General features: G+C 41.4%; 2 protein-coding genes across 3 annotated transcripts in view; one reads left to right on the top strand and one right to left on the bottom strand.

The window, feature by feature from the left end:
• CALB1 (calbindin 1) overlaps nt 1-3,994 on the top strand; it is a 19,988-nt gene extending 15,994 nt beyond the window's left edge. The window contains exons 6-11 of the mRNA XM_055432729.1: nt 1,477-1,554; nt 2,235-2,290; nt 2,380-2,419; nt 2,547-2,600; nt 3,466-3,537; nt 3,881-3,994. Of these exons, the coding sequence (XP_055288704.1) occupies nt 1,477-1,554; nt 2,235-2,290; nt 2,380-2,419; nt 2,547-2,600; nt 3,466-3,537; nt 3,881-3,994 (414 nt within the window). The remainder of the gene's footprint in view (nt 1-1,476; nt 1,555-2,234; nt 2,291-2,379; nt 2,420-2,546; nt 2,601-3,465; nt 3,538-3,880) is intronic.
• Nucleotides 3,995-16,600: 12,606 nt separating this feature from the next.
• Nucleotides 16,601-63,907, bottom strand: DECR1 (2,4-dienoyl-CoA reductase 1). 2 transcript variants are annotated; one of them, XM_055432593.2, is made up of 10 exons: nt 63,796-63,907; nt 39,935-40,134; nt 38,394-38,451; nt 38,181-38,267; nt 37,083-37,230; nt 25,997-26,096; nt 20,525-20,597; nt 17,694-17,840; nt 17,158-17,220; nt 16,601-17,058 (listed from the first exon to the last, which is right to left on the bottom strand). In XM_055432593.2, the coding sequence occupies exons 1-10, from the start codon at nt 63,844-63,846 to the stop codon at nt 16,999-17,001; spliced, it is 987 nt and encodes a 328-aa protein (XP_055288568.1). In that variant the 5' UTR covers nt 63,847-63,907; the 3' UTR covers nt 16,601-16,998. The 2 variants fall into 2 exon arrangements, with proteins under 2 accessions (XP_055288568.1, XP_055288569.1); XM_055432594.2 differs by lacking the exon at nt 63,796-63,907 and adding an exon at nt 60,966-61,075.
• Between the last annotated feature and the right edge of the window lie 8,182 nt (nt 63,908-72,089).

Here is a 72,089-nt window from a genome sequence, read left to right as displayed (position 1 = left end):
AGCACTAGACAAAGTGAAAAACTATTATATTCTTAAGTACTTACATTGTCATTTATATGGCAAGCTTTTGACAGCTTTTATTTGATTTATTCCTCTGGTAAAAAAAAATTAAAATCACTCCTAAACTTCAACTGTCAAATTAATAATCATCCTTTTTTTCATCCTTCCCATATTAATTTCTACTTTGATGTGATTCATGTCCTTCAAGAATTAGGTAATGCCTGAAGCCAACAATTTTTGTTTGAACAGTCAGGTGAAACATTCTAACCAAGGTGCTTTGGACTGCATCAAACCTAAAAGCTAATCCAGCCTCTAGTGAAATGTACTTCATACTGCTGCTGCTAAGTCACTTCAGTCATGTCCAACTCTGTGTGACCCCATAGATGGCCTCCCACCAGGCTCCCCCGTCCCTGGGATTCTCCAGGCAAGAACACTGGAGTGGGTTGCCATTCCCTTCTCCACTTCATACTGGCTATACACTGATATGGAAATACAGATTGTAAGGGCAGAAAATGCACCTGAAATTAAGGGTAGATCTCCACCTTGTATGCTAATAATCATTCAGTTCAGTTCAGTTCAGTTCAGTCGCTCAGTCGTGTCCGACTCTCCGCGACCCCATGAATCACAGCACGCCAGGCCTCCCTATCCATCACCAACTCCCGGAGTTCACTCAAACTCATGTCCACAGAGTCGGTGATGCCATCCAGCCATCTCATTCTCCGTCGTCCCCTTCTCCTCCCGCCCCAACCTTTCCCAGCATCAGAGTCTTTTCCAGTGAGTCAACTCGTCGCATGAGGTGGCCAGAGTATTGCAGTTTCAGCTTTCACATACCTCAAAAAAGGTATAAGGGGGTCCATTCTGTTTCTTGGGTTTCCCAAGTGGCTCATAAGCAAAGAACCTGCCTGCCAATGCAGGAGACATAAGAGACGCAGGGTCGATCTCTGGAGGAGGGCATGGCAACCCACTCTAGTATTCTTGCCTGGAGAATCAATCCCATGGACAGAGGAGCCTGGCAGGCTACAGTCCACAGGGTCGCAAAAAGTCAGACACGACTGAAATGACTTAGCATGCACACATGCACAGTGTTTCTTGTTTCTTGGAGAAGAATTGCATGAGTATCTGTGAAGATACCATTAGGAAGAAATGCATCCACTGGGCTGGCTGGCTTTATAAGTTTTTACTCTGATTCCTACATGATGCGCACCCTAACTTCTCTTTTAACTGAAATCATAAAAGCATAGCATACCATAGCATGGTCTGACAGATCAGTTCTCAGTCAAAGGCAGATATCACACCTGCCAGAGGCAGCATCACTGCTGGAACGCCAAGGGGACCTCTCTTCTAATGTCCCCCTTTTATGCAGTCCTAGTCTCAAAGAGACACTTTCTTTGTACTCCTGGGGTGTTCCATCTCAAGGCAGGCTGTAAAGAAAGCAGATTGTTATTGATGAAATTTATCTGTTTTTTGTCGTAACAGAACTTTCTAAAGGACTTGCTGGAAAAAGCAAACAAGACTGTTGATGATACAAAACTAGCTGAGTATACAGACCTAATGGTAAGACTGATCTTGAAAAGATTATAGCCAACAGCCTATGAAATATTACTGTGTTCTGGCTTATTCCCAAGACTACACAGGATGAAATGAATAAACCATGGTGTGGGCATCATATGCATGTATCATTTCACTTGAAAAGTGAAATACCTACGAAGCTTCTCCCGTGTAAGGCTAGCTTCAAGGTTCTGTGTATGAGCGTTTCCTTTCTTGTGGAGTTAGGTAATTTTCATCTATCAAAAGATCACTTACTCAAACATTTATTCTGTAAGGATTTGTTCATATTATCTGCTTATACTCTTTGATGCTCTAAAAGAGGAAAACAAATTAAATGTTTATTTTCCTACTATTATTTGGAAAGTTTCAGGATGTGCTATGTACTGCCAGACACCATATCTCCCACATCTTGATACATATAAACACGTTTGCAAGAAAAATAAACAACGATGTTCCAGAAGTCTAGCGTAAGATCACTCTTACTCTATTTTATATTGTTGTGATAAACTTTGGTAATTGACAAGTCATAGAATTGAAATTTTTCACTGAAAGTTTAATAAATGCTAGTTTCTAGAATTTTGCCATCTATATAGGTAATTGACTACTCAAATTTCTTTAGTTTGAATTTCCTTCTCTATGCAACAAGTATTTTTTTTCAATGCAAAATAATGCCTTCTGTCTTTCAGCTGAAATTGTTCGATTCAAATAATGATGGGAAGCTGGAATTAACTGAGATGGCCAGGTGAGTTTAGGAGCTGTACAAATATGACCATTATAAGCTGAACTTTGTCCAAAATCTAATGCAGTTATATAATGTTTTTCTCTCAAAAGATTACTACCCGTGCAGGAGAATTTTCTTCTTAAATTTCAGGTATTTCTCTTTTTCTCTACCATACATAATATTTCTCAAAAGGTTAAAATGTGGGCTATCTGCCAAGGGAAGCACAATGAAATGTAATTGTAGCATTTTAATCTTTGCCCTCTTCTCTATCATCTAGGGAGTCAAAATGTGTGGGAAAGAGTTCAATAAAGCTTTTGAGTTATACGATCAGGTAAAAAAAAAAGTGTTTCTCATCTGTAATTTGATTTTTTAGAAAAATTTGGAAAATGCTCAGAAAGGGAAAAAAAGCCTCAAACTCAAGGTTATATTTAAAGAAACATGAGCTATTAAAATTACTCAGCCAATTTATTCTTGTCATAGGAAATGAATTACGTTATATCCCAAATTAGACGAATTTGATTCAAATCCCATGCTATAATTTATCTCCTGTGAACTGTGAATAAGATACCAAACTCCTCTGACCCTTAATTTCCTCATTTGTAACCAAGAGATAATCATACTCACTCTGCAGGGTAGAATGAGGATTGAGCTAGATGAAAATATCCAGCAGGGATTCTCCCACGTAGGGTATAGTGAGATCACGTGTGTGGGGAAAGGTTGTGTATGACGTCAGTAGTCAACATGCTCTGTTTGACTCCTCCTGGACCAAGCCGGTCCTCTGGAGGCCCTGGTACAGCTGTCCCACTGCATGATGTGATAATGGCCCGGCTCTATTACAGGTCAGGAATGCACTTTCCCCATGCCTATGTCCTCCCTCCAGCAAAACATCTGTGATTAATTTCTTACTTCAAGGAGAGGTAGTGATATCGTTAACACACAGGGAAATAGTAAATGTAAAATCGCTTTGAAAATTTCGAAGGATTTTACAAATGCAAGGTGCTGAAAGAGAGGAACTTCGTATCTATTTTGGAACTTGGGAGCAGTTCGAAATTTGAGGGCCTGACCTATGAGGTTAGTATATCTGCCAAATTTGCAGTAGGCAGATTTTCTGAGGATTTCAATTATTTTCATTTTACTACCTTTGCCTTTTTTATGGATGAGGTTGCTTATATATTGTTTTATTACCCCTCCCGTAGGATGGCAATGGATACATAGATGAAAATGAACTGGATGCTTTACTGAAGGATCTGTGTGAGAAAAATAAACAGGTAATCTAGTTACCTTGCCATTTCCTTCTTAAACAGACTTGATGGATCCATTCAGATGCAACCACACATCTACTTTGGAGACTCTACTTTAAAACTTTAGAGAGGAGAAGAAGTAGATTTCAGTCCTTAACTTGATTTCATACTGGTCTGAATCAGTGTTTAACTGTGATAAATAGATTTTAAAAACAACCTTGTGATTTATTGACATTTGTATAAGAATTTAATCCAACTCTTCTTAATGGATTGGTGTAACAAGCAGTTTTGTCTCATATTTTATTACTTGACAGTGGTTAACTCACTTCCATGTTTAACTGGATTATAATACCATCTATGTCCTATTTAGGATCTGGATATTAATAATATTCCAACATACAAGAAAAGTATAATGGCTTTATCGGATGGAGGGAAGCTATACCGAACGGATCTTGCCCTCATTCTCTCTGCTGGTGACAACTAGGGTTGGTGACCATGACCATTCATTATCTAAAAATAATTGTGCACCATAAGGATGTAGGCTGTGTTTTCTTTTCTATCTGTAAATTTAACTGCACATGGATAATTATCCAAGATCTGTGGCACACTCTTTTCAGTTTGTTTCTAAACTCTTTGTAATGTACAGTTTTTGTAATCATCTGACTGAAAAGGAGGATGTCTATGCTTAGGCCAGTCAATACACCCAATTAAAAAAAAAATAACCTAACATAATCTTCCTTCCATACATGTCATTGGACAAGATTTCCCTCAAAAATCCACCAGGATTAGTCTCTAAAATCCTAGTCTCTGATGTTTGTCACTATTGAATAGAACGATTATACATAACAAGCTAAGCATTCTTATTTCAGACAATCTGAAGTCTGCCCAACAAAACAGTTCTAAGCTGTATTTCCAATTAGAAGAAATGTGCTTTTGCATCTAAAATACCAAACTATCAATCCATAGTTAATCACGGCTCTATGAGGTTAATAGTCTCACTTCACTGGGCAAGATATAGTGAATCAACAATACATCTACTGCTTGAATTCTTATCAATCTACTGGTTCAAGTTATTTGATGACAAGGAAAGGCAGACAATGCATAGATCTACCTAATTCTACATTTGTATTTATAAGTCTACTGTCAAGAGTATGACCTCAACCCATTTTCTAACTGGTTTCATGTCTTGCAGCCTATAATTATTCTAGGAAACTGCTGTTTTATGTCATAGTCTATGTACTATCTGATTAAATTATATATATCAAGTATCCTGGTGTCTACTTTGCATACTTCTTGGATTTCCTTTCTATGTTGAACTGTTCTTTTCCACCAAGGGTAACCACGGCCTTTGAAAATAATTTTTTTCTAGCTACAACAGCCCTATTTTTACTACATAAGTGAATTTTAATGTAAAATTCATAGCACCCTGATTATTGAATGTTACATCAACAATTTTGTCTATTCTGTAAATTCTATATTTCATATTGAGATCAGCATTCAAACTAGTTCTATTTCTATCTGCAGGTAGTTTCAAATGAGTTACAAAGAACATCTGAAAAGAAATGCTAATGCAATCATTTATCTTATTTAGCAAGGGTAATTCTAAAACATTCTCTTGACACACATTCAAGCCACAGTTTCATATATTTATAGCTAGAATATACTATACTGGTTATAGTTGACATGTAATGCTTGGTGATTTCTCATTTTTTGATTGTGAAGCAGGAAACTATGAAAGATGTGTCTCTGAAATTTATAGTTAACTACCAAAGAGTTAATGGTTCTGAGTCACTTTGAATGTTGCCATTCTATAAATTCAGCACTGATTTCCTCAATTCATATAAATAAAAAAAGTGAGCTATTTCTTTCCCCCAAGAATGAACAGAAAAGAGATTGCCAAAAAATAAAATTTATCATATGATTTCAGTGGTAGACTGGCTTTGCTTTTAGTGTGTAAATGGAAGCACTGGCCTTAGATGAATTTAACTACTAAGAATAAATAAAAACACAAATAACTTTAATAATTTCTTGTATTTTTGTTTTCTTCCTCAAAAAAGTCAGTGAACATGTAACCCATGATCAATCCATGGGAAATGTAGGTTTCCAAAATTATTACACCCTAAGACATCTAATGGGCTTACCTGGTGGCTCAGATGATAAAAAATCTGCCTGCAATGCGGGAGACCTGGGGTCAATCCCTGGGTTGGGAAGATCCCCTGGAGAAGAATGGCAACCCATTCCAGTATTCTTGCCTGGAGAATCCCCATGGACAGAAGAGCCTGGTGGGATACAGTCCATGGAGGTGCAAAGAGTTGGACACGACTGAACAGTTAAGCGCAGCACAAGACATTTAAATAAATGTAAGCCTGCTTGACTCATTATTATCGAATTATGGGATGCCTCGTTGAATTAATAGGTGTCTCTGACATTAATATTTACAAAGAAATCTCAACAAACATAATCAAATATTTCTTTATGAAAGATGTTCTCCAGAGGCGTAGGAAGAATATACAGAATTTCCCTACATTTCATCTGTGGGTGAACAGCTGTTCATTACAAAGTATACACCATGACTAGACCAGGTTTTGTACTCTTACAATAATAGCAAGGAAAAAGAAAAGCAACAGCAAAAATTGTGATAGGAGGATGTCTGCGGGAACTTCCTAGAGGGCTGACAGTAATAAGGGTCACAAATTGAGCACCTGGCCAATCGGGGTGGACTTTAACTCCTAAGCACTCCCAGGAAAAAGTCTTGCTGCTGCTGCCAAGTCACTTCAGTCGTGTCCGACTCTGTGTGACCCCATAGACGGAAGCCCACCAGGCTCCCCCGTCCCTGGGATTCTCCAGGCAAGAACACTGGAGTGGGTTGCCATTTCCTTCTCCAATGTGTGAAAGTGAAAAGTGAAAGTGAAGTCGCTCAGTCGTGTCCGACCCTTAGCGACCCCACGGACTGCAGCCTACAAGGCTCCTCTATCCATGGGATTTTCTAGGCAAGAGTACTGGAGTGGCTTGCCATTGCCTTCTCCGAGGGAAAAGTCTTACAACTCAGCTAAATTAGTCACAACTACATACAGGTGACAGGCCAGCCTCCTGGAGCAGAGAACAGAACAAAGAATGGAAAATGAATCTGAAAGAACAAATGTAAGAGAGCTCATATAACACCTTCCTCATATCACAAAACCCATTCCAGGTATGTTACCAGTCTAAATGGGAAGCATACGCAGACAGCAAGAGGATATCGCTAATACTTCAAGCATGGAAAAATCCCTTAACCAATTATGAAAAAGCAGGCTGAAAAATTGAACTCCATTAAAATTAGGAACTCTGTTCCCAAAAATATACTATTAAGAGAACAAAGTTGTTTGTAGCTTGAAAACCAAACACCAGCATGTGAAGAGGTATTCGTGTTGGCTCACAGTCTTGAGAGTTTCCTAGGTGAACCCCGAAACTGGCCCCAGTGCACAGAGGGCATGGAGAGACCCGAGAAAGAGGCAGACCACTCCAGACTGGTAGGTGGCAGTTTTAGTAAGGAAATTGGCATACAAGGTTTGGCTTGGGTGTTAAGTGAGTAGACCTCCACACTCATCCACCCGAATCTGAGAGTTTCTATAGAGCCTTGACCCTGGGTTCAGTCATGCATTCAATCCAGGTGGTCTCACAGTACCTTACCTACTCGTGGCTGAAATATCTCTGGTGGTAGGAAGGTTAGGTCAAATGGACATTCCCGGAAGGAGGGAGTGAGGAGCCTGGACTCAGTTTTTGGGTCAACCTGCACTCAAGTCCACTTGGAGACCTCCTTCAAAGATTTGTAACACTGACAAAGGTACAAATATATAAACATTGTTTCTGAAAACAATGTTTATATTTCACACGACATAAAAAATGTGTAAGAAGGCTGAATAGGCATTTCACAAATAAAAGGATATGTAACTTTTGAACTATGGTGCTGGAGAAGACTCTTGAGAGTCCCTTGGACTTCAAGGAGATCCAACCAGTCCATTCTAGAGGAGATCAATCCTGGGTGTTCATTGGAGGGACTGATGCTAAAGCTGAAACTGCAATACTTTGGCCACCTCATGCGACGGGTTGACTCACTGGAAAAGACTCTGATGCTAGGAAAGGTTGGGGGCGGGAGGAGAAGGGGACGACAGAGAATGAGATGGCTGGATGGCATCACCGACTCTGTGGACATGAGTTTGAGTGAACTCCGGGAGTTGGTGATGGACAGGGAGGCCTGGCGTGCTGTGATTCATGGGGTCGCGAGTCGGACATGACTGAGCGACTGAACTGAACTGAACTATCCAAAATAAAAATAAAATTATCAGCTTTATTAGTAATCAGGAGAAATCAAATTAAAGTAAGTGGGATACTACCGTGCACTCACCAGAGAGGCTAAAGTTAGAGATTTTTGAATGCTAAGTATTGGTGAGCTTGTGGCACAGTGAACATGTTTACACACAACTTGGAAGGAAGTTAAATCGTGAAGACCTTGAAAAGTCTTTTGATAGTATCAGCTAAATCTGAACACATGTACACTTCCTGGGCTTCTCAGGTGGCTCAGTGGTAAAGAATCCGCCTGATGATGCAAGAGATTCAGGTTCGATCCCTGGGTCAGGAAGATCCCCTGGAGTAGGAAATGGCAACCTGCTCCAGCTCCAGTATTCTTGCCTGGAAAATTCCATGAACAGAGCCTGACGGGTTTCAGTTTATTGGGTTGCAAAGAGAAATGACTGAGTGACAAAGCACACACATACACTTCACAATCCAGAAAATTCATTTTTAGGCTTAGCAACCTAACCGAGAAAGGTGTATGTATCTTCCAAAAAGAAAAAAAAAAAAATCTTAAAGCAAGCAGCATTGTATTTGACATAACCCAAACTAGAAATAATCCAATGTCTACCAACAGCAGAGCAAATAAACTTGTATATTCATACAGTGAAATGTTATATAACAATGAGAATGAACACAGGAGACAAGCCTACACATGGAGATCACCAGATGGTCAATACAGAAATCAAACTGATTATATTCTTTGCAGCCAAAGATGGAGAAGCTCTATAGTCAGCAAAAACAAGACCGAGAACTGACTGTGGCTCCCACCGTCAGCTCATTATTGCAAAATTCAGGCTCAAATTGAAGAAAGTAGGGAAAAACACTAGGCCATTCAGGTATGACCTAAATAAAATCCCTCATGACTATACAGTGGAAGTGAAAAATAGATTCAAGGGATTAGATCTGACAGACAGAGTGCCTGAAGAACTATGGACAGAGGTTTGCAACATTATACAGGAGGTGGTGTCCAAAACCATTCTCAAGAAAAAGAAATACAAGAAGCCAAAGTGGTTGTCTGAGGAGGCCTTACAAATAGCTGAGAAAAGACAAGAAATGAAAGGCAAAGAAGAAAAGGAAAGATACACCCATATAAATGCAGAGTTCCAGAGAACAGCAAGAAGAGATAAGAAAGCCTTCTTAAGTGAACAGTGCAAAGAAACAGAGGAAAACAATAGAATGGGAAAGACTAGCGATCTCTTCAAGAAAATTAGAGATACCAAGGGAACATTTCATGCAAAGATGGACTCAATAAAGGACAGAAATGGAATAGACTTAACAGAAGCAAAAGATATTAAGAAAAGGTGACAAGAATACACAGAAGAACTATACAAAAAAGATCTTCATGACCCAGATAACCATGATGATTCAATCACTCACCTAGAGTTAGACATCCTGGGGTGCAAAGTCAAGTGGGCCTTAGGAAGCATCACTACGAACAAAGCTAGTAGAGGTGATGGAATTCCAGCTGAGCTATTTCAAATGCTAAAAGATGATCCTGTTGAAGTGCTGCACTCAATATGTCAGCAAATTTGGAAAACTCAGCAGTGGCCACAGGACTGGAAAAGTCAGTTTCCTTCCCAAAGAAAGGCAATGCCAAAGAATGTTCAAACTACTGCACAATTGCACTCATCTCGTACGCTAGTAAAGTAATGCTTAAAATTCTCCAAGTGAGACTTCAACAGTACCTGAACTGAGAACCTCCAGATGTTCAAGCTGAATTTAGAAAAGGCAGAGGAACCAGAAATCAAACAGTCAACATCCACTGGATTATAGAAAAAGCAAGAGAATTCCAGAAAAACATCTACTTCTGCTTCATGGGCTATGCCAAAGCTTTTGACTGTGTGGATCACAACAAACTTTAGAAAATACTTAAAAGAGACAGGAATATCAGGCCACCTTACCTGCCTTCTGAGAAATCTGTATGCAGGTCAGGAAGCAACAGTTAGAACTGGACATGAAACAACAGACTGGTTTCAAATTGGGAAAGGAACATCAAGGCTGTATATTGTTGCCCTGGTTATTTAACTTATATGCAGAGTACATCATGTGAAATACTGGGCTGGATGAAGCACAAGCTGGAATCAAGATTGCTGGGAGAAAAATCAATAACCTCAGATATGCAGATGACACCACCCTTATGGCAGAAAGTGAAGAAGAACTGAAGAGCCTCTTGATGAAAGTGAAAGAGGAGAGCGAAAAGGTTGGCTTAAAGCTCAACATTCAGAAAACAAAGATCATGGCATCTGGTCCCATCACTTCATGGCAAAGAGATGGGGAAACAGTGGAAACAGTGACGGACTTTATTATTTCGGGCTCCAAAGTCACTTAAGATGGTGACTGCAGCCAGGAAATTAAAAGACACTTGCTCCTTGGAAGAAAAGTTATGACAAACCTAGAGAGCATATTAAAAACCAGAGACATTACTTTACCAACAAAATCCATCTAGTCAAAGCTATGGTTTTTCCAGTAGTCATGTATGGATGTGGGAGTAGAACCATAAAGAAAGCTGAGCACTGAAGAATTGATGCTTTTGAACTGTGGTGTAGGAGAAGACTCTTGAGAGTCCCTTGGACTGCAAAGAGATCCAACCAGTCCACCCTAAAGGGAATCAGTGCTGAATGTTCATTGGAAGGATTAATGCTGAAGCTGAAGCTCCAATACTTTGGCCAACTGATGGGAAGAGTTGACTCACTGGAAAAGACCCTGATGCTGGGAAAGATTGAAGGAAGAGGAGAAAAGGGTGACAGAGGATGGATGAGATGGTTGGATGGCATCACTGACTCAACGGACATGAGTTTGAGCAAACTCAGGGAGATGGTGAAGGTAGGGGAGCCTGGCGTGCTGTAGTTGATGGGGTTGCAGAGAATTGGGCACAATTTGGCAACTGAACAATGACAAAGCAATTGCTATGTTGATAAAATCCAAAAATATAAGAATACATATTTTATAATTCTAAATAGAAACTTCAAAAGCAGCTTAACTTAGATGTTAGAAGTAAAAATACCGGTTAGTTTTACGGAGAAAAATGGAGTCACAGCGGGGAACATAAGCAAGGCTTCTGAACTCCTGGTGATATTTTGTTTCTTAGCTGCTTAGTGGTTATACAAGCAAATTCTCTTTGTAAAAAATTCATGGTTTGAGTGTTTTTAGCAATCATAGGTCACTTAAAATTATTTTTGAAAAATTAATGGTGTCCAAAGCATCCCTGAAAAAGCCAGCTATATAAAGATAAGGAAAAGCACATTCACAGGATGAATACACTGCTAGTGCAAAGGCCCCTGGCCGAATAATTCTAGGGAATAGAAAGAAAGCTGCTGACAGAGCCTGGGTGAGGGGAGAGGGTGTTTAACATCGAGCAGGCAAGCTCACCTCTACCAGCTTAAGGAGTTGAGATTTTGTATTAAGCACCATGTTTTCTGTTCCAGACCCAAGGATTCTTTTAGTGTACACTTTAGAACTGCAAGACCTTGGAAGGAAATTGAAGTTAAAGGGATTGAGGCTGTGAATGAATTTATGAAATACAACAAATATTTTTGTGTTCAGTTCCAACAAAATAAAATTGGTCAAGAACCAATCTGCCCACACCGAAAAATTAATGAGCCTTTTTCTTTTCAAGGCTTTTGTAATAGGACTGTATCTCATAAAGACCTTATTGTTGTCTCTTGGTTTAAATGATGATCCCAAGAAACTGGTCCAACTGAGCAGGAAACATAAGCTTTACTTAATCATACGACCTTGGCTGAGTCCTAACTTCCTTGAGCCTCAGTTCTCTTTATAAAATGAAGGGGTGGAAGGGGCAGAGTCCACGTGGAGGAGAGGGAGCACATGGAGTCCACATCTCTGCATAGCCAAGACACTGCCAGATGCTTGTGGGGACCTCAACACCCAGGCGGATGGGATGGACCCCTGGGCAACAGGGCAGGACTTTGTGGGGAGGGAGGGGGAAGAAGGGGAGGCTGAACGTGGTCAGCGCCCGGGGCCAGAGGGGCCAGGAAGGAACCTGGGGATTGGAGGATCGGGGGGAACATGGCTCACATCCCCCCACTGACTCAGCCTGGGGGGCCTGCTGAGGCCCTTCACCTGGTCCTCCACCTCCCAAGGCTCCCTCTGCTGACAGAGGAGGAAGAGACAAGCTGGATGGGGAGGGACCCTCAGGGAACAGATATCAGAAGTCACTGGCCGTCCCCCAAGCATTCGGCCCAGGGCAGCCTGCGGAGGCCCCAAGCCTGATGCTCCAAGGACAGAGGCACTTTTGTGTTTTTGTTATTGGGGTTCTGTTTTACCTTCCAGTTGTTTCATATATATATTCTCTAATACATGTTAATCTCAATTTATTTGGTATTCCTTGCTACTGTTATTATTTTTTTCTTTTTGCCACACTGCATAGCCTGCAGGATCTTGGTTCATGGGCCAGAAGTCAGGCCTAAGTTTCTGTACTGGGAGTGCCAAGTCCAAACTACTGGACTAAGAGAGAACATCAGAACCCAAGGGATGTTAATCAAAGCAACATCTCCTGGAGGGCCACGTCTCAACACTAAGACCCAGCTCTACCCAACTGCCTGCCATTTCCAGTGCTAGAAACTTCAGAGCAAGCAGCCAGAAGATAGGAACCTATCAAAAAAAAAAAAATGACATGACAAAAAAATATGTTACAGACGAAAGACCAAGGTAAAAATCTATAAGACTAAATACTTGAAGAGGAAATAGGCAACCTGCCTGAAAAAGAATTTAGACTAACAATAGTAATGATTGAAAATCTTAGAAATAGAATGGAGGCACAGATTGAGAAAATACAAGAAATGTTTAACAAAGACCTAGAAGAACTAAAGAACAAAGAGAGATGAACCGCAGATGAAATGAAAAATACAGTAGAAGGAATTAATAGCAGAATAGATGAGACAGAGGAACAGATAAATGAGCTGGAAAACAGAATGATGGAAATAACTGCCAAAGTGGAATAAAGAAAAAGAAGGGAAAAAATTGAAGACTGTCTGAGAGAACTCTGGGACAACACTAAATGCACTAACATTCGAGTTAGAGGAATCCCAGAAGAAGAGAAAAGGGAAGGATGTGAGAAACTATTTGAAGATATTATAGAAAAAAATTCCCTAGCATGGGAAAGAAAATAGCCACCCAAGTCCAGGAAGACCAATGAGTCCCATAAAGGGTAAACCCTAGGAGAATCACATCAAGACACATATTAATCAAACTAACAAAAATTAATTCAAAATTAAATTCAAAGAAAAAATGCAGCAAGGGAAAAGCAAAAATAACATGCAAGGAAATTCTCATAAGATTCTTCAGAAGCTCTGCCGGCGAGAAGAGGGTAGCAGGATATATTTAAAGTGATGAAAAGGAGAAACATACAACCAAGATTACTCTACCCAGCAAGGATCTCATTCCAATTTGATAGGGAAATTGGAAGCTTTACAGATAAGCAAAACCTAAGAGAATTCAACCCAACCAAAGCAGCCTGAAAAACAATGCTAAAGGAACTTCTCTAGGTAGGAAACATAAAAAGAATCACAGAAACAGAACAATTAACAAAACAGCAGTAAGTACATATTAATAATTACCTTATATGTAAACAGATTAAACGCTCCAACCAAAAGATACACACTGGCTGAATGGATTAAAAAACAAAATCTGTGTATATGCTGCCTACAAGAGACCCACTTCAGACCTAGGGACACATACAGACTGAAAGTGTAGCAATGGAAAATGATATTTCATGCAACTGGAAATCAAAAGAAAGCTGGAGTTGTTGTTCAGTTGTTAAGTCGGGTCCAAGTCCTTGTGACCCCATGGACTGCAGGACACGAGGCTTCTCTGTCTTCTACTGTCTCCCATAGTTTGTTCAGATTCACGTCCATCGAGTTGGTGATTCTATCTCATCCTCTGCTCCCGCTTCTCCTTTTGCCTTCTACCTTTCCCAGCATTGGGGTCTTTTCCAATGAGTCAGCTCTTTGCATCAGGTGGCCAAAGTATTGGAGCTTCAGCTTCAGTATCAGTCCTTCCAATGAAAACTCAGGATTGATTTCCTTTAGGATTGATTTACTGGTTTTATCTCCTTGCTGTCCAAGGGACTGCAATCCAAGAAGACTCTCCAGCACCATAATTTGAAAGTATCAATTCATCTGCACTCAGCCTTCTTCATGGTCCAACTCTCACATCCATACATGACTACTGGGAAAACCATAGCTTTGACTATACAGACTTTTGTTGGCAAATTGGTGTGCCTACCTTTTAATACACAGTCTGGGTTTGTCATAGCCTTCCGTCCAAGGAGCAAGTATCTTTCAGTTTCATGGCTCCAGTCACTGTCCACAGTGATTTTGGAGTCCAAGAAAATAAAATCTGCCACTGCTCCCACTTTTTTCCCTTCTATTTTCCATGGTTGTTTTTTTTTTAATTAGTTTCAAGCCAGCTTTTTTACTCTCCTCTTTTACCTTCATCAAGAGGTGATGTTCCTCCCTTTCTGCCATTAAAGTGGTATCATCTGCATATCTGAGGTTGTTAATATTTCTCCTGAGAATCGTGATTCCAGCTTGTGATTCATCTAGTCTAGAATTTCACATGATGTACTCTGCATATAAGATAAAAAGACTGACAATATACAGCCTTGACATACTCCTTTCCCAATTTAGAACCAGTCCGTTGTTCTGTGGCCAGTTCTAACTGTTGCTTCTTGATCTGCTCACAGGTTTCTCAGCAGGCATGTAAGGTGGTCTGGGATTCCCCTCTTGAAGAATTTTCCACAGTTTGTTGTGATCCCCACATTCGAAGGCTTTAGCATACTCAATGAAGCAGAAGTGAAAGTTGCTCAGTCATGTCCAACTCTTTGTGATCCCATGGACTATACAATCCATGGAATTCTCCAGGCCAGAATATTGGAGTGGGTAGCCTTTCCCTTCTTCAGGGGATCTTCCCAAACCAGGAATCAAACTGGGGTCTCCTGCATTGCAGGTGGGTTCTTTACCAGCTGGGCCACAAGGGAAGCCCAAAATATGTTAGTCATTCAGTCATGTCCGACTCTTTGCAATCCCATGTATATTCCAGAAAAAAAAATTAAAAGAACTGAAGATAGTTACATGGGAAGACAGCTTTGGAGCAGGGATTTCAGTGTACTCCTTCCTATATAAATTATATAAACAAATTACTTTCATAAAAAATAAAGATTAAATGAAAAAAGGCAAAAAGTTGAAAATAAATATACCAACATGTTAACAGAAGTTTTCTTTAGGAAGTTAGCTTTCAAATTTGTTATTCTTTTCTCACATTTTCTATGACAATAATTTCTTAAAAATCAAAGAGCAGAAAAACAGAAGGGCCTTGTCTTTCATTTGTGTGCTTGATGCTTAACATGGTGTTTTTGGTTATCTCACTTAATCCTCATAACAACCCTGTGAAGCAGATATTGCAATTTTGAATTTTATCATGAAGAAACTCAGAGATGAAACTTACAAAAGGTCATTTATGTAACTACTGTCACTTTTTTCCTACACCATAATTATTGATAATTTAAAAATAAAGAAGAAAGATGTGGATAGAAGAGAGGAAATGGTTATTTTTAAAGGTAAATGGAGATAGGTATGGGACCCCAGTGAAAGGCAAAATTATCATACATGTAAAGGATACTCATTCTAAACCATTTATGCACACAATTTAATGTAATTAATGCATATAATTAACTGTCAATGTAATAAGGATTTGTATATCAGGCTTATAGTGTATAAGTTCAAACAGGAAAACTAGATTCATTTGCAGGAGGTAAGATGGAAGCTCCTGGTGCCCTCTCTTAGTAACTTAGGCAATGGGAAAGTCAGTCTAGTGAGCATATAATCAATGATTCCTAAATGGCAACCCACTCCAGGATTCTTGCCTGGGGGATCTCGTGGATGGGGAGTTTGGAGGGCTACTCAGTCTATGGAGTCACAAAAGAGTCGGTCATGACTTAATGACTAAACAACAATAATGAAAGCACTTTTTTAAAATATAAACTCAAAATTATATCTATATAGACTTGAAACTGTGGATTTTTTGTTATTTGATTCCCAGGATGACAAATTAGTCAAATTAAATATGGAATAATGAAATTATACATGAAAAGTTTTTATAACTTTGTTCATCTTTTCTACACAGAGAATACACACTTTATTTGTTTTTAGCATTTCCTATTCTACTGATTTTATTTTTTTCAAAACAAGCATTTTATTAAAAAATTTTTTTTTCTATTCTTTTCCAAATTCTTTTCTCATTTAGGTTATTACAGAATATTGAGCAGAGTTCCCTGTGCTATCCATCCTAAATATTGCAGTGTATACATGTCAATCCCAAACTCCCAGTCTATTCCTCCCCACCCCATCCTTCCCTTCTGGTAATCGTAAGTCACAGAGAATATATACTTTAAATGCTGAGATGAAATGCTATCTACTAGGTGTCAATTTCTCTAAACTCTAGAAACAGAATGAATTACTGCCCCCTCCATAACACTGCTGGAATATTTATCACAATGAATCATAAATAATTATTTATAAGTTTATCTATCCTGTTAGATAATGAGTTTTAAGAGTGCAAATGCTGTAGATTATTCATGTTTTATTCTTACTGCCAAATAAAACTTCTGGTTATAAAATAGGTCCTGGCAAAAACTTGTTTGAATTAATACTAAGTTAACTGAGTTAATACTGAGTTAAAACTGAATTAATACTGAGTTAAAGAAGACAATTCATAAGTACAATAAAATGAAAAGACAGAGTCCATTATTAGATTTATTGTAAATCCTCTGTTTTCTTTTAGACACTGTCACCAAAGACATAGTTTTAACATGTAACTCAAATGCTACTTCCACCATTAAGTTTCTCCTGATTTTCTCCACTTACAAATATCTGTCCCTTTCTCTGCACTTCTAAGCACTTTTCAGTTCTATTAATAGCCTTTCACTTTCCTGTTTTTATTTTTTTAAAATTATTTGAAGAGACAATATCCCATCTTATTCATCTTTTAAAGTACAAGATCTACCTACCATTGGCCTAGCATATAATATGCATTCCAGTAATGCATGCTAAATAACAATTGATTACACCTGACAATATTCAAATCATTATAGATGGTCTGCATAATTCCCATTATAACCAGGATGAGGCCAGAGTAGTCTCAGGAGCCTTTGGTCTTCCTGATGAGACCTTCTATAATGTCCCACTGATCCTTGGTGACCTACGCAAAAAGAAAGTCAGTTTAATGTGGTTCCTGTGTGTTTTTAAAGCTTAGGATCCTCACTGTTAATATTGTATTATATTCACAAAATGGCATTACCTTCCTCAGACTGTTGAATTCCCCTGAAATAAGTACTTCCTCTCCACCATCAAATCTAATTACCTAAAAAATCATAATAAAAGCTGTTAAATTAACTTCTTTTAAAAAGTTTTCTGAACCATTAGCCACTTCTCCCGCCTAACTGGTTGGAATATCTCTTTGACACTTTCAATCCAAGCACAAGTTTTAAAGACAAAACTGACGATTAAACCTAAATTGATTTACTCTCTTAAAAACCCTCTCTCCATCATTTCTATGATTTCAAATTCTACCCAATCTTAAAGATCAGCTTAAAGGCATGTCTATCAGAGTTATTTGCATTTAATAAAATTAATTTATTAATGAATCAACTCCATAAGCTTAAACTATATTAGTATTTCTATATTATAAATAACATACTAAATATAGCTAATTAAATAATTTAAATCATAATTTAAATCATATTTACATTCAACATCGTCAGGATTGGTTCTACAATCCACCTCCCCACCCCAAATCCACCTCCCAGAAGTGTTGAGAGAGAAAACCATGCTTACAGCTCCATTAATCCAAGAAGCATAATCACTACAAAGAAAAGCAGCAAGATTTGCAAGTTCTTCCACGGTTCCCAGCCGACCACAGGGAATTCTGTCAATCATTTCTTTTTCAAATGCTCCGGTTGGGTCAAGACGGCTAAATGCACCCTTAGAAGTTAAGAAAATAGTTAGGTTTCTTTTTAAAAATAAACAAAACACAAAAAAAATCCTATTTAAGAAATAAATTTGCAATAAATGGACTGTTACTAAGGCAGCCTGTTCATATATTACTCTTCTATAAGCAAAAAGTTTTGCCAAATTCTTCCATATTCATTTTGCCTAATATTGACCCTTAAAAACCCACTAGAACATATAACCTTTCTATATTAGTTTCTTCATAAGTAAAATGAGGATGTCTGACTGAGCTATCTCACAAAATTGTTGCCTGAGAAATGAGAAAATGTATACAAAAATACTCTGAAATATGTACAAGTTTAGTGTAACAGAAGTAAGGGGGCTACTGTCATTTGATTTAACACAGAAAAATGACCCAAGTAGAAAATATTTAAGAGTAAATTCCCTTTCCTTCTTTTTTCCCTCAAAATCATAGGAAAGGAAGAAAACAAGTATGTAGTAATATCAATTCAAGTAGGTCCCAGAGAGAGAAAAAACATAACAAAATCTGCCAAATAATTTCTGCCTTCTGTTAATGATGAAAAGGAGCAGACCAAGATAAAGTGTGCACGTGTGTGCTCTTGAGTGTGTGACAGTTTGCTCAGTCGTGTCTGACTCTCTGTGACCCCATGGACTGTAGCCTGCCTGGCTCCTCTGTCCATGGGGATTCTCCAGGCAAGAATATTGGAGTGGGATGCCATGCCCTCCTCCAGGGGATCTTCTCAACCTAGGGATCGAACCCACATCTCTTATGTCTCCTGCATTGGCAGGTGGGTTTTTTACCAGTGGCGCCAGCTGGGAGGCCCAAAGTATACATGCACATTGATTAATAAAAATCATTGACTTTTCCTCTACTAGTGCCTGGAAGTCTAGGTGACAATTCTTTTCAGTAACACAGACGTGAGACAGAGCAAGCACACACAGGCTCTTTGTGAGCCCTTCAGCTTTCCCTCAGTTCAGTTCAGTTCAGTCGCTCAGTCGTGACTGACTCTCTGTGACCCCATGAATCACAGCATGCCAGGCCTCCCTGTCCATCACCAACTCCCAGAGTTCACTCAAACTCATGTCCATTGAGTCGGTGATGCCATCCAGCCATCTCATTCTCTGTCGTCCCCTTCTCCTCCCACCCCCAATCCTTCTCAGCATCAGAGTCTTTTCCAGTGAGTCAACTCGTCGCATGAGGTGGCCAAAATATTGGAGTTTCAGCTTTAGCATCACAGGTATAAAGAAAATCATAGACAAAGGTCTCAAACCTGGTTCTATCAGTGCTAGCTACAGAGTTTCCATACTTCACTTTTCTTTTAATTCCTTTAAAATTATATGCTTGTCATTTGCATAAAACTCATACCTAGACTGCTAGACTAAAGCTCCTTGATGGCAAGCATTTTGTCACAACTGTTTTTGTATCTTTCTTGGCACCTTTGTACACAGAAGGCACTCAGTAAATATATGTTAAATAAATAATAAAATGCAGATGACCTTTCCTAGATATTCATCCTAGGATGAAGTTTTGATGACTGTTTAGTCCTTTTCAGACAGTGCTTAACGCAGTGATACTCTGAATCAAGTATTTTAATATGTGCATTTGAATTATTTTTCCATTAATTTTATCATTTTTTATAATTTAAGTGCCAAACAAATAAGATATTCAGTCAAGTTTTCACCTAGGCAGTTTTTCTATTTTCCACCCCTCAAACCACTTAATTAAGACAACCATCTTCATGTTAATACTTAACAAACCAGAACCACCTATAAGGCAAATGTTCCTTAGCATTATTTTCCCTGTATATAACAATAATGGAGTGGGTAGCCATTCCCTTCTCCAGAGGATCTTCCTGATCCAGGGATCAAGCCCAGGTCTCCTGCATTGCAGGCGGATTCTTTACCATTTGAGGCACCAAGGAAACCCCCTCAGTTTATTAAATAGTTAAAGTTAGCAAATTCCACCTGGGCCTTCAAAGCAACATTCCAGATGGGATTAAAAATTCCTGCTTTACATGAAAAGAAAAAGATATGAGAATGAAGTTATTTGGGATAATGTGAGAGAACAGAGAATCTGTGAACTTTTTGAGCAATGTCTGTAACAGTATAAGCGATAATTATGAATTGCAATGAATATCTGATTACAGGTAAAATGCATGCCATCAGAATTTTTAATCCCAGAGACATGGGAATTAGATGACATACATAACTGAGTGTTTAAAGTGAAAAGGCACAGATAGGACTCGAAGAAAATGCTACCTATTTTCTACATATAAAACCAAGCTTATATGATAAATTTAGAAAGTATCTCTTAAATTTAAAATACAGTTACACTTCCATGATTTTAAAAAAAAAGACATCAAAGTAAGAACCTGTTCAGTTCAGTTCAGTTCAGTCGCTCAGTCGTGTCCGACTCTCTGCAACCCCATGAATCACAGCACGCCAGGCCTCCCTGTCCATCACCAACTCCTGGAGTTCACTCAAACTCATGTCCATCGAGTCGGTGATGCCATCCAGCCATCTCATTCTCTGTCGTCCCCGTCTCCTCCTACCCCCATAATAGCAAAACCCTCTTCCCTTCTACCAGGGCTCCAAACTCCGGTATCCTTGGAAAATGCTGCATATTTCAGAATGTATCTATTAATCGTCCACTCCTTAATCACTCAAAATGTGATCATAAGCAACCCAAAACTTACTTTGGTTTTTATAGGCCCCGGTTGAATCACATTGAATCTCATTCCATATTTACCCCATTCAGCTGCAAGAGACCTAAAAATTCAAACAAACAGTACCAATTTCAAAAATATACTATTGATTACAAATGCTATTAACCAAGACTTACTACGTGCTTACTACATGCCGGAGACTACAGCTGCAGTAGGTAAGTACTACTATTATTCCCTACGTTACAGACAAGGAAACTGAGGCACAGCGAAAATAAATCATTTGCTCTGGGTCATATGGCTAGTTAGTCTTCAACTTCTAGCAGTCTAGCGCAAGAGCTTGTGCCCTTAATCACACTCCTCTGTATTATATAACATTCATATTTCAGTGTCCTAAGCACTAAGCTAGACTACCTACCATTCGCATTTTAGTATGAAGACCAATATCAGTATACATATTTAAAGAGGGTATCATTATTTAGCATAAAGAACTGAGAGAATCAAGTCTCTTCCTCACATTTTCTGGAGTTCAGTCCTGCACTTATAAAGGTCAATGCAACTTTACTTATAGTACATTAGATCACAGCGTCTGCAACATTACAAGTGCCTTCATCGAGTAAAAGATGGAAACTGTGCAATACGTGCCAGTATTACTCAGAGGGAGAAGTACCCATCTCCACCAGGAGTAAGAGGGAAGGCTTCCTTCAGGAGGCGATAGTTGAGCTGACACTTGAAGAAGGATTAGGAGGCTTTTGTGGGAGTAGAGGGGAAAGAGAAGAGGAAGGAAGATACTGGAAGGGAGGCTGGAGAAAAGAAGACTGTCGAGGTTCGTGGGCCAGCGGGAGTAAAGGACGAAGGCATAACGACACGCAGTCTCCAGGATCTAAAAGACCTCATCTGGTATGACCGTGGGCTGCAAGGAACGGAAGCGGGCTGATGAGAACTCACGCTGGGGAAGGACATGCACATTTACTGAGCATCTGCTATGTGCGACTCACTGCGTAGTAATATAATATCAAAAAGCAGCACAGGATCATGGCCCTTAAAGAACACGAAATTGAAATATCTAATAAGATCTCGATGAAACAAATACAGATATTGTACAAATGGTGTCAAAATAGTCAAGTTCTAAGCTCTTATTTCCAGTATCATTTGACCTTAAAAACGGTAATTATCTCTATTCAGACTAAGTTTAAACTGCTGAGTAAAGTACAATTTTGTCTCCCAAACAAATGTGTATTATTAGTTTACATGTTAAAAAGTACCTCAGTGAAGTGAAGTCGCTCAGTCTTGTCTGATTCTTTGCGACCCCGTGGACTGTAGCCTACCAGTCTTCTCTGTCCATGGGATTTTCCAGGCAAGAGTACTGGAGCGGGCTGCCATTTCCTTCTCCAAAAAGTACCTTCAGTTCAGTTCAGTTCAGTCGCTCAGTCGTGTCTGACTCTTTGCGACCCCATGAATCACAGCACGCCAGGCCTCCCTGTCCATCACCAACTCCCGGAGTTCACTCAAACTCATGTCCATCGAGTCGGTGATGCCATCCAGCCATCTCATTCTCTGTCGTCCCCGTCTCCTCCCGCCCCCAATCCTTCCCAGCATCAGAGTCTTTTCCAGTGAGTCAACTCGTCGCATGAGGTGGCCAAAGTATTGGAGTTTCAGCTTCAGCATCAGTCCCTCCAGTGAACACCCAGGACTGATCTCCTTTAGAATGGACTAGTTAAAACTACTCAAAAAAGAGAATTATGTAGTTCAGCAGGAACTGAGCATTGGTTATGTACCAGATCTCGCTGAACAATGAGCAAGATGAATAAGATCTGTTTTCTTCTCTCACAGTACACAGATCCTATTGGGGAAGTTATATAACTTTAATAATATATTAAAAATGGTCTACAATGCCCTTCTCTGTGCACCTTCATTTTAGAATCTACAACACAAGATAGCATTTTTTAATGTGTTACTCTTCTCATTAGATTAGAATAAAATTTTAAAGGTGCAAAGGGTTATTGTTGTTCAGTTGCTAAGTCCTGTCTGACTCTTTGAAACTCTTTGAAACGCCAGACTTCCCTGCCCTTTACTATCTCTTGGAGTTTGCTCAAATTTATGTCCATTGAGTCGGTGATGCCATCCAACCATCTCATCCTCTGCCACCCTCTTCTCCTTTTGCTGTCAATCTTCCCCAGCATCAGTATCTTCCAATGAGTCAGCTCTTCCCATCAGGTGACCAAAGTATTGGAGTTTCAGCTTCAAAATCAGTCCTTCCAATGAATGGGTTGATTATCTTTAGGAATGACTGGTTCGATCTGCACACAGTACAAGAGACTCTCATGAGTCTTCTCCAGCACCACAGTTTGAAAGCATCAATTCTTTAGTGCTCAGCCTTCTTTATGGTCCAACTCTCACATCTGTACATGACTACTGGAAAAACCATAGTTTTTCTATATGGACCTAAGTGATGTCTTTGCTTTTTAATACATTGTCTAAATCTGACATAGCTTTCCTTCCAAGGAGCAAGCGTCTTTTAATTTTGTGCCTGCAGTCACCATCTGCAATGATTTTGGAACCCAAGAAAATAAAATCTGTCACAGCTTCCAATTTTCCCTATTTGTCATGAAGTGATGGGACCGGATGCCATGATCTTTGTTTATTGAACGTTGAATTTCAAGACAGCTTTTTCATTCTCCTCTTTCACCCTCATCAAGAGGCTCTTTAGTTCGTTTTCACTTTCTACCATTAGAGTGGTATCATCTGCATATCTGAGACTGTTGTTATTTCTTTCAGCAATCTTGATTCCAGCTTCTGATTCATCCTGTCTGGGCATTTTGCATGAGTACTCTGCATTGAAGTTAAATAAACAGGATGACAATATACAGCCTTGTCGTGCTCCTTTTCCAATTGTAAACCAGGTACTTGTTCCATGTCCGGTTCTAACTGTTGGTTCTTGACCCTCATACAGGTTTCTCAGGAGACAAGTAAGGTGGTCTGGTATCCCCATCTCTTTAAGAATTTTCCACAGTTTGTTGTGATCCACACAGTCAAACGCTTTAGCACAGACAATACAGCAGACATTTTCCTGGAACTCCCTTGCTTTCTCTATGATCCATCGAATGCTGTCAGTTTGATCTCTGGTTGCTCTGCCTTTTCTAAACCCAGCTTGTACATCTGGAAATTCTCAGTTCATGTACTGCTGAAGCCTGGCTTGAAGGATTTTGAGCATCACTTACTACCATGTGAAATGAGTGCAATTGTGCGGTAATTTGAGCATTCTTTGGCATCACCCTTCTTTGGGTTTGGAATGAAAACTGACCTTTTCCAGTTCTGTGGCCACTGCTAAGTTTTCCATATTTGTTGATATATTGAGCGTGGTGCTTTAACAACTTCAACTTTAAAGATTTGAAATAGTTCAGCTGGAATCCCATTGCTTCCACCAGCTTTGTTCATGGGAATACTTCCTAAGGCCCATTTGACTTCACACTCCAGGATATGTGGCTCTACGTGAGTGACACCATCGTGGTTATCGCAGCCATCAAGACCCTTTTTGTACGGTTCTCCTGTGTGTTCCCTCTCCCTCTTCTTAGTCTCTCCTGCTGCTCCTAGGTCCTCACTGTTTCCATTATTTGTCGTGCCCAACCTAACATGAAATGTTCCCTTGATACCTCCAATTTTCTGGAGGAGATCTCTAGTCACTTCCATTCTATTGCTTTCCTCATCTACTTCTTTGCATTGTTCATTTAAGAAGACCACCTTATCTTTCCGTGCTCTTCTCTAGAACTCTGCATTCCGTTGGGTGTATCCTTCCCCTTCTGCCTTGCTTTTTGCTTCTCTTCTTTCTTCAGCTATTTATAAGCCCTCCTCAGACAACCATTTTGCCTTCTTGCATTTCTTTTCTTGGGGGATGGTTTTGGTCACTTCATCATGTACAATGTTATGAACCTCTGTCCACAGTTCTTCAGACACTCTATCAGATCTAGTCCCTTAAATCTATTCGTCACCTCCACTGTATAATCATAAGGGATTTGATTTAGGTCATACCTGAATGGCGTAGTGGTTTTCCCTACTTTCTTCAATTTAAGTTTGAATTTTGCAATAAGGAGCTGATGATCTGAGCCACAGTCAGCTCCAGGTCTTTTTTTTTGCTAACAGAATAGAGCTTCTCCATCTTTGGCTGCAAAGAATATAATCAATCTGATATCGGTGTTGACCATCTGGTGATGTCCATGTGTATAGTCTTCTCTTGTGTTGTTGGAAGAGGGTGTTTGCTATGACCAGTGCGTTCTCTTGACAAAACTCTTTTAGCCTTTGCCCTGCTTCATTCCGTGCTCCAAGGCCAAGCTTGCCTGTTACTCCAAGAAATGAGAAAAAAATATCCCAGAAGAGGTGATATGAGAGCCCTGAAGGGAGGTGAAATCTATTATAACAAATTCTAACAACAGCACAATCTAGGCAAAGATATATGAAAGTGCGTGATGTGTTTAAGTATAGAGCACAGAAATAACAGTGATTAAAGCAGAGGAAAAATGGTAAAAGAATACAGGCTCAGGTGAGAATGAGGATTGTTCTATTTCCATTACTACCATATCCCTCTACCTAGTAGAAGTGCCATGTACACAAAAGGTACACAATAAATATTGCTCTAACAAGCCAATGAATAAAGAAAGGCCAGAGGCAAGTCTGTTTAGAATATCATACTGAGTTTTGGTTTTTATTCCAAAGATGGATAGAAAAATGATATAAGGTTTTTAGCTAGGGGATTATAACAAGCAGACATACATTGTTAAAAAGATGAGTCTGGTGGGAACGTGAATAAAAAATAAACTGGCAGCAGAGAAACATATTATGGGGCTATTACAATAAGAAAGAAAAGCAATGATAAGAGCTTACATTAAAACAAAGACATTGGGGGAAGTCCAATGGGGAACAAATTCAAAAAGCAATCATATACCGCTGAGAAAAAGCCGAAAGACCTGACAAGTGGGCACTGTCTATGCTAGTTCCATTAATCCTGTACAATAGTACAGCAATTACAAAAAAGGGTGAGAGCATATTTAAGGGAGGTCAGAGGGGGCACAAGTAGAGATACATGGACACTGCAGTCTAAGTTCCTGTCAGTCCTTTTCTCAAACTTTATAATACAGTCATACTGGATAAGTGATTAAAACTCAGTAGGAATTAGTTTCCCAGTCACAGTAACCACAGCAAGGGTTCAATGGCTGCTTGTAGCTACTGGATAGTACAGGTCTACAGAATAGTTCAATCACTACAGAGAATGCTAGTGGACAGTGCAGCTATAGAAAAATAAGACCTATTCAGGAGATTCGATGTCTCCTGGCATCAGGAGACTAAATCCAAATTAGTCATTGTTTAGTTTTCTCTGGAAAGAAACAAGAAAGCAGGAATTTAGTTACATAGGCTTTCAAAGCACATCATCTTCAGGGACAAGATTAACCTGATAGTACTTATTAGATTACTATATACACAGTAATATAAGATTAACAAGATAGTACTCACTTGTTCAAGGCCTCCACTCCTGCCTTGGCGGAAGCACTTGGTACTACAAAACCTGATCCAGTCTCAGCATAGATGGTTGTAATAGCAAGAAATGATGCTCCTAATATTTTTAAATTATACAGTAATTAACAATACAGCTAAACCAATTCACATCAGGAAAACATTATTTAAAATAACGGGATCTGATTCAAGAGGGTATAACAAAAACTAAAGAATTTTTTAAAACTTTACTAAGGCTAAATTAATGAAACGGTAATCTAATAAAATTGTCTCATCTTTCTTTGCTAGTAATCTTGCTGTTATTCAGGATGGCCCAATCTTAATCAAAATTCTATACCAGCCGAGTCAATACCTAGGCTCAATCTCAGAGGCCCTGTGTAATCGGTTGGATAGGATTTCCATTAGCTATCTACCCATTTAAACAAGAATATATCAGAACTAAAACTAAATTAGCAGGGACTTCTGCCTTCAGCACCATGGACTTGTCTTCCTCCTGTAAACATAAAGAAACTGTAGCAAATATACGATACAACTGTTTTCAGATACTGTTTAGCAGGCAGGGAAGACAGCAATTCCTGAGAGAAGAAAAACAAATGAAATGAGCCCTAAGATCACATTTTACATAAAGGTACTAAACATATACTACAGTATGTACTCCATATATATATACATATTATAGTGTATATTACAGTCTATATAGTATATATCCTATATACATATGTCATATAGACGGTGGCATGCTGCTGCTGCTAAGTCGCTTCAGTCGTGTCTGACTCTGTGCGACCCCATGGACAGCAACCCACCAGGCTCCCCCGTCCCTGGGATTCTCCAGGCAAGAACACTGGAGTGGGTTGCCATTTCCTTCTCCAATGCATGAAAGTGAGAAGTGAAAGTGAAGTCGCTCAGTTGTGTCTGACTCTTCCCGACCCCATGTACTGCAGCCCACCAGGCTCCTCCGTCCATGGGATTTTCCAGGCAAGAGTACTGGAGTGGGTTGCCATTGCCTTCTCCAGACTGTGGCATAAGGAGTGGGAAAACAGTAAAATATAGCATTATCACTGTGTTTAGGAGACAGACTGGAGTTTGGGGAGAATGAGGAAGTTTGAATTTGTGAGGAGATTTACCCCAAAGAGAAAAGTATGTAAAGATAGAGCCTCATAAATCTGCAGAGTCTATCCTTGACTCTGGTCAGACACCAAAATGTACTTGTTAGGATAAGAGTCCATAAGGCCAGGCAAAGAGTAGCTACCTGGCAGTCATAAGCTGAACAATTCCCACAGTACACATAGGGCTGGGAGATAAGTGAGTCCAAGTAGCCTTGATGAATATCAGGGCTTCCAGTGGAAAGTTCAGAAGGGCTGTGCATCAGTAGGAGGGTGTTTGTTTTTCAGCTGCTAAGTTGTGTCCGACTCTTTGCAACCTCATGGACTGCAGCACCCCAGGCTTCCCTGTCCTTTACCAACTGCTAGAGTCTGCTCAAATTCATGTCCATTGAGTCAGTGACACCATCCAACCATCTCATTCTCTGTTGCCCTCTTCTCCTCCTGCCTGCAATCCTTCCCACCATCAGGGTCTTATCCAATGAGTTGCCTCTTCATATTGGGTGGCCAAAGTAGGAGGATTTAATTAGCCCAAAGTAATATCCACTCTAGACTCACCCAAATAAAGCTTAAAAGTGAACACTGAACTAATCGACCTGATCCACAAGCTTTTAATTCAAAAGGAAATGAAAATGCATACACGTATGTGGACACACCACATACATACACACATTTGCACACACCTCAATGACATAAAATTTATAGCATGCAACCAAAAATTACTGCACATGAAAAGACGCAGAAACAATCAGGAAAAAAAGTTAGATAATGGAAAGTCTCCCAGAAATGACACAAAAGATAGAATCAGCAGATGAAGACCTTTCAGATGATATTGTACACTGAAAAGCTACGTGTAAAAAAAAAAGATTAGAACATATCCTCATATTGTATACAAAAATAAACCAAAAATGAATTAAAGGCCTAAATATAAGACTTAAAACTATAATAGTCCAAGAAGAGAATAAGGCAGAACACTCTCTGACATAAATCATAGCAATTTTTTTTTAGATCTGTTTCCTTAGACAAAAGAATAAAGGCAAAAATTAACAAATGGGACATAATTAAACTTAAAAGCTTTTGTACAACAAAGAAAACCATGAACAAAATGAAAAAAAACCTACTAAATGGGAAAAAATACTGACAAATAAGATAATCAATAAGGGGCTAATAACCAAAATATGTAAATAACATATACAACTCAATATTAAATAAACCAAACAGCTCAATTAAAGAACAGGCAAAAGACCTGAATAATCTATTTCCAAAGAAGATATACCAATGTCCAGCAGGCATAAGAAAAATGCTCAACATTACTAATCATCAGAGAAATACAAATCAAAACCACAATGAGATATCACCTCACACCTGTCAGAATGACTATCACAAAAGCCTACAAATAACAAATGTTGGCGAGGATGTAGAGAAAAGGGAATCCCAATATGTTGTTGATGGGACTGTAAATTGGGGCAGCCATTAGTGAAAACAGAATGGAGTCCTCAAAAAATCAAAAGTAAAATTACCACATGATCCAGTAATTCCATTGCTGGAAAGAAATGAATGAAGAAAAGGAATATACTAATCAGAAAAGATACCTGCACCCCAATGTTCCCAGTGGCATTATTTACAGTTGCCAAGATATGGAAGCAATCTTCAGCGTCCATCAACAGATGAATGGATAAAGAAAATGTGATGTATATATACACAATGGAATATCACTCAGCTGCAAAAAAGAATGAAATTGCAACATCTGCAACAAAATGAATGGTCCGAAAGAGTATCACGCTTAAGGAAATAAGTCAGAGAAAGACAAACGCTGTATGTTATCGCATGTATTTGGAACCTAAACTCTAAAATGTACCATACTGTGCAGTCGGTCATGTCTGACTCTCTGCGACCCCACGGACTGATGCCCACCAGGCTCCCTTGTCCATGGAATTTTCCAGGCAAGAATCCTGGAGTGGGTTGCCATTTCCTTCTCCAAAATCTAAAATAAGTGAATATATATAACAAAACAGAAGCAGGCCCATGGATATAGAGACCAAACTAGTGGTCACCAGTGAGGTGAAAACAGAAGGGAGTGGTGAGATAGGAATACAGGATTGAGACACAAACCACTGTGTATAATATAAGCAACAAGGACACACAGCACAGAAAAACACAGCCGTTATTTTGTAGTAACTTTAAATGGAGGATAATCCATAAAAATATTGAATCACTGTGTTATACACCTGAAACTAACATAACATTTTAAATCAACTATACTTCACAATTTTTTTAAAAAGAGTAAAAAAGACTTCCGTTCAAGACGTCAGAATAGAAGTGTGTACACTCGTCTCCTCCTGCGAGACCACCATAATCCCAACTAGCTGTTGCATAAGCATCAATAGGAGGACACTGGAACCCACCAAAAAAAGATACTCCAAAGTATCTTCTTTGTCCACAGACAAAGAAGACGCTGCAGGGAGATGGTAGGAGGGGCACAATCATGATAAAATAAAATCCCAACCCCACTGGATGGGCAACCCAGAAACTGGAGAAAAATAATACCAAAGAAGTTCTCCCACTGCAGGGATGGGTCCAAATCCCACGTCAGGCTTCCCACCTGGGGATCCAACAAAGGGACTGGGAATCCCCAGGGAATCTGACCTTGAAGGCCAGTGGGATCTGATTATAAGACTTCCACAGGACTGGGGGAAATGGAGACTCCAGTCTTGAAGGTCACAAACAAAATCTTGTGTGAACCAAGACTCAGAGAAAAGCAGCAGTAACCATCCCCACAGGAGACCAAGGCAAAACTACCTGCTTGTGTTGGAGGGTCTCCTGTGCGGGTGTGGGTCAGCAGAAACTCACTACAGGAGGTGGCAAAGAGGCAGCGGCAGTCTCCGAAGGTCCCCCTTGATGTGAACCCTCCTGAAGGTCACCAGTAACCAGACCAAGAGCCCATAGACCCAAGGGCTAGGTTGGTTCAGGCCAAAACAATACCAAGGAGGGGACACAACCCACCCATCAGCAGATAATTGAATTAAAGGTGTTCTGAGCAAGGCTCTGCCCACTAGAGCAAGATCAGTTTTTCCCACCACCAGTCCCTCCCATCAGGAAGCTTACACAAGACTCTTAGCCTCCTCCATCAGTGGGAAGACAGAGGAAGCAAGAAGAACCACAGTCCCACAGTGGCTAAAACAAAGCCACATTACAGAAAGTTAACCAGCATGAAAAAGCAGGAAGTTGTGTCCCAGATGAAGGGACAACATCAGACCCCAGAAAAACAACTAAATGAAGTGGAGGTAGGTAACCTCTCAGAAAAAGAATTCGGAATGATAGTGAATATGATTCAGAATCTCGGAAAAAGAATGGAAGACCTACAAGAACTAAAAAACAAACAGAGATGAATAATACACTAGAAGGAGTCCACAGCAGACTAACCGAGGCTGAAGAACAGATAAGTGACCTGGAGGACAGAATGGTGGAAATCACTGCCACAGAACAGAATATAGAAAATAGAACGAAAAGAAATGAAGACTGCCTAAGAGACCTCTAGGACAACATTAAACACACCAACACTCGCATTACAGGGGTCAGTGTTCTCGCCTGGAGAATCCCAGGGGCGGGGGAGCCTGGTGGGCTTCCGTCTATGGGGTCACACAGAGTCGGACACAATTGAAGTGACTTAGCAGCAGCAGCAGCAGCAGAAGAAGAAGAAGAAGAGAGAGAGAAAGGATCTAAGAAAATATCTGAAGAGCTAATAGTTGAAAACTTCTCTAACATGGGAAAGGAAATAGTCAACCAAGTCCAGGAAGCACAGAAAGTCCCAGGCAGGATAAAACCCAGGAGGAACACACCAAGACACATAGTAATCAAACTGACAAAAATCAAAGACAGAGATAAAATGTTAAAAGCAACAAGGGGGAAATGACAAATAACCTACAAGGGAACTCCCATTAGGCTATCAGCTGATTTCTTAACTCAACTTGTAGACCAGAAGAGAGTGGCATGATATATTTAAAGTGATGAAAGGGAAGCAGCTACAATCAAGAATACTCTACCAAGCAAAACTCTCCTTCGGGTTTGATGGAGAAATCAGAAGCTTTCCAGACAAGCAAAAGTTAAGAGAACTCAGCACCACCAAATCAACTTGACAACAAATGCTACAGGAACTTGTCTAGGCAGAAAACAAGAGAAGGAAAAGATCTACCTACAGAAAATAAACCCAAAACAAGAAAACAGTAATAGGGTCATATATATTGATAATTAACTTAAATGTAAATGGATTAAATGTTCCAACCAAAAGACACAGACTAGCTGAGCAGATGAAAATATGTGCACATGGGCACTTCCACTTAACACACCACTCTGCTTGATCCCCAAACTGTATGTAATTATTTTATACTGTTAGGTTAACCATGTTGCCATTATGGCTTGCAACAGTAATTATCTTTCATTTTTTGTCTGGCTATTGATTGTGAAAACTGATCAGTAACTTCTACTGTTGTGATTATGTAACCACTACTCACTTAGTACCATTGCATCACGACCGGTCAACAGAAAATAGAAATCTGTATCACCAAAAGTAGCATTTAATAGAAAAACCTGTAATCATTTTTAAAAATCCAGATGCATATCAGTATTAACTTGGAATTCTTTGAAAAATACAAATGTCCAGGTGTTACTTTTTTTTTGCCAGAGTTTCAGACATGTTTCTAATGAGCAGCCATGTTTAAAAACAACTGGACCCTATGAGGATCTTTCACTTTTATCTAGTTTGTTTCACATTTTCTATTTTACATTCAGTGCTCCCATTTCATTTAGTTTATGTTTTCCAATTTCTCTACCTCCTCTTTTTTTTCTGTTCTTTCTCAAGCCTTTAACAAGCATAGTAGAAAATCTTTTGTATACACACACACACACACACACACACACACACACACATATATATAATATAGGGCTTCCCTGATAGCTCAGTTGGTGAAGAATCCACCTGCAATGCAGGAGACCCTGGTTCAATTCCTGGGTCAGGAAGATCCCTTGGAGAAGGGAAAGGCTACCTACTCCAGTATTCTGGCCTGGAGAATCCCATGGATTATATAGTCCATGGGGTCACAAAGAGCCGAACACAACTGAGTGACTTTCACTTCACATATAATATGTATAATATATATATTTTTGAAGATTTATGAATTTTTGCCTAACTAAAAAATTTATGATTGACTTAGTATGAATAGAATGCTAGATTTCTAATTTTAAAAACAGATGTGCAACAAGCAACAAAGGTTTACTATATAGCACAGGGAACAAAGTCAATATCTTATTATAACTTATAATGGAAAATAGTTTCCAAAATAATATATGTGTATATGTATAAAGAAGAATTCTCTATACAAGAAAAGAATTCTACTTCTTTAAATTTAGTAATGTTTACCTTTTTGTCAGTTTTTCTAAATGTCCTATGGAAACCAAATAACAAATGAGATACAAAATTTTAAATATAGTTGTGTAGGATATGAGATTAATATAAATATAAAACTATTATATTTTAATTATTAATGACATCATTCAAGACACATCTATTCTTATTTTTTCTGCAATTGATAAAATATTCTCAGAGATATATTAATATGTCTCACTATGATTATATATTTTTCCCTTTTCCCTTACATTTCTTCTCATCTTTGCTTTATGTATCTTTCATTCTCTGTTATTCGATGTGTAATGGTTTATGATGTCTATCTCCTTTGTGTACCTTTTATCATTACAAATATCATCTTTGTTTAAAAAAACAAAAGATGGAAGAAAAAAAGATATTGTAAGTATTCTAAAATATTTCAAGGAAAACATGAGTATAATTAGAAATACAAGAGTAGAACCAAACAGAACTACTAATGAAAAATGAAAAATGGAATGAAAAATCAAATAAATGGTCTTAGTTGCAGAAGAAAAGATCCATGCTCTTGAAGACACCACAAATATCAAGCATGCAAAATAAAGAACAAAGAAGGTATAAAAATTGAGGGAAAAAAAGGCAGAACGTCAATAAGCTGTGGAAGTATCTAGCATGTTAACAATATATAATTGAAGTCCCAGAATAAAGGAACAGAAAAATCATTTGGAGAAATAAAGATTGCAAATGTACTATATTTGGTAAAAACTACAACCTCTAGAGACCAGATAACCTACTCCTTTATCATTACTTCTGTTATTACCTAGAAAAGGTCTATGATCCTTTGAATCATAGAAAAAGCCAGAAAATTCCAAAAATCATCTACTTTTGCTTCACTGAATATGCTAACACCTTTGTGTGGATCACGACAAACTGGAAAATTCTGAAATTCTGAAAGAGATAGAAATAGGTTTCTCAGACTCCTGAGAAACCTGTCTCCTGAGAAACCTGTATGCAGAGCCAGAAGCAGCAGTTAGAACAGGACATGGAACAATGGACTGGCTTGAAATTGGGAAAGGAGTACATCAAGACTGTATATTGTCACCCTACTTATTTAACCTATATGCTGGGTTCATCATGCAAAATGCTGGGCTGTATACTCACAAGCTGGAATCAAGATTGCTGGGACAAATATCAACAACCTCAGATATGCAGATGATACCACTTTAAAGGTAGAAAGTGAAGAGGAACTAAAGAGTTTCTTCACGAAGGTAAAACAGGAGAGTGAAAAAGCTGGCTTAAAAACTCAACTTTCAAAAAATGAAGACCATGGCATCTGGTCCCATCACATCATGGCAAATAGATGGGGAAAAATTGGAAACAGTGAAAGATTTTATTTTCTTGAGCTTCAAAATCACTGTGGACAGTGACTGCAGTCACAAAATTAAAAGATACTTGCTGCTTGGAATAAAAGCTATGAAAAAACCTAGACAGCATATTAAAAAGCAGAGACACTACTTTGCCAACAAAGGTCCCTATTGTCAAAGCTATGGTTTTTCCAGTAGTCATGTAAAAATGTAAGAGTTGGACCATAAAGAAGGCTGAGAGCCACAGAACTGATGTTTTTGAACTGTGGTGTTGGAGAAGACTCTTGAGAGTCCCTTGAACTGCAGGGGATCAAACCAATCAATCCTAAAGGATATCAACCCTGAATATTCATTGGAAGGACTGATGATGAAGCTGAAGCGACAGTACTTTGGTCACCTAATGTGAAGAGCTGACTCATTGGAAAAGACCCTGATGCAAAGACTGAGGGCAAAAGGAGAAGGGGGTGACAGAGGATGAGACAGTTGGATGGTATCACTGACTCAATGGACATGACTTTGAGCAAACTCCAGGAGATAGTGAGGGTCAGGGAAGCCTGGCATTCTGCAGTTCAAGGGGTCACAAAGTGTCAGACACAATTTAGTGACGGAACAACAGCAGACTAGGAGGAGATATTCTAAATACACACTGTATCTCACAAAGTACTCAGTACAGAGTCTATGAAAAATTTCCACAAATCAATAATAAAATGGTAGAGCAAAATGTAACAACAGACTGGTTCCAAATAGGAAAAGGAGTACGTCAAGGTGTATATTGTTACCCTGCTTATTTAACCTATATGCAGAGTACATCATGAGAAACGCTGGGCTGGAGGAAGCACAAGCTGGAATCAAGATTGCCGGGAGAAATAGCAATAACCTCAGATATGCAGATGACACCACCCTTATGGCAGAAAGTGAAGAACTAAAGAGCCTCTTGATGAAAGTGAAAGAGGAGGGCGAAAAGGTTGGCTTAAAGCTCAACATTCAGAAAACAAAGATCATGGCCTCTGGTCCCATCACTTCATGGCAAATAGATGGGAAACAGTGGAAACAGTGTCAGACTTTATTTTTTTGGGCTCCAAAATCACTGCAGATGGTGACTGCAGCCATGAAATTAAAAGGTGCTTACTCCTTGGAAGGAAAGTTATGGCCAACCTAGACAGCATATTAAAAAGCAGAGACATTACTTTGTCAACAAAGGTCCGTCTAGTCAAGGCTATAGTTTTTCCAGTAGTCATGTATGGATGTGAGAGTTGGACTATAAAGAAAGCTGAACGCCAAAGAATTTATGCTTTTGAACTGTGGTGCTGGAGAAGACTCTTGAGAGTCCCTTGGAGTGCAAGGAGATCCAACCAGTTCATCTTGAAGGAGATCAGCCCTGGGTGTTCACTGGAAGGATTGATGCTGAAGCTGAAACTCCAATACTTTGGCCACCTGATGTGAAGGACTGACTCATCTGAAAAGACTCCAAAGCTGGGAAAGATTGAAGGCAGGAGGAGAAGGGGGTGACAGAGGATGAGATGCTTGGATGGTATCACCAACTCAATGGACATGAGTTTGAGTAAACTCCGGTAGTTGGTGATGGACAGGGAGGCCTGGCGTGCTGCAGTCCATGCAGTCACAAAGAGTCGGACACGACTGAGTGACTGAACTGAACTGAACTGAAAACTGTCAAGTTACAGCATCTATAAATGACAGGAATTTTGGCAGAAAAAAACTGGCTCCATCTTTTAAGAAGCCTGAGCTAATATAATTTTAATGAAGTCCATAGAATTTTAATTTTAATCCAATGTGACGAGTAAAAATAGATCAAAGTCTATATTACAATGAAAGACAATAATGAGAAAAGAAAGGAGAGTCAGATAGAAATCAAGACTAACAAAGACGGGCAGGGGATGAGATAAAACAGACAAGACAGGGAAATACCAAGTGATGAGAGAGACCGAGATGAAGAAATAAACAGAGAAACAAAGCTGAAGAGTTGTTGGAGAGTGAGAGAGACAGACGTACGGAGAGAAGCAGAGAAACGAGTAAGAGGCGCGGAGAGAGATCAGACACAGTGCGGATGATTCTCAAATTCACCCGAGAGAGGACACGTGGGAAGAGATACAGAAGGAGACAAGGATCCTGGGAGGGAGAAGGCGGCCCACACTGCTCTGTCTCCCCACTCAGTCACCCCTCTTAAAAAAGCAAGTTCCCCATCTCAATCATATTCGCTTTGCTATAATAGGAATTGAAACATAGGGTTTCAACTTCAATAAGAGAACGGGGAAAAGATGGAACTTGTTAGCACACGTGTAGAAAAAAGCTAATGCCCCTCTAGAATCCATCTGTCTGCTCCTACACCCTTTCTCAAGCTGATTTGAGAATTATCCACACTGTACAGAAGAAGAAATTGAATCTAATGAGACAAAAGCTTTGAACCAACAGAAGGAAACTGATCAGCTCCATGCCATTCCCCTCAAGCCCCAAAGGACATCCTTTAAATAACACAAGGATACTTCCTCCTTGTCCTGGTTCAGAATACTCTATCACCTCTCTGAGAAAATACCTGCACCCTTCAAGTCCCACCCACAGCCTGACCAGGGACAGTGTCTTATTCACCTCTGTCATTTGGGCATGCAGCACAGGGTATGGTACCCTACACAGGGTATGGTAAAAGTCATCAGTAAGTGTTAAGTGAATAACTGCACACTGATTCTAGACATACTGGTTTTTCCTGTAGTCGTGTATGGATGTGAGAGGTGGACTATAAAGAAAGCTGAGCGCCGAAGAACTGATGCTCTTGAACTGTGGTGCTGGAGAAGACTCTTGAGAGTCCCTTGGACTGCAAGGAGATCCAACCAGTCCATCCTAAAGGAGATCAGTCCTGGGTGTTCATTGGAAGGACTGATGCTGAAGCTGAAACTCCAATACTTTGGCCACCTGATGCGAAGAGCTGAATCACTGGAAAAGACCCTGACGCTGGGAAAGATTGAGGGCAGGAGGAGAAGGGGACGACAGAGGATGAGATGGTTGGATGGCATCACTGACTCAATGGACATGAGTTTGAGTGAACTCCAGGAGTTGGTGATGGACAGGGAAGTCTGGTGCGGTGTAGTCCATGGAGTCGCAGAGTCGGACACGACTGAGTGACTGAACTGACTGTACAAGTACAGACATTGCATCATTAAGCATCCCAGGGCTTAGCACAGAACCTGCACACAGTAGGATCCAAGTAATATGTGAAGAATAAATAAACATACCTTTCTGTGCTTTGATTAGTTCCTTCCCAATGGCTAGGGTCACAAAGGCTGTGCCATTTAGAACTATGTCAGTTATTGTCTTCCAAGCATTAGGAGAGAGTCGTTCGGAGGGAGAAATAAAATTCCCTGCTGCATTGTTTATCACAATCTAATAAGTGAATAAGGCAAGTTATAGAAACTTAGATGAGGAAGAATATTTTTCCTAAAGGGCTTTTATTTCTGAAACTTATCCAAATAATAGAGTAAAGCTAAAGTTCATAGTCTGTTATGAAACAATACCATGAGATCTGGTTCAGTTTTACCTTCTGTGAGCCTTTGAAAATTTCCTATTATTTACCAAATTTTGGAATTCTAATCCCTGTCTCAAAATTAGGGTAGAGTCTATTACTAAAAATATACATATAGATTAAGCATGTCTAGGATGTGATTATTTATTTCAAGGAATCTCAATTAAAGTACCTTTAATTTCTGGTATCATTTTGGCTTAATTTACCTAATGAAATTCTTGGTTGATGACCTGCTTCTTCAATAACAATAAAAATTCCACTTAGTTCTATAGTAGATATTGATTTGTCCAAAAATATCTTTAACATAGAAAAGTGCTCTCTTTGAGACTACTGGAGAAATGGCTTCTTTCCAATATGTGAACCAAACAAAAGCAAAACATCCATGTATACCTCAGGTCTCATAAGGAGAAATCTGGAGCTTTTTTGTAGGTTTCCTTGTTTGTATTATTCTCCTCCATGGACAGAGATAATCCAAAATTATAAAGAAAAGCAAAGAGCATGAATCATTTAAACTAAATATTGTGCTATTGGATACCTACTCTTATTTCATAATCTTATTAAATAAAGTGAAATAAAGCTTGTTGTATATGATTATAAATGTATTTTTAAAGTACTCCTGAAAGGAAATAGAAAAGCAGTCTACCTACTCTGCTCCCTAGCAAAAAGAGCTGGCTGTTTGCTAGCAAAGGAAAACAGGGGCTTCTTAACACAGCACTGACTCAGCATCAACATTCTCTGTCATTAATGCACCGTGGCGGGTGCTGTCAACATCAGACACCTCACACTGTCGTCTCATCGCCACCACACTCACATCAGGATGTCCGATGACTTTGATCGTTTCTGACACAGCGTTTTGCACCATATCAGGGTCCCTCACATCACACTGAATGGCATGAACCTGCAAAATAACAAAAAGAAAAAAAGAATTCTACTATTTTTTCAGACTTCTTAATCCCTAAGCATGAGTTACTTACTTAAGCATGTTATAATTCCTAAATCTGATTTAAATAACTTTTTAATGTACCTTATTTCCAGTTTGAGAAGATATCTCTTCTGCAGTTGCTTTCAAAACATCAATTTTTCTAGAAATAAACACATGGTACTTTGCATGAGTTCTGAAATAACTTCATGTTATATTTTTCTTTTTAATTTCATAAATTAAGAAAGAGAATTTACAGCTTAAAGTCATGTATTTTGAGGACAATAGAAAAGCTAAATCTATAAACAAGTTAGTTTGAGTGCGTTTATTTTCCAGAAGTTAAATTTAAGCAATTTTCATATATCTGACATTGATAGAATTACTTTTAAGCCAGTCAAATTTTAAATTATTTCCTTAATTATATTCTTTTCTATGTGTTTTCTTGCCCAGGCATTCTTTAGAAGGAAAATGCATTCCTGGAATGATGTAAGCTTCAGTTCAGTTCAGTCGCTCAGTCGTGTCCGACTCTTTGCGACCCCATGAATTGCAGCACGCCAGGCCTCCCTGTCCATCACCAGCTCCCGGGATTCACTCAAACTCATGTCCATCGAGTCGGTGATGCCATCCAGCCATCTCATTCTCTGTCGTCCCCTTCTCCTCCCGCCCCCAATCCTTCCCAGCATCAGAGACTTTTCCAGTGTGTCAACTCGTCGCATGAGGTGGCCAAAGTACTGGAATTTCAGCTTCAGCATCAGTCCTTCCAATGAACACCCAGGATTAATCTCCTTTAGAATGTAAGCTTAGGTTAAATTATTTTTAAAAATCTATGTTATATATAAAATCTATGTTACCAGATTTTATACCAAATTGATGGATTTGGACAACCTAGATGTATTCAGAATCTTACACTCTTCAGAAAAAAACACACAAAATAGCAATGTAAATCACATAGTATTACAAAGAAAATAATATATTAACACCCGTAAAAACATTGGAACATAAAAAAAATGTTCTGGTCAATTTGCATTAAAAGAAACATCTGAAAGAAATTCCTTTGGGCCCTTATAAATTACACAGTGACTTATCATTCAGACTATTACTTAGTCTATCTAAAAATTTTACAGTATTCCAAACTGAAAGAAGGGATAGATTTTTTGGCCAGTCTCTAAACTTCTAACTTGAATAGCTATAAGATACCAGGACATGCCTAAATAAATTCTTTCCACAAGGCCTCCCCCTTCCTATATTCATCACAACAGGTGTTTTGAAATATTTGCCCATCTTACAGGAAATGGAAGCATTCTATCCATTATCCTGGTGCAAGGTTAACTATCTACTGACTCAGTAATTATAATCACTCTCACTGAAAACAAAGGAGCCTCAACACAGTACTTTATTACTTCATACACAGAAAAAATCCTGTCACTGAATTTGTGAAGTGTATTATCAGTTCCATCATCAGTCATTACTTCCATCATCACAAATGATAACTGACTTTTCCCAAGGAGACTTAAACAATCTAAAGAATATTTCATGGAGATTAAGATGCAAATCAAACAAATCTGGCAAAAAGTGTTTTCAACATTGTAGCACAGACTTATTCCATCAACAGACTCTTGCCAGGCAACTTACTGAGACTCACTTACCGGCTGGCTATCACACACTGTGCTCCCAGGCTGGACAGAAAAGTTGTCATTCCTTTCCCAAGGCCAGTGCCTCCCCCGGTAATAAATGCTACTTTTCCTTGAAAACTATTGGGTGGTAGCATCACTTTTGGAAAAGGTGGAAAGAATTTAGACCGCAAAGCTTCATTTTGATATAATATTTTTGTTCCATAACTGAAAAACTAATAGAAAAAAAAAAAGAACTGAAATATGCATACTTGTATTCCCACAAAAGATACAAGTTTTTAAACTTATTCTTTAATATTAGTCAAATTCGTGGATTAACACAAACACTGTAAACATACGGGTACTGTATTTAATCAGTTTTTATACTTTTTCTGTTGGAATGTTAAGTAACATAGTAGAATGGTTTAAAGCATGGGCTTTGGAGCTAGACTACACAGGAGAGAACTTTATCCCTAGACCTACAACCTTCAGCAAGTTATTTAATCTCTATTTGCCTCAATTTCTTCTATAGTTGGAAATAATGACAGGACCTTCCTCACAGGTCATTACAAGGGTTTCACGAGACAATATAAACAGTAAACTTAGAAAACTGTATAGCACACAGAAAATACTCTATAAACACTGGTATGGTTAGTTTATGTGTTTAGCTTAAATTTAACTTAAAAAAAGCTTAAAGCATGTTTGTCTTTTAACAAGAACAACTTGGAAAAAAATCACATTCCATCTTTTGAATCACTTAAGAACATTATAAAAGTCCTTCATTAGGTTTATCAAATCAAATGCCTCTTCTTATGTTGTCTTTGAATAATAAATTTAGAACGGGAAAAAATACTTGTTATAATTAAAATGGGGGAAACTATAAAACCATTTTCAACTAAAAAAGTATTTGCACTGCCCCATCTTATATTTGACAGCTTACCCTCATATTACTTATTGAAAACACTGCTATTCTCTCATTTTTAATTATGAAAACAAACTTGTAAGTGTTAAACACAGTAACAAATAAAGAGCTAACAATATTCATTAAGTGTTTACCACGTATCAGGATTAGAAACTAACTGTCAACACCCCATGAAATAGGTACTATTTTTACCCCATTGTACAGGAGGGGCCCACAGAAGTTAAATATGTTGCCCAAGTTGCAAAACCAAGATTATAAAACCTTGCATGTTGTCTCTCTATAGTCACTGAGCTCCTACTGAGTTTAATGATCATACTATTCAGGTATCTGATATTCCCCATCAGGTCATGGTTGTAAGATTAAAACTTCAGAATATATAATTTCCCACTAAAGCATTCTTATACGTTAAATGGGCTGTCATTATTTGTCTTGAGATATCTAGAAATTTACTGTAAGAAACAGAAATGTAGTCAATAACTTAGGATAAGGCTATTCACAATTAGAAATTGAACAAGAAAATGCTTATAATATGATGTTAAAAAAAAAGAGAAATAAACAGGATGTCCTGAACTATAAACAAAAATACATGCTTAGAAAAATGACTAGAAGGAAATAACAACAGTAAGTAGTGGATTCAATATTTGCCAAGTGCCAGGTCTACTGAGGACTTTCTACAACCCTATAAGGTAAACTGTATTATTACAATAGAGTGGGAAAGACTAGAGATCTCTTCAAGAAAATTGCAGATATCAAAGGTACATTTCATGCATGGATGAGCATGATAAAGGACAGAAACAGCAAGGACCTAACAGAAGCAGAAGAGATTAAGAAGTGGAAAGAATACAGAAAAAAGAATTACACTAAAAAGGTGTTAGTGACCCAGATAACCATGATGGTGCAGTCATTCACCTAGAGTCATACATCCTAGAATATGAAGTTAAGTTGGCCTTAGGAAGCATTACTATGAACAAAGCTAGTGGAGGTAATGGAATTCCAGCTGAGCGATTTCAAATCCTAAAAGATGATGTGGTTAAAGTGCTGCATTCAGTATGTCAGCGAACTTGAAAAACTCAGCAGTAGCCACACAGCTGGAAAAGATCAGTTCTCATTCCAATCCCAAAGAAGGGCAATGCCAAAGAACGTTCAAACTATTGTACAGTTTCACTCATTTCACATGTTAGTAAGGTTAAGGTCAAAATCCTTCAAGCTAGGCTTCAGCAGTACGTGAACCAAGAACTTCCAGATATACAAGCAAGTTTAGAAAGGCAGAGAAACCAGAGATCAAACTGACAACATTTGTTGGATCATGGGGAAAGCAAGGGAATTCCAGAAAAACATCTACTTCTGCTTCATTGACTATGCCAAAGGATGGACTGGATCACGACAAATTGTAGAAAATTCTTAAAGAGATAGGAGTACCAGACTACCTTACCTGACCCCTGAGAAAACTGTATGTGGGTCAAGAAGCTACAGTTAGAACCAGGCATGAAACAACTGACTGGTTCAAAATGGAAAAAGGAGTATGACAACGCTGTATATTGTCACTCTACTTATTTAAATCTATGCAGAGTACATCATGAGAAATGGCAGGCTGGATGAATCACAAACTGGAATCAAGATCTCCAGGAGAAGTTACAACAACCTGAGATATGCAGACCGTAACTAAAAGTGAAAAGAAACTAAAAAGCCTCTTGATAAGGGTGAAAGAGAAGAGTGAAAAAGCTGGCTTGAAACTCAACATTCAAAACACTAAGATCATTGCATCCAGTCCCATCACTTCATAGCAAATACAAGGAGAAAAAGTGGACGCAACGACAGGTTTTATTTTCTTGGGCTCCAAAATCACCAGGGATAATGACTGCAGTAGTGAAATTAAAAGACACTTGCTCCTTGGAATGAAAGTTATGCCAAACCTAGACAGTGTATTAAAAAGCAGAGACATTACTTTGCTGACAAAGGTTCATATAGTCAAAGCTATGGTTTTTCCAGTAGTCATGTATGAATGTGACAGTTGGACCATAAACTGAGAGTCAAAGAACTGATGCTTTCGGATTGTGGTGCTAGAGAAGGCTCTTGAGAATCCCTTGGACTGCAAGGAGATCAAACTAGTCAATCCTAAAAGAAATCAACCATGAATATTTATTGGAAGGACTGATACTTAAGCTGAAACTCCAATACTTTGGCCACCTGATGTAAAGAGATTTGGAAAAGACCTTGATCCTGGGAAAGACTGAAGTCAAAAGGAGACGTGGGCAACCAAGTATGAGATGGTTAGACAGCATCACCAACTCAATGGCCATGAATTTGAGCAAATTCCAGGAGATAGTTGAGGACACAGGAGCTTGGCATGCTGCAGTCCCTGGGGTCACAAAGAGTTGGAGACAACTTAGGGGCCCAAAACGACAACAACACGGTTACTCCAATTTTATAGATGAGAAAACTGAAGCACACTGGTAGGTCAAGTAACTAACTTTCAGAGGCAAATAATGAAAGTAGTAAAGATTCAAATCTAAGATGTATCTGACTTCATTCATTACCTTTCACAGTCATTATGTATGACTAGGTGATGGGATAATAGAAGATTATTTGTTCTTTTTTGTTAGGTTGGTTGATTTTGAGTAATTTCAAATTTTATTCAATACATATTAACATGATTTGATTTTTAAACCAGGGGGAAAAAGTTACTGAAGGATAAAATTTGAAAATATATATAAATGATAAGGAAAAATTTGCAGATCTGGTAATCTTCCAAGCTGGTCATTATATTTCCTTTAGTTTCATGTTGACAAAGCCTTGGAGGACTTCTTATTCTCTGGAACTCTGCATTCACTTGGATATATACTTCCCTGTCTCCTTTGCCTCTTGCTTCTCTTTTTTCTCAGCTATTTGTTAAGGCCTCCTCAGACAACCACTTTGCCTTCTTGCATCTCTTTTTCTTCGGGACGGTTTTGGTCATCACCTCCTGTACAATGTTACAAACCTCCATCCACAGTTCTTCAGCCACTCTGTCTACCAGATCCAGGCCCCTGAATCTATTCGTCATCTCCATTGTATAATCATAAGCAATTTGGGTGCCCTAATGGCTTTCCCTACTTTCTTCAAATTGAGTCTGAATTTTACAACAAGGAGCTGATGATCTGAGCCACAGTCAGCACCAGGTCTTGTTTTGCTCACTCTATAGAGCTTCTCCATCTTCGGCTACAAATAATATAATCAATCTGATTTTGGTATTGACCATCTGGTGACGTCTATGTGAAGAGTTGTCTCTTGTGTCATTGGAAAAAGGTGTTTATTATGACAAGTGTGTTTTCTTGGCAAAACTGTTAGCCTATGCCCTGCTTCATTTTGCACTCCAAGGCCAAACTTGCCTGTTATTTCAGGTATCTCTTTACCTTCTACTTTTGTATCCTAGTCCCCTAGGACATCTTTTTTTTTTTTTCAGTGTTAGTTCTAGGAGATCTTGTAGGTCTTCATAGAACCATTCAACTTCAGCTTCTTCAGCATTAGTGGTTTGGGTATAGACTTGGATTACTGTGATGTTGAATGGCTTGCCTTGGAAACAAACTGAGATCATTCTGTCATTTTTGAGATTGCATTCAAGTACTGCATTTTGAACTCTTTTGTTGACTATGATGGCTACTCCAGTCCTTCTAAGATTCTTGCCCACAGTAGTAGATATAATGGTCTGCTGCTGCTGCTGCGAAGTCGCTTCAGTCGTGTCCGACTCTGTGCGACCCCATAGACGGCAGCCCACCAGGCTCCCCCGTCCCTGGGATTCTCCAGGCAAGAACACTGGAGTGGGTTGCCATTTCCTTCTCCAATGCGTGAAAGTGAAAAGTGAAAGTGCGGTCGCTCAGTCATGTCCGACTGAGTGACCCCATGGACTGCAGCCCACCAGGCTCCTTCATCCATGGGATTTTCTAGGCAAGAGTACTGGAGTGGCTTGCCATTGCCTTCTCCGAGATATGATGGTCACCTGAATTAAATTCTCCCATTCCTGTCCATTTTGTTCACTGATTCCTAAAATATTGATGTTCACTCTTGCTATCTCCTATTTGACCACATCCAATTTACCTTGATTAGCATGCATGCACACAAAAAGTGGAGTAAGGTAACACCTGAGCCGGAGTTGACTCAACACTGCCCACAACAGGTCTAGAGACCTTCCTACAAATATTGGATGACTTTCTGAGCAGGAAGATTGACTGAAGAAAACTGTGTGGAGAGGAAAACGGAGGAATCCCAAGGATAATCTTCATACTGCCGCTCTCTATTTTTCTCTTTTTTCTCATATGTTCTTATGTAAAGCCCTTTCTTTACTATTCCCTTAACTTTCACTTTTTAACCTACTTTTTCCAGTTTTAAAACATCTTATTTTAAAAAAATTCATTTCATTGTTTTCCTGTTTTTAGGGTACTATGTAGTTATATTGCATTTTTTCCCATGATTTCATTTTGCATTTTTGCTAGTCAAGTTTTTACTATACATTTTCACTTCAGTTCAGTTCAGTTCAGTCACTCAGTCGTGTCCGACTCTCCGCGACCCCATGAATCACAGCACGCCAGGCCTCCCTGTCCATCACCAACTCCCGGAGTTCACTCAAACTCATGTCCACAGAGTCGGTGATGCCATCCAGCCATCTCATTCTCCGTCGTCCCCTTCTCCTCCCGCCCCCAACCTTTCCCAGCATCAGAGTCTTTTCCAGTGAGTCAACTCGTCGCATGAGGTGGCCAAAGTATTGGAGTTTCAGCTTTAGCATCAGTCGCTCCAATGAACATCCAGGATTGATCTCCTCTAGAATGGACTGGTTGGATCTCCTTGCAGTATAAGGGACTCTCAAGAGTCTTCTCCAACACCACAGTTCAAAAGCATCGATTCTTCGGCGGTCAGCCTTCTTCACAGTCCACCTCTCACATCCATACATGACCACGGGAAAAACCATTGCCTTGACTAGACGGACCTTGGTTGGCAAAGTAATGTCTCTGCTTTTTAATATACTATCAAGGTTGGTCATAACTTTCCTTCCAAGGAGCAAGCGTCTTTTAATTTCCTGGCTGCAATCAGCATCTGCAGTGATTTTGGAGCCCCAAAAAAACAAAGTCTGACACTGTTTCCACTGTTTTTCCATCTATTTCCCATGAAGTGATGGGACCAGATGCCATGATCTTTGTTTTCTGAATGTTGAGCTTCAAGACAACCTTTTCACTCTCCTCTTTCACTTTCATCAAGAGGCTTTTGAGTTCCTCTTCACTTTCTGCCATAAGGGTAGTGTCATCTGCATATCTGAGGTTATTGATATTTCTCCCGGCAATCTTGATTCCAGCTTGTGCTTCTTCCAGCCCAGCGTTCCTCATGATGTACTCTGCATATAAGTTAAATAAGCAAGGTGACAATATACAACCTTGACGTACACCTTTTCCTATTTGGAACCAGTCTGTTGTTCCATGTCCAGTTCTAACTGTTGCTTCCTGACCTGCATACAGGTTTCTCAAGAGGCAGGTCAGGTGGTCTGGGATTCCCATCTCTTTCAGAATGTTCCACAGTTTATTGTGATCAACACAGTCAAAGGCTTTGGCATAGTCAATGAAGCAGAAATAGATGTTTTTCTGAAACTCTCTTGCTTTCTCCATGATCCAGCGGATGTTGGCAATTTGATCTCTGGTGCCTCTGCCTTTTCTAAAACCTGCTTGAACATCTGGGAGTTCACGGTTTACATACTGCTGAAGCCTGGCTTGGAGAATTTTGAGCATGACTTTACTAGCGTGTGAGATGAGTGCAATTGTGCGGTAGTTTGAGCATTCTTTGGCATTGCCTTTCTTTGGGATTGGAATGAAGACTGACCTCTTCCAGTCCTGTGGCCACTGCTGAGTTTTCCAAATCTGCTGGCATATTGAGTGCAGCACTTTCACAGCATCATCTTTCAAGGCTTGAAATAGCTCAACTGGAATTCCATCACCTCCACTAGCTTTGTTAGTAGTGATGCTTTCTAAGGCCCACTTGACTTCACATTCCAAGATGTCTGGCTCTAGGTCAGTGATCACGTTATCGTGACTATCTTGGTCGTGAAGATCTTTTTTGTACAGTTCTTCTGTGTATTCCTGCCACCTCTTCTTAATATCTTCTGCTTCTGTTAGGTCCATACCATTTCTGTCCTTTATCGAGCCCATCTTTGCATGAAATGTTCCCTTGGAATCTCTAATTTTCTTGAAGAGGTCTCTTGTTTTTCCTATTCTGTTGTTTTCCTCTATTTCTTTGCATTGATCACTGAGGAAGTCTTTCTTATCTCTCCTTGCTATTCTTTGGAACTCTGCATTCAGATGCTTATATCTTTCCTTTTCTCCTTTGCTTTTCGCCTCTCTTCTTTTCACAGCTATTTGTAAGGCCTCCTCAGACAGCCATTTCGCTCTTTTGCATTTCTTTTCCATGGGGATGGTCTTGGTCCCTGTCTCCTGTACAATGTCACGAACCTCTGTCCAGAGTTCATCAGGCACTCTATCAATCAGATCTAGTCCCTTAAATCTATTTCTCACTTCCACTGTATAATCATAAGGGATTTGATTGAGGTCATATCTGAATGGTCTAGTGGTTTTCCCTACTTTCTTCAATTTAAGTCTGAACTTCGCAATAAGGAGTTCATGATCTGAGCCACAGTCAGCTCCTGGTCTTGTTTTCGCTAACTGTATACAGCTTCTCCATCTTTGGTTGCAAAGAATATAATCAATCTGATTTCGGTGTTGACCATCTGGTGATGTCCATGTGTAGAGTCTTCTCTTGTGTTGTTGGAAGAGGGTGTTTGCTATGACCAGTGCATTCTCTTGACAAAACTCTATTAGCCTTTGCCCTGCTTCATTCCGTGCTCCAAGGCCAAATTTGCCAGTTACTCCAGGTGTTTCTTGACTTCCTACTTTTGCATTCCAGTCCCCTATAATGAAAAGGACATCTTTTTTGGGTGTTAGTTCTAAAAGGTCTTGTAGGTCTTCATAAAACCAATTAACTTCGGCTTCTTCAGCATTACTCATTGGGGCATAGGCCTGGATTACTGTAATATTGAATGGTTTGCCTTGGAAACGAACAGAAATCATCCTGTCATTTTTAAGATTGCATCCAAGTACTGCATTTCGGACTCTTTTGTTGACCATGATGGCTACTCCATTTCTTCTAAGGGATTCCTGCCCACAGTAGTAGATATAATGGTCGTCTGAGTTAAATTCACCCATTCCAGTCCATTTTAATTCACTGATTCCTAGAATGTCAACGTTCACTCTTGCCATCTCCTGTTTGACCACTTCCAATTTGCCTTGATTCATGGACCGAACATTCCAGGTTCCTATGCAATACTGCTCTTTACAGCACCGGACCTTGCTTCTATCACTGGTCACATCCACAACTGGGTACTGGTTTTGCTTTTGCTCCATCCCTTTATTCCTTCTATAGTTACTTCTCCACTGAGCTATAGTAGCATACTGGGCACCTACTGACCTGGGGAATTCCTCATTCAGTATCCTATCATTTTGCCCTTTGATACTGTTCATGGGGTTCTCAAGGCAAGTATACTGAAGTGGTTTGCCATTCCCTTCTCCAGTGGACCACATTCGGCTGTGGTCCATGTGATCAGATTGGCTAGTTTCCTGTGATTATGATATCAGTCTGTCCGCCCTCTGGTGCCCCCTAGCAATACCTACCGTCTTATTTGGGTTTCTCTTACCTTGGTCGTGGAAAATCTCTTCACAGCCGCTCCAGAAAAGTGCAGCCGCTGTACCTTACCTTGGGTGAGGGGTATCTCCTCGAGGCCGCCCCTCCTGACCTTGAACGCGGAGTAGCTCCTCTCGGCCCTCCTGCGCCCGCGCAGCCACCGCCTGTTGGACGTGGGGTAGCTCCTCTCGGCCGCCGGCCCTGGCCTCAGGCGTGGGGTAGCTCCTCACGGCCGCACCTCTTTGCGTGGTTCGTTGCGCCCGGGCAGGCGTCTCTCGCGTCGACTCTGCGCCGCCGGGGCCGGCGTCTCTCGCGTCGCGTCTGCGCCGCCGGACGTCTCATTTTCACTTAGGGGCTTGTTTATTGGCTTGATTGCTCTCTTCTTTTTTGACTCTAGTGTTTATCCTTCTCTCTGTTTTCTCTCTTCTTTTTATAAGTGTGTGAGTTTCTTTGGGTGTTATTGGCTGCCGAGTGTTGCTTTCACCATTCGGCTCTGGGTTTTGTCTTTTGTGCTGCATGGCCTATGAAGTCCTGCTGCTACAGTTAGGGGTCGAGCCTGAGCCCCTAGGTGGCAGACCCGAGTCTAGGACTTGGGACCACCAGAGAACTCCCGACTTCATGGAACATTAATCGATGAGAGCTCCCCCAAAGGCCTCCCATCTCAACACTAAGACCAAGCCCGCACAACAGCCAGCAAGCTCCAGGGTCATGCCAGTACTTTAGCAAAGCAGGGACACAACTTTGTTCACTGGCAGAAAGGCGGCCCAAAGCCTCACCAAGGCACAGACCCCCCAAAAAACATGACTGGAAATGGCACTACCCTTCAGAGAGACAAGATCCAGCTCCATGCACCAGAACACAGACACACATTCCCCCAAGCAAGAGACTTTCACAAAGCACTGGTCCAACTCCACCCCCGAGGGGCAGAAAGGAGACTCCAAACTCAGTAAGTTAAATAAAAAGAGAAACACGCAGCAAATTTAAGGACCATGGTAAAAAAAAAAAAAAAACCAGAAAAACGAGGCCAAACAAATGAGGAGGAAATAAACAGCTTACCTGAAAAAGAATTCAGAGTAATGAAAGTAAAGATGATCCAAAATCTTGGAAATAAAATGAAGGCACAGATAAATAGACTGGAGGCATGAAAATACAAGAAAAAGTTAACAAGGACCTAGAAGAATTAAAGAATAGGCAATCAGCAATCAACACAATAACTGAGATTAAAAGCGCACTAGCAGGAACCAACAGCAGAATAACCGAGGCAGAAGAACAGACAAGTGAACCAGAAAGTAGAATGGTAAAAATAAGTGAAGCAAAGCAGAATAAAGGGGAAAGAATAAAAAGAAATGAGGAAGTCTCAGAGATATCTGGGACAACATTAAGTGGACCAACATTCGAATTATAGGGGTCCCAGAAGAAGAAGAAAGAAAAGAAATGGCATGAAAAAAATATTTGAGATTAGAGTTGAAAACTTCCCTAACATTGGAAAGGCACAAGCCTACCAAGACCAGGTAGCCCAGAGAGTCCATACAGGTTAAATCCAGGGAGAAAAACCAAGACACACATTAATCGAACTAACGAAAATTAAATACAAAGAACAAGTATTAAAAGCAGCAAGGGAGAAGCAACAAATAATTTACAAGGGGCTCCCCCTAAGGCTAACAGTTGATTTTTCAACAGAAACTCTGCAGGCTAGAAGGGAATGGGAGGCTATACTTAAAGTGATAAAAGGAAAAAAACCTACAACCAAGATTACTCTTTTTAGCAAGGATCTCATTCAGATTTGAAGGAGAAATCAAAAGCTTTACAGCCAAGCCAAAGTTAAGAAAATTCAGCACCACCAAACCAATGTTACAACAAATGCTCAAGGAACTTTTCTAGACAGGAAATACAAGAGAAAGAAAAGGTCTCCAAAAACAAACGATACAATACAGTAAGTGGGAATAGGATCATGTACGTGCACGCTCAATCACTTCAGTCATGTCTGACTCCTTGCAACTCTGTGGATTGTAGCCTGCCAGGCTTCTCTATCTATGGGATTCTCCAGGCAAGAATACCGGAGTGGTCCCCATGCCCTCCTACAGAAGATCCTCCTGACCCAGGGACCAAATCCATGTCTCCTGCATCTCTTGCACTGCAGGCAGATTCTTTACTGCTCATTCACCAGGGAAGCATAGACATAACAATAATTATCTTAAATGTAAATGGACTAAATGCTCCAACCAAAAGACACAGACTAGCTAAATGGACGCAAGAAACAAGACCCCTACATATGCTGTTTACAAGAGATCCACTTTAGACCTAAGCATAAATACAGACTGAAAGCGGAAGGGCTAGAAAAAGACATTCCATGCACACAGAAATCAAAAGAAAGCAGGAGCAGCAACACTCATATCAGATGAAACAGACTCATGGTGGTGTGTGGCAGAAACCAACACAACAGCGTAGAGTAATTATCCTCCAATTAAAAATAAATAATTCTTTAAATGTCAAGTTGGTGAAGACCAAACGATCTTATTTTTCAAGCAACTTTGAAAGGTGCACACTTTTGCATTTCTAAAGGAATTCATATAGTCCATGAACAGAGTAAGCCTGCAATAACTACTTTGGAATTTGTTTTATCCAGTTGCTAGAAGGCATAAGTCTGTGATATGCATGCATTCTTCTCAGTGCCCAGACCCTACTGTCACTTCAGCATAATTGACATGGTTCATAGTGTCTGGAAATATAAGGAGCAGACAGGACATTATTTCCTACAGAATAAAAAGATCATCCCACCTGCTAATGGCAATAGTGTCAGTATACTACAAACTTTAACAAAATTGAAGAGCCCCAATTCTACCCATTCCATTGCTTGCCACAGGCTTTATTAAACCCAAACTCCACACCTGTGTGGTTTGCTTCAGCACCTCTACCTGCTCCTTCACTTAAACCAGGCACTGCACAGAGGCCTCTGATATTCTAAGCTTCTTCAGAACACAGATCTCATTGCCACAGCACGTGACGGTAAGGCTAAGCAAATATAAAAGAAAGTTAGCTGACTCCAAGCTTCAGTGGCTAGGCTGAATTATGTGGTTGTTACCAGTAACAAAACAAAAATCACATTTTTGAGTGATGATACATCTCATAGAAATGAACATCAGTCCTTGAAAAAGTAGCTGCTCTGTGTTACAGGGTGTACTTGCTAATTTTTATTACCGTTCTTATCTATATGCAATTAGATGTAGACTAAATAGATGCTTCACCAATACTATACAATCAAGGAAGATGAAATCAAAGAGATAGATTAATAGGCAATTTGAAATTTTCAAGTGGAGTTTTCACTCCAGGTTGCCTCTCATTCAAGTCATCTCCTATGGGTCCCTATCACATTAGCCAAAACTAATATGGCTAACTTTTTTGAACCAAGAAATAGAAACCCTGCGCTTGAAAGAGATTTGTTTTGATTTGGGAATTTGCTTCTATGAAAAAGTACTAGAGACAAATATGATATTATAATTAGGTATACTGTAACTCATTTTATTTTTAGCAAGGTTTTACTGAGCATATGCTATACCCAAGACACTCTTCCAACCAATGTCTATGTAGTGGTGAGCAAAACAGATATGATATTCCACCCACACAGAGATTATCTTTGGGACAAGGGCAGATAAATTAAGTGAAATATATAGTATAGTAAAGCTAATGTGTTGCTGTCGGGAAAAATAAGGCATAGAATATGGGTAGAGGGTTGGTATTTTAAATAGAGTGGTCAGCAAAGGTCTCACTGAGGTGACATCTGAACGAAGACCCAAAAGGAGTGAGGGGATGAGTCACGTGGTTCTTTCAGGCGGAGGAAAGCTAAAGGCAAAGCCCCTGAGAAGGAAGCCTACCGAGCCCCTGAAGAGTCAGAGGGCCAGTATGGCTGAAGCAGACGGAGAAGAAGGGGCGGAGCCAGTGAGGTACAGAGGACGGGACGGCGAAGGCTGCGTCAGCCACGACGTGGGCTGACATTCTTACCCAAGTTGCGTGGGAAACTCTCCGAAGTTTTGAGCACAGGACTGTCACGACCTGCCCTAGGTTTGTAGAGATTTGTTCTGGTTACTAAATTGAGAAGAAAATGTAGGAGGCAAAATTGAAAGCAGGGACAGTAGGTATAATGTTTTGTGCCAGGCCAGGAAGAGATGATGGCCATGACTGAAGGCCACCACAGAAGGAGCGGGAAGTTAGCAAATAAAAGTACTTGCGGGTGAGAAGGGCCCAGAAAAAGAAGATGCAGTGAATGACGATTTCCTCTTGCCTCAAAGTCCAACCTCAGCACACCTTGACCTATATCACTAAAAGAAGGCAAAGAGGCTGTTTAATCGAGGCTATTTGCTGGACCGAAACTTTTCCACTTCTCTCATCTTCACCTCAGTATCTGAAGCCTTGACTTTGTGTTTTAGAAAGAATAAGATTTAACAGTGAACTAGAAGGAAATGGAGATGAGTCAGACAAAAGTCATCAGTCTGGGTGAGAAATAACGAGGACCGCAGAAATCAAGGCGAGACAATATTTTTCACACGTTTAACACGTTGGTTAGCCTGAACTCAGAAGCCAACCAACTGGAAATGGTAAGCAAGAAGGGGAGGGCTGAAGATGACAGAGATTAAACAGTATAAATAGCTGTAACTGAAATGACGCGGTTGATCTAGAAGACTTAAGTTGGAGAATTGAAAACAACCAGTTCTGTACCAGAAATGTTTCACCTGGAATGCCTGTGGAATATTCAGGTGGAGATATCTAATCTGTAGTTAAAAATATAATTTTAAAGCATAAGCAAAATAAAACAGGGCTAAAGGTGAATGGCAACATCATTTCACAAATTGTGAAAGACTACTGTTGAGAAACATGCATGCAGGTCAGGAAGCAACAGTCAGAACTGGACATGGAACAACAGACTGGTTCCAAATAGGAAAAGGACTATGTTGTCACCCCCTGCTTATTTAACTTATATGCAGAGTACATCATGAGGAACGCTGGGCTGGAAGAAGCACAAGCTGGAATCAAGATTGCTGGGAGAAATATCAATAATCTCAGATATGCAGATGACACTACCCTTATGGCAGAAAGTGAAGAGGAACTCAAAAGCCTCTTGATGAAAGTGAAAGAGGAGAGTGAAAAGGTTGGCTTGAAGCTCAACATTCAGAAAACAAAGATCATGGCATCTGGTCCCATCACTTCATGGGAAATAGATGGAAAAACAGTGGAAACGGTATCAGACTTTATTTTTGGGGGCTCCAAAATCACTGCAGATGCTGATTGCAGCCATGAAATTAAAAGACGCTTACTCCTTGGAAGGAAAGTTATGACCAACCTTGATAGTATATTGAAAAGCAGAGACATTACTTTGCCAACCAAGGTTCATCTAGTCAAGGCTATGTTTTTTCCCGTGGTCATGTATGGATGTAAGAGTTGGACTGTGAAGAAAGCTAATCGCCGAAGAATTGATGCTTTTGAGCTGTGGTGTTGGAGAAGACTCTTGAGAGTCCCTTGTACCACAAGGAGATCCAACCAGTCCATTCTAAAGGAGATCAATCCTGGGTGTTCATTGGAAGGACTGATGCTAAAGCTGAAACTCCAATACTTTGGCCACCTCATGCAACGAGTTGACTCACTGGAAAAGACTCTGATGCTGGGAAAGGTTGGGGGCGGGAGGAGAAGGGGACGACCGAGAATGAGATGGCTGGATGGCATCACCGACTCTGTGGACATGAGTTTGAGTGAACTCCGGGAGTTGGTGATGGACAGGGAGGCCTGGCGTGCTGTGATTCATGGGATTGCGGAGAGTTGGACACGACTGAGCGACTGAACTGAACTGAACTGACAGTTCTATCACAGCTTTTGATGCAAGATAGCATGGGAGTTTTCCCATTCTGGAAGGGATCAAAGTACAGTTGTCCCCTTACTCTTAACTTACTTGACTTACCCAGGCATTTCTACTGTCAAAGTAAGTTATCATTTTAGGAAGAGAATACAGGACAGTTAAGTTTGCTGATTATTTTCCACCTGGAATTTTCTTTACAAACTAAGGGCTGGGCTTCCCTGGTGGCTCATGGTAAAGAGTCTGCCTGCCAATGCAGGAGACACAGGTTCGATCCCTGGCCCCGGAAGATCCCACATGCCAGGGAGCAGTTAAACCGTGCGCCACCACTACTGAGCCTGTGCTCTGGAGCCCAGGAGCCATGACTCCTGAGCCCATGTGCTGTAGCTTCTGACTCCCATGCACCCTAGAACCGGTGCTCTGTAACAAGAGAAGCCACCACAAGGAGAAGCCTGAGCATCACGATGAGGAGTAGCCCCCATTCTCTGCGACTAGAGAGAGCCTGCATTCAGCAGTGAAGATCCAGTGCAGCCATAAACAAATAAATAAAACTAAAAGAAAAAAAAAAAACAAAAAAACTAAGGGTTGCCAAGTTGCCTTCTAATATGGGCACCTAATATATTCCACCCCTCTCCAAACTGCACGGATTCTACCTTCCTAGTCAGCATCTTTCCTCTCTGCCTACTGTCTGACTTCAAAGACTCCTATCTTCCACCATTCACACATACTAAGGGTCTGTGCTACCTCGTCTCTTACGTGGCCTCTGTCCTCCAGTCTCCCTTTACCCCAGCACATCTGCGATACGGCTCTCCAGAGTACTGCAAACCTGCTTGCAGCACTTCTCTCTTTGACCCCCTTCAGGGATTCCCTGCATAAAGTTCAGATTCCTTAGCTTCACCCACCACAGCAAGTCATCATGACCTGGCTCTTGCCCACCTGTCCAGCCTTATCTCCCTTTGCTTTCCCCTCCTTAAAATTTATACTCAGATAAAATATTCAGGGTTCCCCAAATACCAACTGTGCCCACCTCCCTATCTTTATACAAATGGATCTGCACCAACACTCGGCATGCACCATTCAGAGGCTAAGGCCTTCGCTACACTCCTGACACACTCATCATTCTCCCCACCACCTCTGCACCTAATCAAATCACCTGTACACCAGTCTGGAAGTCCTAGAGGCCACCCTTACGGCCGAAAGCGAAGAAGAACTAAAGAGCCTCTTGATGAAAGTCAAAGAGGAGAGTGAAAAAGTTGGCTTAAAGCTCAACATTCAGGAAACTAAAATCGTGGCATCCGGTCCCATCACTTCATGACAAATAGATGGGCAAACAGTGGAAACAGTAGCAGAGTTTACTTTTTTGGGCTCCTAAATCACTGATTGCATGGTGATTGCAGCCATGAAATTAAAAGACGCTTACTCCTTGGAAGGAAAGCTACGACCAACCTAGATAGCATATTAAAAAGCAGAGACATTACTTTGTCAACAAAGGTCCATCTAGTCAAGCCTATGGTTTTTTTCAGTGGTCATGTATGAATGTGGACTATAAAGAAAGCTGAGCGCTGAAGAATTGATGCTTTTGAACTGTGGTGTTGGAGAAGACTCTTGAGAGTCCCTTGGACTGCAAGGAGATCCAACCAGTCCATCCTAAAGGAGATCAGTCCTGGGTGGTCATTGGAAGGACTGATGTTGAAGCTGAAACTGCAATACTGTGGCCACCAGATGCGAAGAACTGACTCATTTGAAAAGACCCTGATGCTGGGAAAGGTTGAGAGTGGGAGGACAAGGGGACGACAGAGGATGAGATGGCTGGATGGCATCATCGACTCAATGGACATGGGTTTGGGTGGACTTTGGGAGCTGGTGATGGACAGGGAGGCCTGGCGTGCTGCAGTCCATGGGGTCACAAAGAGTCGGACTCGGACTAAGCAACTGAAATGAACTGAGAGGCCATTTAACATTTTCAAGACACATCATTTACGCCTCTCCTCTCTCTGGCTCCCTCTTGTAAATTCTCTCAGACAGGAACATTTTCCTTGGCTCAGGGGCCAACGATAGAAATCTGGACTTCATCTCACACCATGCACCAAATCCATTGAGTTCGCTTTAGTCCTAAATAGCTACCAAAACTGCCCAGACCCCTGTCACTTTTACTTACAGTCTAGGATCCCTATCTTAAGTCCTACCTGGTGACATTACTTTCCTGCCCCCACTTCTGATGGTGCCATTCACCTCCTCAGCCTGGCCCAGGCTTCCTTTCTCACCTCTTACCATGAACCAAGCAACAAGGACTCTCAATTTACCACTTGAATATCACCAGACTTCAGGCCTCACCACGGTCTCTTATCCAGAGAGAGGCTTGCCCAAGTTGCCTCCATTCTTCTCACCCTGCTCTCAGGCCTTCAGGACAAAGCTCTGACTCCTTCCTGGGGCTCACAGGCCTCCCCTGTCTGTCTCTCACAACCCGCCTCTTTACTTGGGACCTATAACTCTAGTCTGGGCCTTCACAAAGGCCACTCTGCTGCCTAGAACTTTCTTACTCTTACTCTTCCCCCTGGCTAACTTCCACTGATCCTTCAGGTCCTTGTTTAAATGTAAAACCCCAAAATGATACTCCTTAAAACTGCACACTTCTCCCACTGTGAGTGGGAAAGTCTTCTTCCCCAGTCCTGATGCTTCACTTTCCTCCAGGAGGGAAAATGTCTTGGTTTAACTCCAGGTTTCTTTTGCCCCTTTAGTCACCCTGTCCCCCTACAAATGGTTTATCTGACCAGAAAATTTTTGAGAATAATTGGCCATGAGTACTCCTTCTTAAACCTTCTCCCTCTTGAAACCAGAATTGAAAGAGACACGTTCAGAATTGAAAGAGATACCCCAATGTTCATTGCAGCACGGTTTACAATAGCCAGGACATGAAAGCAACCTACATGTCCATCAGTAGACCAATGGATAAGAAAGCTGTGGTACATATACACAATGCAATATTACTCAGCTATTAAGAGGAATGAGTTTGAATTGGTTCTAATGAAGTGGATGAAACTGGAGCCTATTATACAGAGTGAAGTAAGCCAGAAAGAAAAACACCAATACAGTATACTAACGCATATATATGGAATTTAGAAAGATGGTGATGATGACCCTAAATGCGAGACAGCAAAAGAGACACAGATGTAAAGAACAGACGTTTGGACTCTGTGGGAGAAGAAGAGGGTGGGATGATTTGAGAGACTAGCATTGAGACATGTATATTATATGTGAAACAGATTGCCAGTCCAGGTTCGATGCATGAGACAGGATGCTCGGGACTGGTGCACCGGAATGACCCTGAGGGATGGGATGGGGAGGGAGGTGGAAGGGGGCTTCAGGATGGGGAACACATGTACACCCGTGATGAAGCCATGTCAATGTATGGCAAAAGCACTACAACACTGTAAAGTAATTAGCCTCCAATTAAAATAAATAAATTAATTAAAAAACAACAGAAAGCTTCTCCCTCTTGGGAGCGAGCCGCCCTCAGAAAGCAAGTGTTCCTCCTAAGGTGATTGTTGTTCACTTGCTAAGTCCCACATGACGCTTTGCAACCTCATGGACTGCAGCACACCAGGCTCCTGTGTCCTCCACCCTCTCCCAGAGTTTGCTCAGATTCATGTCCACTGAGTCAGTGATACAACCTAACCATCTCAGCCTCTGCCACCCGCTTCTTTTGCCTTCAACCTTTCCCAGCACCAGGGTCTTTTCCAATGAGTAGCTCTTCACATCAGGCGGCCAAAGTACTGGAGCTTCAGCTTCAGTCCTTCCAATGTATGTTCAGGACTGATTTTCTTTAGGATGGACTGCCTTGATCTCTTTGTAGTCTAAGGGACTCTCAAGACTTCTCCAGCACAATTTGAAAGCATCAATTCTTTGGTGCTCAGCCTTTTTCATGGTCCAAATCTCACATCAGTACATGACTACTAGAAATAACCATAGCTTTGGCTACACGGACTTCTGTCAGCAAAGTGACGTCTCTGCTTTGTAATACACTGACTACCTCTGTCACAGCTTTCCTTCCAAGGAGTAAGCATCTTTTAATTTCATGGCTAAAGTCACTGTCCCCAGTAATTTTGGAGCCCAAGAAAATAAATTCTGTCACTGCTTCCACGTTTCCCTCTTCTATGTGCCATATTATATCATAATGTTCAGTTCAGTTCAGTTCAGTTCAGTCACTCAGTCATGTCCAACTCTTTGCGACCCCATGAATCACAGCACGCCAGGCCTCCCTGTCCATCACCAACTCCTGGAGTTCACTCAAACTCATGTCCATCAAGTCGGTGATGCCATCCAGCCATCTCATTCTCTGTCGTCCCCTTCTCCTCCCGCCCCCAATTCCTCCCAACATCAGAGTCTTTTCCAGTGAGTCAACTTGTCGCATGAGGTGGCCAAAGTATTGGAGTTTCAGCTTCAGCAACAGTCCTTCCAATGAACACCCAGGATTGATCCTCCTTTAGAATGGATTGGTTGGATCTCCTTGCAGTCCAAGGGACTCTCAAGAGTCTTCTCCAGCACCACAGTTCAAAAGCATCAATTCTTTGGCGCTCAACTTTCTTCACAGTCCAACTCTAACATCCATACATGACCACTGGATAAACCATAGCCTTGACTAGAGAGACCTTGGTTGGCAAAGTAATGTCTCTGCTTTTTAATATACTATCTAGGTTGGTCATAGCTTTCCTTCCAAGGAGTAAGTGTCTTTTAATTTCATGGCTGCAATCAGCATCTGCAGTGATTTTGGAGCCCAAAAAATAAAGTCTGACACTGTTTCCACTGTTTCCCCATCTATTTCCCATGAAGTGATGGGACCAGATGCCATGATCTTTGTTTTCTGAATGTTGAGCTTCAAGCCAACCTTTTCACTCTGCTCTTTCACTTTCATCAAGAGACTTTTGAGTTCCTCTTCACTTTCTGCCATAAGGGTGGTGTCATCTGCATATCTGAGGTTATTGATATTTCTCCCGGCAATCTTGATTCCAGCTTGTGCTTCTTGCAGCCCAGCGTTCCTCACGATGTACTCTGCATATAAGTTAAATAAGCAGGGTGACAATATACAACCTTGACGCACTCCTTTTCCTATTTGGAACCAGTCTGTTGTTCCATGTCCAGTTCATATCATAATGCTATGATATGAATCATAATGTTACTAGACTGTTAAGCTTCGTGAGCAAGAATCAGTTCTTTCTCATGCTTGGGTGGCTTAGTATAGTGCCTAATATATAGCAAATGTTCAACCTGCCACATAAATAAGTGAAGCCCAGCATGCCTTGGGCCCTCGGCAACCTGTTCAACCTTATCTCCATGCACTTCTCTCTGACTCCAAAACTTCACAAACTCCACAGTGCCAAACCACTTGGCTTTTTAAAAACAGGCCATGCTCCTTCACTTCTTGAAACATGCAATTCCTTGTATTAATATCTAGATTGTCTTTGGGGCTCCATATAATGCAATTCCAAAAGTGAGCTCGGAGCCACCTCTTTCATGAAGCCCTCCCTGTCTCCTTTAGCAACACACTGTTTCGTTCACATGTGCATTCTAATAACACATCTGCATTTTCACAGTCTATTGATGTGTCATGATGACCCACTGGAATATAGTATTTCAGACAGATTCTGAATGAGGATCTAGTAAGAAATATGCCTTACACACAACACAGTACATGTACTCCGTCGTGTAACAGATGTTAGTTATTTACTCTGTGCTATATGGCAACCCACAAGAATTCCATGGATAGAGGAGCCTGGCAGGCTACAGTCCATGGGGTCGAAAAGAGTCAGACATGACTAAGCTACTATCACTTCACTGGGCACTATTTTTAGGCCTGGAGATACAGCAGTGAACAAATCAGATGAAAATATTTGCCTCTAAGAAGCCTATATTCTAAAATTTTGAGTTGGGTAAAGAAAGATTTTTTAGGCTTTCTGGATAGAAAAAAATAAAGAAAACTCGAAACATAAACAAGGGGGAAAAAATCCAGCTGACTTTATACTTCTCCCTGACAATATTCAGCTTCAGAATAAAATGAAACAATGTTGATTAAATTCAATGTGAAAAACAAATGTGATACAGCCAAGCGAAAATATGCCTAGTCAGCCATCCCTTTGCCAGTCCAAACAGATGCCTGGGATGAAGTTGGCCAAACATTAACCCCGCTTATTTCTGACTGGCCAGTTTGCAGACATGTATTATTTGTTTTAATTTAACTATTAATATATTACTTGAATTCATATTGGCCCGGTATCATTTTTGTAAAAATACTAATTACTCTTGATTTTTTAAAAAAAGTGAAAGTCCCTAGGTTGTGTCCGACTCTTTATGACCCCATGGACTCTTTGTGACGCCATGAATTCTCCAGGCCAGAATACTGGAGTGGGTAGCAGTTCCCCCTGGAAGATCTCCAGGGGATCTTCCCAACCAGGGATCAAATCCAGCTCTCCTGCATTGCAGGCTGATTCTTTACCAGCTGAGCCACAAGAGAAGTCCCCCGAAAAAGGGAGGAGAGAAAGGATGGCAATGCGCATCAGAGATATCAAAGAACTGTAAATTTTTAAAAGTTCCACAAATTATATGTTTAACCTTACTATATAAGATGAATTCCTGTATTTTCTATTCTATTCCATTTTGCTTTTCTGAAACTCATTTTGTTCCACTAAATTATTTGAAGGTCCAATCATGAGTTATTATTCATAACCTGAAAAATATACAAGAGGCTATTAATTCAAGGATGGTAGTGACAGTTTCCAAGTAAAGATTGTCAAAGAATGCCCAACACTTTGTAGGCACTTAATTAGCATTTCCTGATAAACTACTGAATGAGTGAATGTTTTCCTCAGTAAAACTGAAAGCAACTTGAGAGCAAGTTTTGTATTTTTTTAACCTTTGCATTCCCATGGCCAAGCAAAGAGCTGCTGCTGCTGCTAAGTCGCTTCAGTAGTGTCCAATTCTGTGTGACCCCATAGACGGCAGCCCACCAGGCTCCCCCATCCCTGGGATTCTCCAGGCAAGAACACTGGAGTGGGTTGCCATTTCCTTCTCCAATGAATGAAAGTGAAAAGTGAAAGTGAAGTCGCGCAGTCATGTCCGACTTTCAGCGACCCCAAAGAACTGAAGCCCACAAGGCTCCTCCGTCCATGGGATTTTCCAGGCAAGAGTACTGGAGTGGGGTGCCAGTGCCTTCTCCAAGCAAAGAGCTAGTTCTCATTAAATGCTGTACTGAACTGAGCCCTAGTAACCCATAGCACAATATAGAACTTCATAAATAGTGAAAGTCACTCAGTCATGTCCGTCTCTTTGGAACCCCATGGGCTATGGCCTGCCAGGCTCCTCTGTCCACGGAATTCTCCAGGACAGAATACTGGAGTGGGTAGCCAGTCCCTTCTCCAGGGGATCTTCCCAACCCAGGAATGGAAGCTCGGCCTGCTTGCATTACAGGCGGATTCTTTACCATCTGAGCCACCAGGGAAGCTCACTTCATAAACAGATGTATGAGGGATGAAACATTTCTCAGATTCTTGACAACTAAAATATTTAAATTGGGGGCTTTAATTGTACCAACTTGGATTTGCCCACAAAATCGTGTTCCCCGGAACAACGTGCCACTTCACAGATGTGAAAACTTTTCTATGCCCGGAAATTCACACCCAAGATTGCATGGGCCAGGAAGGGGAGACACACCACTTACAAGGAACTCTCTTGCTTTCAAACCTTCATCCTCAAAACTTCCATTTTTCGTAAGCAAAGGAACTTCAAAACTGTCAGGTTACAATTAATTTTTAAATGAGTTCATTTTCTCCCTCTCATGCCATATTGCGTAACGAGCATCAGAAGATCGGGGACACGGTCTGTGTGACCTTATTACTACAATTCTAACAATTTGTGTTTCTTCAAAAAATCTCTGAAGATTTCTCTACTTTACAGAGCCATCATAGGATTCAAATGAAGAGTTCTTTAAGAGGGATCAGAGAGTGTAGCCTTCTTTTACAACATACAACCCAAATCTTTGTAAGAGAAAATATAATCAACAACATCCTGGCCTTGAACAAATCTCACTTTTTAAAAGGAAGTTCTCTCTTACATCAGAGACTCATAGTATTTCTTTGTGTTCACATCTGGAATTTGAAATTTGTCCATGTTTTTTAAAAAAATAAAAACATGACTACTCAGTCTATCTAACTGAAAAAAGTTTTTTTCATAATTGGCAGATTAATTTTTCTACTTGGCTAAAGAAATTGTGAATTCAGGTTTAGTTTAACTTAGCTCACTAAGATTTCTTTTCACTTAATTGGGGAAAGGGGTTGTCTGGGATATCATTACTTCTTTTTTCCTTTCTCTTTCTTCCCCTCTCCAGCTGTTTCTTCTTGCCCACTTTAGACTATCCGTCTAGTGGAGAGATGTTGACAAAACAAAACAAAATTATGAGAGACAAAGCTGTGGGAGCCAGCCTGAGATGCAGCTCTCCCAGCATTAACTCCAGGCAGGGAAACTTAACAGCTCGATTTGCTTTCTATTTTTCTTTTTTATGTGAATACGTTCGTATGGGCTTCCCAGGTGTACTGCAGAGGTAAAGAATCCACCTGCCAATGCAGGAGGCAAAGGCGCAAGGAGAGGCGACTTCTGCTCCTCGGAAGGGGAAGACCCCGTGGAGTAGGAAATGGCAACCCACTCCAGGGAAGAGCCTGGAAAATTCCACGGACAGAGGCACCTGGAAGGCTACGGTGCATGGGGCCCACAGAGTCCAATGTGACTAAGCACTCACGCGCGCGAGGTTGGTATTAATCTTTGAACAAGGAACAAGTGAACGAATTTCTTCGTTTAAAAAAAGGACTCCAGCTAAGGCCAGTGTTTCCTCTGGGCCCCGCTCCCCACCCCTCCCTCTCCCCCTGTCACCAGGCCCCCGGTGTGTGCAGGGTCCTTCTCTCTATTTACATGCAACTTGGACCCTTTGCGACCTCATGGACTATACAGTCCCTGGAATTCTCCAGGCCAGAATACTGGAGTGGGTAGCCTTTTCCTTCTCCAGGGGATCTTCCCAAGCTAGGGATCGAACCCAGGTCTCCCAGGTCTCCCTCTTTGCGGGCGGATTCTTCACCAGCTGAGCCACCAGGGAAGCCCGACTTTCGCTGGAAACTCACAAGAATGTGCGACTTGTGAGAACCAGGCAGGCGCTCGCCGTGCCGCTCCACACGGGCACAAATGTACCCCAGGGCTTCTCCCGAGGGCAGCTTGGACGTGACCGCCCCCGTCATCCCAGCCCCGGGAAGCCGCAGCCCCGCGTCTGCAGGACCCCGCGCCTCGCTCCCCGCACCGGGACCGCGGGGCCCCCGGGACGCCGGGTCTGCGCTCCGCGCGCCGCCTGGACGGGGCTCTTGCAGGGGACACGCGGGGCGCCCGGCCCTTTCGGCGCTGCCTTACCCGCCGGGGACCGCGACCCCCAGAAAAGAGAAGCTGGCTTAGCACCGCCATGTCTGGCCTCCCCAGGTCTGGCCGGAAATGCGCGCGAAGGGAGGCGGGTCAGAGAGCCCCAAGTTGGCAGGACTGGGCTGGCCCGGGAGCCGACCCGCCCGGGCGGCTGGGGCTCCCCGCCCCCCGGGTCAGAGCCCAGGCCTCTCCTGCGCTTTTTCGTGCTCTAATTACCTTTGTTTCCCCCATTGTTGTTGTTGTTTTAATAGGGTCTTTAATGGAGGCTCATCTGTCCCTCTGAGAGTGCACGACTTACTGTGCCAGTAAAGTCTGAAGATTGCAGAAATGGATGACATGGATACACGTGCAATTTAGCGACTAACCCCTCTGTGACTCTTTGGAACCTCCATGGACTGTGGTGTTAGGGTAAGGGAATTAGAGAAGCCTAGGTTCGGAAAAAAAGAACCAGACCGGCACTTTACAGGAACAGATCACCTTTAATGAAGCAAGGGGCAACAGTCAGATTAGTGAGCTGCTGCACTAACCCAAGAAAAGAGTAGGTATATATATGCATATGTGTGGAAATCTGCTGTCTTAAGGGGGCCAGGTCTTCTCCGAGGTTGTTCCGAGTTCTCTTCAAGGGCTGGGGCAGGGAATTCTGGAGATCCGCCAGAGCTCTGGGACCGGGTGGGAGCTGGGCGTAATCAACCCTAATGTCCATTTTTTTCCCCTTCCGTTGAGAGGGTTCTTTGTTTTGCATAGAATGGTGGGGAGGATCTGGAGGGGAGTTCTAACTCCTGGCTATTTTGAGCCATGTAACTTTCCTTCAGTAGTTGCCTGCCAGGCTTCTCTGTCTATGGGATTTCCCATGCAAGAATACTGGAGTAGGTTGCCATTTCTTTCTCCAAAGGATCTTTCTGATCTAGAGATAGAACCTGCCTCTCCTGCATTGGCAGGCGAATTCTTTATCCCTGAGTCACCAGGGAAGCCCTTTGTATACACTGCCAGAGTGCTAATCCCTTTTCAGTAGTTTATGTTTATTCTTTAAGTGAATGTTCATGTGGAAGCTGAACCATTCATCATCGGAATAATAATATGTTAGAATTAAGACACAATCTCCCTTTGGTTAAGGTAAGTAGCTGAAATCTCATAAAAGCTGCCGTTTCTGGGCAGCTTTGACTTTTCCAGAGACACACCACGCTTTGGCTTTTTCTCACCAAGAGAGTAATAATATACACCTCGGAAGTAAAGCAGCTCTCTATTTTATCACTCTTCCTTCCTGTTAATGTAATGTACGTGATGACGTCCTGTGTAAGCACAGATCACATCTCTCCCTCACTTCTAAAATGTGAATGTATACATACCTGGAGGAGGGCCTGCAACTCACTCCAGTATTCTTGCCTAGAGAATCCCAAGGACAGAGAAGACTGGCGGGCTAAGCTCCATGGGTTTTGCAGAGTCGGACACAACTGAAGCGACTTAGCACCTTTGCATGCATACATACCTAATTCAAGGTTATCATTAATATTAAAGGAGGATGCTTGTGAAGCCCCAGCTATAGACTGGTGATTCATATATGACACTGAGAGTTTACTAAGTGCCTTGCTGTTTCTAAGTGCTGAGAAATTTAAAAAGTAGCCCAGACCAGACTTTCAGAACGCAGCCTGGCGCTCACAAGTAGACAACAGTAGTCTATTAGATATCCCATTGAATACCAACCTCAGAAAGATTACTCAGCTAAGAAGGTGAGACAAAGTAAACCCACTTCACGGTTTTGTCTAAACCCAGAGGAAAAGAAGTTCATTGTTGTCACCAAGTACCTGACCACCCAGCACTTGGCCCAGATGAATGACTGTTTCTTTACCAATTGCAACTTTAATTTCAATGTAGTCTCTATCACTATAGATACCATGATGTGTATAGATACCATGATAAGCATGTGTCCAGGGCCTTATCCTGGTGCAGGGGCTTGCATAACTCAGTGAAGCCATGAACCATGCCATGCAGTGCCACCTAGGACAGATAGATCATGGTGAAGAGTTTTGGTAAAATGTGGCCTGCTAGAGAAGGAAATGGAGAAGGAAATGGCAACCCACTCCAGTGTTCTTGCCTGGAGAATCCCAGGGACAGTGGAGCCTGGTCGGCTGCCGTCTATGGGGTCGCACAGAGTCGGACACGACTGAAGCGACTTAGCAGCAGCAGCAGCAGCAGCAGAGAAGGAAATGACAATGAAATCCAGTATTCCTGCCTGGAGAACCCCATGAACTCCCTATCGGTAGGTGTCCAGTGCACTACTGGGAAAGAGCAGAGGGCAATTCCTAATTGTTGCAGTAAGAATGAAGGGACTGGGCCAAAGCAGGGATGACATTCAGCTGTGAATGTCTTGGTGGTGAAAAAAATCTGATACTATAAAGAATACTACAGCATAGGAACCTGGAATGTTTGGTTCATGAATCAAGGTAAATTGGATGTGGTCAAGCAGGAGATGGCAAGATGAACATTGACATTTTAGGAATCAGTGAACAGGATTGGGTGAATTTAATTCAGATGACCATTATATCTACAACTGTGGGCAAGAATCTCTTAAAAGAAATGGAGTAGCCCTCACAGTTAACAGAAGAGTCTGAAATGCAGTACTTGGTTGCAATTTCAAAAAGGAAGAATGATCCCAGTTCATTTCTAAGGCAAACCATTCAATATTACAGTAAATCAAGTCTATACCCTAGCCATTAAGGCCACAGAAGCTGAGGTTGAACAGTCCTATGAAGACCTAGAAGAATTCAGGAACTAATACCAAAAAAAAAAAAAGATGTCCTTTTCATGATAGGGGAGTAGAATGCAAAAGTAGGAAGTCCAGAGATACCTGAAGTAACAGGCAAGTTTGGCCATGGAGTACAAAGTGAAGCATGGCAAAGGCTAACAGAGTTTTGCCAAGAGAATACACTGGTCACAGCAAACACACTCTTCCAACACCACAAGAGACCACTTCACACATGGACATCACTAAATGGTCAATACCAAAATACATGCATTATATACTTTGCAGCTGAAGATGGAGAAGCTCTCTACAGCCAGAAGAACACTATCTGGAGTTGTCTGTGGCTCAGATCATGAACTCCTTACTGCAAAATTCAGACTTAAATTGAAGAAAGGAAAGAAAACCATTCGGCCATTCAGGTATGACCTAAATCAAATCCTTTATGATTATGCAGAAGAAGTGACAAATAGATTGAAGAGGTTAGATCTGATAAGCAGAGTGCCTGAAGAACTATGGACAGAAGTCTATAGCATTGTACAGAAGGCAGTGACAAACCATCTCAAAGAAAAAGAAATGCAAGAAGACAAAGTGGTTGTCTGAGAAGGCTTTACAAATAACTGAAAAAAGAAGAGAAGCAAAAGGCAAGGGAGAAAGACAAAGATATACCCATCTGAATGCAGAGTTCCAGAGAATAGCAAGGAGAGATGAGAAGACCTTCTTAAATGAACAATGCAAAAAATAGAGGAAAACAATAAAATGGGATAGAATAGAGATGTCTTCAAGAAAATCAGAGATAGTAAGGGGAAATTTCATGCAAGGATGGGTATGATAAAGGGCAGAAACTGTATGGACATAACAGAAGCAGAAAATAGATCGCTCACCTAGAGCCAGACATCCTGGAGTGTGAAGTCAAGTGGGCCTTAGGAAGCATTACTATGAACAAAGCTAGTGGAGGTGATGGAATTCCAGCTGAGCTTTTTCAAATCCTAAAAGATGATGCTGTGAAAGTGCTGTACTCAAATTTGGAAGTGCTGTCAGCAAATCTGGAAAAACTCAGCAGTGGCCACAGGCCTGGAAAAGGTCAGTTTTCATTCCAGTCCCAAAGAAGGGCAACAAAACTGGTCAGAGTCCTTGGCTAAGAGGAGACTCTGCCTTGGGCCCGCTGGTGTAATAAACTGCACTCCACTATCTGCATAGTCCTTCTGAGTGAGTTTGTTTCCCAGAATGCATGGCTACAACATTTGCTGCATTGGCTGGGAAACCCCTCACTTTGAGGAGACAAGTCCCATTTGGGACTACTCCAAGGCCTTGTGGCTTGAATCTTCTAGAGGGGGGAAGGCGCCTCGCCCTTCTGGAAGAATTCTGTTTCTCAGCGCCCGACCTCACACGTTAGCAGGTGGTGGACGGCAGCAGGGGAACTGAGCACTCAGGTGAGGAGGAACCCACCTGTCATGGTGAGAGAGGGGGCCTGATCACCGCCCTGGGAGGGACTGGATGGGGCACAGACCCACAGGAGCCTGGAAGAGGCAGATGGCAGCGATTGCTTGGTACACAGGTCGACAAGTGTGTTACGGCTTATGAAGGAAATTTGCAAAGGTCATAGCAGGTGATATCCACGCCGTCATGGGGAAAATTATTACCAAGCAACCACCAGGGGATTTTTAGGAGAAGAAACTTGGTCCCTGTGTGCTCATATTCTGCCCTCCCCCAGGAGGTGTCCCAGCTGCTGTGAAATTCTTGACCCCCTCAGAATTGTCAGGCTAGAAGGAGGGGGATACATGAGTGAGTACGAATTGGCTTTTCTGGAGACAGCCTGGGACGTGGGACATTTAACACATCTGTATTTTCATCTGCACCTGATCAAGACCACCAAGGCAGAATGGACTTTAAAAGTTAGGGGAGAAACAGTCTTGGACCATGTGGTGTTCTGGTTCGGCCATGCCAACTGGCAGGTGAAGACACGCCAATCCTTCTCCCTCTGGGATCTGGGAGGTAAGACTCTTCTCACCCCAATTAGGAAGGAGGTGGAATGGCAATTTAAGTGTTTCATTGAGTGGAAATATCAGAAGTACATAGGGTACCGAGAACTTCGTAGACAGAATGAAAAGGAAAAGTAGAAGAAGGTCCGAGAAGGTAAGCAAGATGGGAGGAAATTAATCTAAGGCAACTGCATTGAAGTGCATGATTAAAAATTTAAAGAAGAGACTTGAGGAGACTCTGGGGTGAAGATGATGCCTAACCACCTCCACATACTCTGTGAGGTCGAATGGCCCCCTATGGAAGTAGGATGGCCGCCAGAGGACACCATGGACTTAAAAATAGTGGAAGCAGTCTATAGAGTAGTCACAGGAGAGCTGGGACACTCGGATTAATATCCATATATTGACTCATGCCTAGGGTTAGTTCAAGACCCTCCTCCTTGGAGGAGGTTCTGTATCCAGAAGGGAAAGAGAAAAATATTAATGGCATGAAAATTGACTGATGATAAAAAAGAAATTCTACAGGATTTGGACGGGGATGACTTGCCCTCTCCCCCATACTGGGTGATGACACGCCCGCCTCCCAGTGCTCCATCAGGACCAGAGGCCGCCTTAACGCCCCATCTAGGGCTGGGTGAAGTTCCTGCAGCCGCCACTGCTCCTCCACCAGCTCTCCTGGAGATCACAGAGCCACCATTTCAGCAGGCTCCGATTCCAGTGATAGAGACCTCTGGTCAATGCCCTCTGCAGGATTCCACCTCTGCCGGACCTCCTAGATTGTATCCACCTGTCCCGTAAGTACTGATGGGAAGGGGGAAGAAAACACAGGAATTAGTCAGAGGCTGTGCTCCGCCAAGGAGCAGGGGGAAAGAACCCCACTACAGAGGCCCCTCAGAGAGCTACAACAGCCTCCAGTTCAGGACGCATGGGGCACTACCACCAGCCCCCTGGAGACTATTATTACCAGCCATTTTCCTCTATGGATATAGTAAACTGGCAGAGACACGCTCCACCATACCCTGGGGAGCCACAAGCCATGATTAGGCTAATGGAGACTATTTTTCGAATCCGCTGCCCTACATGGGATGACATCATCCAACTACTGGTCACCCTTTTCAGCACTGAGGAAAGACACAGGACCCTAACTGAGGCCAGAAAATGGTGAAGAGAAATGGCATCTGAGGGGACAGCAAACCCGCAGAACTAGCCACCCCCGATGAGGGGCCCAACGGGGACTGTAACACAGAGGAAGGGATGGGCCCCCTGGAGAGAGATCATGGCTATTTCACAAGGCCTCACAAGGAGGGCCTGGAGACCTATGAGTGTGGCAAAACCCTCCCAAGTGATTCAAAGGGAAACCGAATCGCCCTCTGAGTTCTACGACTGTGCGAGGCCTATAGACCATACGCCAGTAGATCCAGAGGCCTCTCGGTCTCAGATGGTGATAAATGCAGACTTTGTGCCTCAAGCCTACCCCGAAAATGTCACATGGGGGGGGGCATCAAGTGACTCATGAATTTTTATACCTCCCTCAATGTCCAGTACCTTTGTTGGGAAGAGACTTGCTGTCTTAATTGGGGGCCCAAGTGACCTTTTCCCCCCCATGAAAGTCTCACTCTTTGAGTGGGCTCAACCACCTATATACGCTCCCTCTCGGGAACCCCTCAAGATGAATGGAGGTTGTACCATCTCCTGGAAGGGAGAACGGGAGGGTTAAACAGTCAGAGAGAGAGAGAGTTAACTCAACGATTCCCTGAGGTCTGGGCGGAAGACAATCCCCCCAGGCTTGCAAAACAACAAGTCCCAGTGGTAATAGAACTCAAACCCCACAATTACATCAGCACTCACCTTGGGCCTGCCAGACCTTGCTAAGCCGTTTACTCTTTACGTGACTGAAAAGGACAAGGTGGCTCCGGGTGTGTTGACCCAGACTATGGGGGCATGCACAGACCCATGGCTTATCTCCTGAAACAGCGGGACAATGTTGCCACTGGGCGGCCGGGATGCTTACAGGCAGTTGCTGCGGTTACCTTACTGGTCCGGGAGGCAACCCAGCTGACTTTGGGCCAAGATTTGATTGTAAAAGTCCCGCAAGAGGTCAACACTCTCCTGTGAGGGGACCCCCATAAATGGCTGTTGACATCCTGGATTACTCAGCACCAGGGACTACTACCCCATGTTACTATTGAGCCTTATCAGGCTTTGAATCTGGCCACTCTCCTTCCTGCGGGAGAAGGTGGGCCCTCACATGATTGCAAGGAAATCCTAGAAGTTTATGCCAGCAGACCTGACTTGAGAGAGCAGCCAATCCCGGGCCCAGACTGGATCCTATACACCAATGGCACCAGCCTGCTGAAACGCGGACCGTGACCGTCGGGACATGCAGCAGTCACAGGAGAAACCGTCGCTGAGGCCGGCTCTCTGCCATCACACGGGTCCGCTCAATGGGCCGAACTATATGCTCTAATCCGGGCCCCCCAGCTGTCCAAAGGTAAGAAGACAAACGTTTACACAGACTCCAGGTATGCTTTTGCCACACTACATGTACATGGGGCTCTGTATAAGGAGAGAGGCCTTTTGACAGCTAGTGAAAAAGATATTAAAAATAAGGAAGAAATTCTGACCACATTAGATGCTGTCTGGGATCCAGGAAGGGTTGCCGTCATACACTGCCGAGGACATCAAAAAGAGGATGCCTCCCAGGCTCGGGGAAACAGACTGGCAGATAAGACCACGAAACAAGCAGCTGAGGGCTTAGGGGTGACAATTGAAGCCCCTATTAAAACTCTCATATTGGCAGAGCTGCCTGAGCTAACACCAGACTCTCCAAAATACGCTGAAGCCCAAAACCAACTAGCCAAAGCAGAAGGGACCATCAAGACTGAAAAGGGATGGTGGGAATTGCCAAGTGGCAAATTATTGGTACTGGAGGAGCTGGCACCCACTCTGGTGAGCCAAACACACCACGCAACCCACCTAGGCCATGATAAACTGGAAGAGCTAAGTTGAAAATATTTCTTGGTTCCCCACCTCTCTTCCCTATGCAGGACAGAATATCAGAGCTGCACTGCCTGCTAACAGGTCAATGCTGCCTCTTCGCACGGACAGAAACCTCTGGGGATTCAGCTGAAAGGCACACTGCCCTTTGAACACCTGGGAGTGGTGTTCACTGAAATGGACCCTCACCGGCACTACCATTACCTGCTGGTCATGGTGTGTACATTATCGGGATGGGCAGAAGCTGTTCCCACCCGGACTGAAAGAGCAGCAGAAGTAGCCCAGGGTCTGCTTAGGGAGATAGTTCCCAGGTTTGGATTTCCTACCAGCATTGGATCGGACAATGGCTCGGCTTTTGTAGCTGATTTAGTACAAGTAAGCACAAAATGGAAACTACACACTGCATATAGGTCCCAGAGTTCTGGGATGGTGGAACGAACCAACCGGACACACAGATACTCACCAAGTGGATCAGAGCGACTGACTGCTCCTGGATGGACTTGGTTCCAATGGCTCTGCTCAGACTCAGGATGACCCCACGGTCCCTTGGCTATTCTCTGTACGAAATGGTG

This window comes from Moschus berezovskii, chromosome 16 (assembly GCF_049115385.1).
Source record: "Moschus berezovskii isolate FMDL1 chromosome 16, NW_MosBer_1.0, whole genome shotgun sequence".
Lineage (NCBI taxonomy): Eukaryota > Metazoa > Chordata > Mammalia > Artiodactyla > Moschidae > Moschus > Moschus berezovskii.
Note: the sequence above shows the minus strand (reverse complement) of the source record. Positions and strands in the feature narration are given on the sequence as shown.

What these genes read in the sequence shown, in the direction of transcription:
- DECR1 (XM_055432593.2), bottom strand. Translation starts at nt 63,846, where the DNA reads ATGGCGGTGCTAAGCCAGCTTCTCTTTTCTGGGGGTCGCGGTCCCCGG. An exon ending in CAGTGTGTGATAGCCAGCCG is followed by an intron (nt 38,452 to 39,934) that starts GTAAGTGAGTCT and finishes GTTTATTTCTAG; the next exon opens with AAAAATTGATGTTTTGAAAG. An exon ending in CTTCTTGGATTAATGGAGCT is followed by an intron (nt 17,221 to 17,693) that starts GTAAGCATGGTT and finishes ATGATTTTTTAG; the next exon opens with GTAATTAGATTTGATGGTGG.